Here is a 56,616-nt window from a genome sequence, read left to right as displayed (position 1 = left end):
TATTGTCTCCGATGAACCTTCCTGTCTCCATTCCATGCATAAAGGGCATGCATAAAATCAGATCCTTTTTTGTGTTAACCAAGACTAATTCCACAGTGTACTTCGGCCACTTTGTACATTTATTGACTGGGGCGGTATTTGGAGTGGGGTGACCTATTTTTTCTATTATTTTCTACGCATTTTAAATGAATATCCAAGTATATGTGCAGTGATGGTGTGGCATTATTGTCTGCTTTGAATAAGATCACTTTTTCCTTCTTGGATGTTTGTTTTAATTCATGTTCAAAACACTGTGACAATTTTACGGATACAAGCACTGTGGTGTTTTTATTGTTTGTATGTTTAATTGCTCTACATTACTCTCACATGGACTCTCCTTTGTCCCGTTTGCATTTTTGCCACTGTATCAGCCGTTTGTTTCCGTTTCAAAACCTGGGTAGCTTTGTCTGTCCCCATCTTGTTCCGCAAATTTTTTAGAAAGGTAACATCATTAATCATAATATAAAAATAAAAAGATGGTAATTGGTGTGTTTTGGTGTCCAGATCATGTTTTGCTCTCTTCAAGGCTGATTTGGCAGTGTCGCCTCCGATGTGTTGCACAGTGGTCGAAACGCTCCAGCGAGCAATCCAGAGCATAAACAAGCTTAAGGAAGCACAAGAGCATTCCAACCACGTCACGTTTGTCATTTGCTGCCCCTTCGCCACTTTACAGAGCTCCTTCGTACGTTGGCCACTGCGGTCGCTCCATTCATTACTTAGCAAAGCGCAATGCACCGATCAAAGCCCCACACCCTGGGCAGGCATCGCTCACCGCTTAATCTCAGGAACAAGATTGCAGTTTGTCATTGCCACTGCCATGCGAATCAGTTCACCCCAGAGAGGGGGAGCATGGCAGCAATGTAGTATAATGGTTAGGGGAACTGGGCTTGCATCTTCAAGGTTGTTGGTTTGATTTCTCAGTAGAGGACTGCTTTTGTACCTTTGAACAAGTTTCATAAAATTGAAGTACTTCAGTAAACATTCTATCGTATAAATCGATTCTACTGTATAAATGAAGAATATAAGATGTGTATGTAAAAATAATGTAAGTAGTCCCTCTGAATAAAAGCATCTGCTAAAAGGTTAAGCAAAGAAATTCAGTGAACCAGCATCCTCATACCCTCAGTGGCTATGCCCTATAATTGTATTGAAGGAGCAACCCTTTTGCCTTCATTATTGGTTTATGCATTACTGTACTTCTGACCCATCAGAGAGGAAGGGACTACTGAGATTACTCGACATAATGGGCCGAGGGCAGAAGTGTGGCTTGCAACCAAATAAGGGTCACAGGGTTGAATTCTTACCCTGACTTGCTTCAGTAAAAACCCTGAAAGCATAAATATGTATTCATGTGATGTATAATAAATGGGACATATGCTGAAATATAGACTATATATATATATATATATATATATACACTGAATACAGTGTACATACAGTACACACTGAAAAATGCCTCTGAAATGTTTTACAATCATCCCTGAATCATGGTTCTTATTACATGCTCTGTACAAAGGTTAAGACTGGAACTCAGCCAATAAACTGCATGCTTTCAATTGCTGAGTGGTATTAATGTTAGGAATTAGCGTTGAGGATTACTGCTTAATTGTTATTTGAATAATTTATTTTGAAAAGCCGCAAGGACAGTCTAATATGTGCTACACTTTAATTGTATTTATCCCAGGACTGCAGACCCATGCAAAACACAAGATTAAGCTAGATTTTGCTCTCTATTTGCAACAAAACATGTTGACATATCCATTTAAACCCTCAAAAGGCATACTACGCATGATTTTGTATCCTTGCAGTGGTCCTGTATTTAAAATCAAAGAAGTCTCCTCCTTCATCTTCAACTCTTCCCACTCACCTCAAATGCCCTACCTAATGTAGTTAGCTAGAGGTAGCGTTAGTATCACAGAATGACCGACCTTGAGTGGCAGTAAGATGGCAGATTCGATTATAGCTTAATTTATTCCATTATGCTGAATGTATAGCTTAATTCCATTATGTTATACATAATAGTAGTTTTATCGTCAGGACTTTTATATAGAAAATTTCAGACCCACGTAAAAGTCCTTAATGTTGCAAGCTTCACACTGCAGGTAACATTACTGAGCCTACAGGTCCAACTGAAAACTCTGCGTCCCTTTTCAGCAAACTTCAGCTGATGCCACTGAGGAAAACAATAACAAGGTTAACTTAAGTTCTTGAACGAGCCCCGTCGGCTTGTCTTTTTGCTTGTCCGTATCTGGGAGACTCTACTAACTAGCAAGCAACAAGCACTGCTGAAATCTGTTCCGAAACCACAGACACTGTATCCAAACCCACCCCTCCCCACACAGGAAAGAGCGCCATGAAGAAAGGCAGAAGAGAGCACAGTTGACTAGTATTACAGAGTAATTGGTACATTTTGAATAATTGTTGAATGTGTTATATGTAGTTCCATATTGCAAATCTCCTGAAAAATAGAGACCTCCTTTGTATAACTGCCACTTTGTGTAACTGCCACTATTGAGTGACAGCACACAGAAATCCACGAGAGTGGCATTTAGGATATTAGGGAGTCCATACTTGTTCAGGAATTCCAGGTCATTTTTATCTTACCCGTTGGAGGTCAATATATTGATCAAACTGCATGGTTGCACACATTGACAGTGTCTGAAACTATTGACCCCCCGGTATGTACCTTGCCTAAATATTCTGACAGGGATATATCAGTTGATTTATTTATCTCTGAAGGACAGGGAATTAATTGGCTGAAAACACTACAGACATTTGGCTTATAGTCCTTCCATGTTGTCATTGTGCTCTATTCCAAAGTGAATATTTAATGATAGATGCAGTCCATAGCACATGAAAAATGTAGAACTGTTGCTGAAAAACTAACTACTCATTAAATGGCACATTGCAAGCATCTCCAATTCTTACAACCATACATATACCACCATTTCAGGAACACAACACAGGCACAAATATTTTATACCCTTGAGTTTATGCACTACATATCCTAGCAATTTATCTCTGAGACATCTTCCTGCACTCATAGTAGGGGCTTTCATATTTCTAAGTATCAATTTACTTCGCATAAATGTTAAAGATGGTGTTATGACTGCCTCAATATACCCAAGATTTTGACAGCCCCTGTGGCTTTTTAAATGGTTTTTCCTATAACTCACATCAATGCCTTTGTAAAACTTGTGAATGCAAACCATTTTGTGTGCACATGTAGGCAAAAGCAGAGCATTACATTCACAGATCAGAATAATTCCTGTCTATTTTCAGTCAGTTCAGTGATGCATGTTGTCAAACTTAAATGCATGATTTTGAGTGCAGTTTGTCCACTGCTTTTTTCAGAATTAAAACATTACATCCTTTTGTATCCCATGTAAGACAGAGTACGTACCACACATTCATACCAGACAACCTCGCCAGTCAAAGCAACAAAGTCCTGACTACGGCCAAAGTTAAGTCCAGCCTCCATGATGCTCAATCTGCAGATGGGGGTACCACTTCAAAATGAGACAGCATTATCACAGATGCCAGGAGCAGTTTATTCAAATTATCTCTGGACCGAGGCATGGGTTAGAAGCTGGCCAGCTGGCAGTGAGGTTGGGGGTCCAATTCCGTTTACCCCCCTGCTGTCTCCACACTTGCTTCTTTCTGTGCTGCAGGGATGTTCTCCATTGAAATGCATTCCTCAATCACATACTGTTCATGCACACACCATCATCCCCTATTCCCTGTACAATTCATTGACTTCTGTTGATTATCACTTAGACACAACAATTTTCTCTAAATTGCTGTAGCAGTAATGGTCTGGATGTTAATAAAGAGAATATTGCAATCTTCCTCCAAACACACATGGAAACATCAGAGATTATGACCAACCAGGCCAGGAGGGAGGTCCCCAAAAAGGAGCATAATTTGTGTAGCAGCCCTCCAATACCACAGATGTCTTGGGCACCTGTTGGCCCAACCATCTTAACCGCTGCATAGCATGGCACTGGAAAAGCCATGCAGCAAAGAACCTCAACTCCCCAATAACAGGAGAAGGAAACTGTGTCTGTGTAGTCAAAATAACAGGACAATAACAGCCTGGTTCTTGCTTTTGGTAGTCTCATATGCCAACCAATACATAAATTTGAAATGGTTGCCCTCACTTTATATGCAGGCACTTTTTGCATATATTGTGAATATATAATTTTTGTACTTAATTCAAATCACTGTTGAGAACTGCTTACTGAGCAATGTGATGCTGCTGTAAGAGTGGAAAACCTTTATACATTGGTACAATAGCTCCCTCTGCTGGACACTAATATGTGTCCCAAGTTTTAAATGCTACCAATTGAAAACTTTAGTTAAAATTTAGTTTAAAATTTGCTGGTGAAATACAAACCAACAAGAACCTAAAAATGTAACAATGTCATTTAAATGTGTGTCCAGCACATAATTTCTACAATATATAGATGAACTAAACAAATGCAAAATGATTACTTCATTCATGGTCAAAATGAGCGTTTTAACTAGTGAAAGAGGATGCACTGAGAGTGCATTATAATCATCAACTACCATGTAAAGTTCCTGTTTTGCATTTTATTGTTTATCTGTTTTGCTGTCTGCTGCCATATGGTTATTTGAAATAATATGAAATAATTGTGATGTCAGTTCAAACAATACGTGGGAACACCATTCATTAATTTTTCCATGATTATGCACGATGCCATCACTCTTCAATGAATGACCTTCATTGTTTAATGGATTAGCTGAGTAATGCAACCTTAACATATTGTCATTAGATTGAGAATGTATACAGTACTGTCCAGAAGTCAGAGATCACCCGTTTTTGTTTATTCACCTGCCAGTCAAATCAGCCATTCAGTGCAAAATATTGTATTTTTAGTGTCAGACAATGTGGGGAAGCATGTATTTAAGAGAAAATTACAGAAAAGCCGCCACTACTACATGTCAAGTCTCAGTATTTCTCCACTTTTTCTTTTGTGCACCCTACTACCACAGTCGTCCATCCTTCATATCAACAAACAAGCTACAGTTGTGTCCTCCCAGCAAGTTTTTACCACGAGTGTCAATGACGTTCTGTCTTAACCCTTTTCCTTCAAAAGTGTCTCTAAAATTCAGACAACTGTTACCTGGCAGACTTCTTTGTCATGGGCATCTAAAATGGCTAAAGTAGATATTTATGATGAGATTACATATAATTCAACTGTACAAGGAAGGTGGAAGTAAATAGAAAATAAGTAAAAAACAGGAGTTGGTTGGTTGCAAGACTGTTGCAAGATGGGACTCATGTGCAAAAACTGATAGACTGCCAAAACTACTCAAATACAGTTCTTATAAGTTTTTATCTTTAGAAAGGGAGAAAATTGTATTCGTTTATTTTTAAAACAAGTTCCACTATTGCTTCAAATATGAAGAAACCCACAGGTGTTTTTGTCAATCTTTCCACTGAAAAGACAACTTTCTGTCAAAAATTCACTGAGCACAAATGCTCTTTTGCAGGAACGCCCTGCTTCAAACTCATACACATTCACACCTGGGAGCTGCCCAGTACAACCACAATCCTCTATTGTTGACCACTGTGCAGCTCCACTGGAAGGAGAGAACATTTTTTAGCCAATTAAATCACGGGATGATTAGGTGGCAAGTTTTTTGCGAGAGCCAGATCTGGGATTTTAGCCAGGACACCAAGGAACCCCCTACTCTTTGCGAATAGTGTCATGGGATCTTTAATGAACACAGTGAGTCAGGACCTCGGTTTAACGACTCACCCGAAAGACGGCATCTCCTACAGCACAGTGTCCCCATAATTGTACTGGGGCATTGGGGGTTTTTTATTTGACCAGAGGGAAGATTGCCCCCTGCTGGCCCACCAACACCACTTCCAGCAGCGACTCGGTATTCCCTGGTGGTCTCCCATCCAAGTACTAACCAAGCCCACACCTGCTTAGCTTCAGCCAGTCAGCAGGAGCAGAGTGTGTGGTGGTATGGCTGCCACCATAAACAGAACACAAGGGTTAAAGGAATCGGTGTTCCTGCAAGCTTTTCTTACACTTTTAAAAACAAACACTGTCGATACCATCCCTTCATGTCCCCAACAGCCCAGACACTAGAGCAGCAGCACAATCATATCCATTAGCAACAAGGGCCATAGCACAAAGTCAGTTTCACAGATGTAATTGTACACCTCTTCAGGCACTTTGGGTGCTGAGTAAGTGCCATGTGAAATACAATCTAGTAAGAACGAAAAGCAGATTGATTACAGCAAGGGTTTTTAGATCTGTCTCCAAGTGGGAATGGAGGACGCTATCCAGGCATCAGCAATGACCAGACCACAATGGAAACGAGCATTGTGCAGATTAAAACAAGTCAACATGGTAAACTCGCTAGACCTTAATGTTTTTTTTCTTAAGTAGGAGAATGGAATCAGCTGGTTTTAAGCACACATGGACATGAATGTAAATAGCTTTAAGTGGAATCATATTGCTACACCCCAGCTGCATTGGGGTGGGGAAATCACATTCACAGATTAATAATGTATTGCTGACAGCATGATGGGGTTGCTCAAGTCACACAATACCACTTTTCCAGTCAGAAATTATTGTAAATGTTAGACTGGTTGCTGTTTTGCACACAAAAAGCAGTTATCCCTGGCACACCAAGAGAAATTCAAAGATACCTCATGGAAATGTGGTAAAATGATACCATGCTGCAAAACTGGGTTCAGTGACATTTAGGATGTGTACCTTTAAACAAGACATAGGGGCCCAAATTTTAACATCTCCATTTCTCCTAAATTTATCTGGAACAAACCTATGATCTATTCCACAGGTTTAGAAATTCTGGTTATGGGGCAGAATACCAATACTGTAACCTTGAATGGCCTGCAAGGACTCAGTAAATACACCACAAAACTAGATGTATGAAATGAGATATGAAAGATGCCATGCATGTTGTCCATACAACACACTGCTAGGTACACAACACAAAACATGAAAAAAGGGCGAGTTATTCATTGAAACTTCATAAATTATTTTGATCCATAACTGATTTTGGACCAAAAAGCTTTTTATGAGAAATCCATTTTTTGCTTGGTGCCCACAAATTAGTAGCCCAATAGCACAGCTTAAAAGCAATGCAATAAAGCTTTAGATTTCAAATCTGGGTAACAAGAAAATGTTCCCACCACTACGGCTAAATCTAACAGGAAAAGAGAATCCGCTTTTCCAGACACTGAAAAATTCATAGGTATACCAAAATCAACCAATCATGTGCTTTTGTCACATTGCAGATCTCAAACCCCAGAGATAAATGCAATATGAAGACCAGTGGCAGAGCATGAACAACAGACAACTTCTGGTAAGTTTCATCTTTTATTGACAATGATGGAAAAACTCCACAGAAAGTGCCAGATGCAGATTAAAACTGGATGACTTGGCCCTGAAAGAAAAAAAAAACAAGATTACTTTAGTGGTTGTTGATTTTTCCAGAAAATTTTCAAAAAGGAAAACACTGAATTAACCCTTGTGCTCCATCAATCAAGGTATTTTTCAGCAGCAAAACTGTACATTTTCAGTGTCTCTGCAATGATATTTTATACTGAAGCTGAAAAGACCAGCAAATACCTGCCTTAACTTAATATAAAACTGCCTGATGAAAATCTAATAGGAGAGTTTGCCAAGTAAGAAATCAGTTTGTAGTGCGAGTATGCATGTAACATTAAAGTTTCACTCTAAAATGTCTGTCTTCAGAATTTTAGTACAACTCTGGCATGAAGGAAATGTTAATTCAGATAGAATTCCAATTTGTTTGTGAGCACAAATGTTGAATCATTAAAATTAAAATGCTGGTGAGCGACAGCAATTCTGGTCAAACTACCTAGCAAACCAGACTCCGTTTCTACCCCTGGAGTAAATAATGTTTCACTAAGATGCCAAAAAGACAAGACCTAAAATTCTAACTTTACAATTTGCCACATGATGCACACTCAAACACAGTACAGACAACAAACTGGATGATTAGCAATTCAATTTCATTTTGATACAAGATAAGTCTGCATTCATGGCAAAGAAACAAAAAGGCAAAGTAGTATTACATCTTCAACAATTCCAAAATGGTTTCTTCCATAAACAGAAATTCTGGTGTGGATAACTAGAGAGCAATTCTTTAAGAAAGTATTTTTTATTTTTTTAAGAATGGTCAAATGTTAGGCTAAAATCTCTATAATCATATTTCAGTAACCACTGTGCTCAAATATGACCAAACTATGGCCAACATGTGAGCATGTGTTTAATTCCTTATGAAACAGTCATAAGGGATTTTCAGCTGTAAATGTTTTTTTTTTTTTTTTTTTTCCACCTGTACCCTCCTCCCTTTTCACATATATACATCAGCAGACCCTCAGGGGTCATCTCTTATTCTCTGTTTAAAGGGAAATGTTCCCTGAACTACTTCATGACTTAAGTACAAAATCAACAATGACAACTAGTCTACATTTCTAACAACTTTAATTTTTAACTTTAGGTGTACTGCAGTGTTCTTGGCACCCCAGTGTTCAGAAAGGAAAGGATTTCATAATTCCATGTACAGTTTTATAAGTTTTATTTGCATGCAGGGTACAACAGGTAGCGGCATGTGCACTGGACTAAATGTTGTTTGCACTGACTCCACTCTTTGGAACAGCTATGAAACTAACAACACCAGAACCGATACAATTAAGAAACAACAATACTACACTTTACAAAGAATTAAATGGTAATTGGACTGCATTTATATAGCGCTTTACAATTGACGCCTCTCATTCACCAGAGCAATTAGGGGTTAGGTGTCTTGCTCAGGGACACTTCGACACACCCAGGGCGGGAGATCGAACCGGCAACCCTCCGACTGCCAGACAACTGCTCTTACCTCCTGAGCTATGTCACCCCCAAATTAAAGTTTGACCCAGTTACCAATGCATGGGATTAGCATAGGTGAAGACTGTAAAGTCACTGTATAATGTAAAAAAGGTATCTAGGATTATCCATTTCTGTAAAGCAGCATTCTTACCTTTCTCTTCTTGTCTCCTCCCAGCTCAAAGTGTTTGCATCTTTTGATGGCAAGCATTCTTTTGGACCTGCAGTTGGGCTCCACACATTCCAGCCTCAACACAATCTTTTTCGTGGTCTTAGCCTGAGACAGAAATTCAACCATTTAACTGATATTAGGGGGTCAAAAAAGCCATGATCGGCAATTCATTTAAAGGAAATTCCATTGCACAGAAGCGCACCGCATCACAATATGTACAACGGCCAGAGCACTACCAAAGAACAGCCAACTCATTAGACATGAGTAAGAATCATCATGTCAAGTAAACAAATTACCTTTTTAGCCCTGTTTGGGCCTTTTAATAGCCTTGGATGCTTGTTTCTATTTTTTGTGCAAATCAGAAAACTCAATCACTTTGCGATTACATAGTGTTGTTCGAAGCACCTGGTGCTAACAGATTCCGAGCGCCTTATGCTTGGCAATATCAACCAATTAAGCGGTCTTCGCTATTTCTGTGAACAGTGAGAGCAGCGGAAACAGGCAATGAAAGAATTGACCATTGAATAATTGAAGATGCCAAGGTACGATCCAAAACAAAAAGCAGAGAAAGCAACATGGAATAATGAAGAACCTATGCAAATAGGAGGAGGGGGAAGGAAACTGATGACTGTCATTTAAAACTTACAATCCACACAGAAATGAACTCCTTACCCATTCCAAAGATAAGTGATTGTCAAATCTTAATTCAGCCCCAATTTCCCAGATTCTGCAGCTGCTCACTCAATACAACAGTCATGCTCAGTACGTTGACAGATGTTATCTAAAACTTGTGCCAGAAGTTCACCAATTTACTCAAATATGCTATAAAAAGTGTTCTAGTCAAACCTCCCCAGTCACCACCCCATCCCCCCCCCCAGTCTGTAGGGTGGCATAGAGTTCCCATGTACACTATGCCACCCTACAAACCTGCCTTATTCTATTATAAAAGTAGGAGCACTTAGTTGATGAAATACCTTCTTTCTGAAAATAGGCTTCGTCTGACCACCATAGCCACTCTGCTTTCTGTCATATCTCCTCTTACCTGCAAAAATAAATTTAGGGTCATTACATGCCTTTTTAATTCAAACTCTACGTCATATATCAGTTTGGTACAAAAACTTCACAACCCGTGGATGTAGAACTGAGGCTTTCACTCACCCTGTGCGTACAGAGAGTCCTTGCCCTTCTTGTACTGGGTAACTTTGTGAGGCTGGTGCCTCTTGCACTTTTTGCAGTAAGTCCTGCGGGTCTTCGGCACGTTCACCTATAATAATTTCATTGAGCAACGTTAAAACACGGAGGTGGCACTACATGAGTGGAATCTTGCAAGCAGCAATTCAAATAGGAATGTCTACCTAGCTAGCCACTTACCACCCATAAATGAATTTACTCAGACTGAAAACAGTCGTTGATAAATACGGAAACCTAAGGTTGGCAACGTCGGCTTTTCCTTCGTATGGCGTTAACTATAGTTAGCAGCACGCAAGCTAGCAAAATTGCAACCTCGCAAACAGCGAACCCAGTAAATCTCATGCTTTCATTCAAACAGAAGTAAGCCAAGTAACACGTATTGGCTGTAGTAGTCCATAAACAACTGGTTCAAAAGAAAATCGATGCTAGCAAGCTAAAGTTAGCGTAGTTACAAAACTATCCAAATTATCTTTCCAATAGACCACATTTCCAACAGATAAATATTTAACAGCTCCTGCATACGAATAACAGACCTTTTAAAATATTAAGAAATACCAACGCTATGGATTTCTGAAAACGATCATAGCAGTCGGCCATGTTTTCCATGTAAATGAAATGGCAACTACTGACGATGTTTAACATCAAAATTCTACAATAAGGTAATGCTTAAATGTAAAAATAATGAAATGTATACGTCGGCAAGAGGCTATATGCCAACAACAGTACACCGAAATGTCAATGGGGACTACACAATAGTAAGATTAACAGTGATTCTAAAACATTTGGTTTCCCAAATTCTTCTTACCATGTTTGCCTTCCCGAAGCAGAGGCGAAGAGGAAGTTAATTGCCGGAAGCACTTATTCATACAACCTGTACTTCGACTTCGACTCACTGCCTATGAATCTGAAAATGTCGCCGTCTTGTGGCGAGGATGTATACAGACAAATGAAGTGGTCAGGTCCGAACCACAGTTCCTGGTCCGAACACGGCGACTGGCGACAGCAACAGGCTACGGTCTCTAAAATGACAGTTCTTGAAAATTAGAACTCAACAATTCCTCATCCTGTAATTTTTGAAAACGTGTGCTCCCTTGTTGGCTGTACATACAGTTAATATTGGTTATGTTTTCTCCAGTGGCTTTGAAAAAAGAAGCAGGTCTACCAGAAACAGTGAATTTACTCCAATATTTGTTCTAGTTTGGTGGCAAATTCTACTTTTGGCGAATATATTTAAGCTGAAATGCTAAACCTTTGCCTTCAGACTAATGCTTGTGAAGTAATATGGAAATAAGCAGGAAGCAAAAGGGGAAATGAGTAAGGCCAGTTCTTGAGAAAGGGTGGGGTTTGGTGTCTTACTGCAACAGATTCTAGTGGAATGAGAGTTGATAAGTCTTTGTGCTATCTCTTCTGGCCCTGCCTCACTGCAGCCAACCTACTGTCAGAGAGGAGGTAAGTACTTCTTAGCGCTTGTTGTACTATTACAGTATTCAGAGTACTGCTGTTGTCGAGTAAGTAGAAGAGTGGAATTGACTGTGGTTTGGGACTTCTATAGGCTGCTGGTATGCATGAATAACACTTAAACTATCGATTCAATTTTTACTTCATCCAATATTCCTAATAAACGTACATCATAGCAACAATATTATATGATCTATGGGCTGCATGGAAAACTGTATTTAACAATGCAATAATGCAATCTTGATTATAGTTCGTAGTCACCAGCTAGCACAGTGATGATAACTGTGTTATAGTAAGTAATCTGCCCTCTACCTTCTAAGCAGTTCACATCATGTACAACTTTATGTTGAATTGTTTCATGTATTATTCTCATAAACCTATTAATTATTTGTGCAATAACCCAGGATTGTATTCCTGGTTGTATTCATTGGTTTATTTCCCCTCATCTCTAAAATAATTCCTTTCCTCATTTAAACTCATATTTTAAGAAAGGATTTAGTTCCGCAGGATCAGATAAAAGTCCTCTTCTAGCCAAACAAATGGCTTATTTTACTGGCAAATTAAGAACTGTGTGTGTGTTTGTGTGTGCGTGTGCGTGTGTGTTTGTGTATGTTTAGAGTATCCACAAGTGGAACCCACTTCTTTTATAATGGTAAAGAGGGTTCATGCTTTTCACTAGCATGTCAGAGTCATGCATTCCTTGTTCCTGTTGTTGGCCTTTGCTATTCTTCTTGAGCACTGGAAAGGCTATTTAAACTGGCCATTATTGTGGATCTGTGTATTAAATTTACACTTTTTGCTTAGCCAGGTGCTTAATCATTTGGCAAGTTTAATCTCCAGAGATTAGGGTAAAGCAGGACTCAGATAGAATCTTTATTTATGTATTTATTTAGGAAGTGATTACAAAGGGAAAAATGAAAGACTACAGGACCATAGCAAAGATGATAACATCAGCATCTCAAAATGAGCTAAGTTATTCCAAACCACATTGTTCCAAATGAGAACAGAGTGCGTGTTTTCTGATGTTTCACTTGGAGGCTTAAGTGATAGATTTGGGCGGCCCTTGGCCTATGCGTGGAATTTGGTTTTTTGATGAAATTCTGAAGGCCTCAAAACCCACTTTGTTAATACATAGAGGATGACAGGTTTAGCTGGCACATGCATGAGAGCATTCTTCTTTCAACCAAAACTAAGAACATTTGAGCGAGAAGGCATATTTGGAGGAGGATTAAGCAAATGATTTCATCTGCAGGAGTGCCAAAGAGAAGCCAAACCACCTACCGCTGATTCGACAATAATGAAAGCACTATCAGCATTGCAGGATATGCCTCTTTAGAAAATGTAAACTGACACAGTTGTAAAGGAGAACAAATATGGAGAGAGATGTTTTGAAGAAAGTCCCTTTGCTCTGTTTTATGAATCATGACCTTTCCTTTGATTTAAAAATACACTTTGTTTACAGCATGCTGTGCCTCAGGCTTTGTGTGTAGCATAGAGTTTCATCCAGCAGTCTCTGTGCTGTGTTGATACAATAACCTCTGCAATACATAGCTTTGTGGCCCGTGCGCTCCTTCAACACCACCAGCAGCATTTTGATGTTTATCATCTTAACAAACCTACAATGCTGACAACGCTTTTATGTTGTGCAATGAATAAGATAAATAAAGCAGTATGTCATCATCATAAAGCCATCAATACATATGTGAACAACATGACAAGGGGAGAATCCAGAACAAAGGAAGTTTGTGTTTCATTCGTGATGAACATGAATAATGTGTTTGCCCTTCATTTCCATTCATTTTACACTAGCTTGAATTCTTCCCAAAGCAAAGCAGCACTTAAAGCTGGGGAATACATTGTTGATCCTCTTATAAAATGTATGCATGCTCCATATTTACATATTTAGATGGATGTTCTTTCAGATGATTTTTGACTGCCAGTAAATGTCTTCCTCATGGGTCATTTTCACCACAGCAGAAATGTGTCATGTTCGCAATCTGATAAAGGCAGGAAGCTTCTAGCCAGAGTCTGGTCAGGAGAAGTTCCTCTGAATTAAACGACTTGCAGTGCGTACTCAGCATGTCAGCCCGGCACTACAGCTTTTAGTGTCAATTGCACAGCAAGGTATCCACCTATTTTTTGCAGTCTCTGGTATCCACCTAGAAAACAAAGTACTACGAGTTGACTAACCTCATTCTGTCTCGCTAAGAGAGGGAAATGCATTATTTATACAGCACTGTCTTCAGCATTTACCCTCATTTGCCGACTATTTATAAACAACTTCAGTTATACTTACTATATAACAATAAATTGAACACAGCAAGAGCGCAAAGGTTCTTTTTGTGACATAAGAAAAACTGATCTGGGAGACGTATAAAGTAAAGAGTTTCTTTGTTTCTTAAAATGGGATTTAATATTGACCTCACAAACGATCGAAGCTCCAGAGTGATAGATGGATTCAAGCTGCATATAATTCTCACTAATATCTGTCAGAATCCAGCAAACATCATTTCCGTGACCGAAGTGAAATTCTGTAGGGCAAGAATGATGCAACTTCCCTGTTTTTACAAAAATTGAGATGATTATGATAATAAATTTTAAAAAAACATTACAAGTACTGTATATAAATTAGTTCATCTGAAAAGCCAGTAGTACAACAGCTTCAATTTGCAATGTTGTGGATCCCTTCATTAATCAGGCACTAAGAGTATAAATAATTAATTTTACCCTTATAGTATGACACATCATTTTTTTAAATGTGCTATTTGTGCACGTTTTGTCTTATAGCTTTATGAACAATGGTAATACAAGAGCAGTACTTATCAAGTTGTTACACATGTTCAAGTGTAATGTCATATTATTATGCCAGTTTAAGCAATATCATGTGGCACATGCATAGAAAATGTTTTTGGTTTTGGTCACTGTGACAGAGTAGTGGCATGCCAAACATTTCATTATCTACAGCAGTTGACAGCAGGAAATGGTTAGAGGGGCATCGTGAATAAGCAATTCTGCACATCCAAGTACCGTAGCTTTCTCAGAAGAGGGACCAGGAGAGACCTGCAATTCTTGATGTCTATTGGGAATAGGAAGGGGAATGTAAGTGTGTCTGGTTTCATGTAGAACCGAAACACAAGTGTTTGCAGGATCTGCAACGAGAAGAGGAATAGCATGAGCGAGATGTGAACATAAGGCCAGGGACATCTGTGAGTTGTAATGCAATTTAATTTCATTCTCTTGAGCAATAAGGGTGAGTTTATTTATATACGTAGAACATTTTCATTCAGTGCATTGCAACTGGACGTGCTTCTCAATGCCACACCACTTCTTCTTTAAACACATTTGGTTGTGTATAGCAAACAAAAACTGGCATCAAAAACCTTAGGCATGGCCTACAAATTTTTCCCTTTGAGAGAATGTTCAGTTTCTCTGGGGGTTAGGGATTCAGCCACTGCTCTGCATTCTCATATTCCAGAACAGAAGCACCTCTATGACATGGTGCTTTAATTAATAAATGTGCTTTAATGTTTCAGAAATAAAATATGGTTTCAAAGCCACATGGGTAAATATAACCAATCTGAACCGGTACAGTAATGCAGTTGGAACAAGTTACTGGATGCAAAAGTTTGAAAGATGAAATGCGTCCTGTAAATATATTTCTGAATGTTGAACAATGAAAGAATATTATTCAAGGTGGATTTGAAATATGACAGTAATAAAAGAATATGAAAAGGAAACTATATGTATAAAACAGGAATGTAAAGTAAGCTGGTAGGAAGCAAAAACATTATTACCGAATGGTCCTAAATACTGCACTCAACATATATATCACTGCTTTGACCTTACAGGCTTTAAGGTCTTATACTGACATAGATGCCTATCAATACTATCCTGTCTGTCAGCTTCAGATTCAGCCTTACCCCAGAGGTTACGACTGTTGAATGCTCATGAACTGTAGATTCATGACATGGTGCTGTTGGTGACGGTGTGGCAGAAATACTTCCGCCTCATGATCGAGAGCCATAGGCCTGTGTCTGACTTTTGCAGTGTGGTGTACTGTGGCTCCATGTTTTTCTCTGAGAACTGAAAACAGGAATGGTGCTGTGGTGTAAGCGCTGTGTTCAAAGCTACATGTTAACACATAGACTTACTGCAAGAAGTCTTACTGCTAGAACATATACACATCAAGGCAATTTGTCATGAGAACCCAATCCATGAACACAGTGGATTTGTTATATATGTGTGTATGTATGTATGTATGTATGTACACTACATTTCCAAAACTATGTGGACACCTAAACATCACACCCATATTTTCTTGTTGAACATTTCATTCCAAAATGATGGGCATTAATATGGAGTTGGACCCCCGTTTGGTGCTGTAATAGCCTCCACTCTTCTGGGAAGGCTTTCCATTCAGGAAGGGATTCACTTCCATTCAGCCACAAAAGCATTGGTAAGGTTGGGCACTGATGTTGGTCGTAAGGCCTGGCTTGCAGTCAGCATTCCAATTTATTTCAAAGGAGTTTGATGGGGTTGAGGTCAGGGCTCTGTGCAGGCTGGTCAAGTTGTTCCCCACCAAAGCAAACCATTTCTTTTTGGACCTGGCTTTCTGCACAGGGGCATTGACATGAAACAGGAAAGGGCCTTTCCCAAACTGTTGCCACGAATTTGGAAGTGCACAATTCTCTAGAATGTCATTGTATGATGTAGCATTAAGCTTTCCCTTCACTGTAACTAAGGGGCCAAGCCTAAACCATGAAAAACAGCCCCAGACCATTATTCCTCCTCCACCAAACTTTACAGTTTGCACTATGCATTCTGCCAATCCCAGATTCGCCTGTCACACTGTCAGATAGTGAAGCGTGATTCTTCACTCCAGAGAACGTGTTGCCCCTGCTCCAGAGTCCAATTGCAGCGTGCTTTACACCACTCCAGCCGACGCTCGGCATTGCGCATGGTGATCTTAGGCTTGTGTGCGGCTGCTTGGCTATGGAAACCCATTTCATGAAGCTCTTGATGAACCGTTCTTGTGCTGCCGTTGTTTCTGGAGGTAGTTTGGAACTCTGTAGTGAGTGTTGCAACTGAGGACAGAGGATTTTTACGTGCTACACGCGTCAGCACTTGGTCTGTGAGCTTGTGTGGCCTACCTCTTCGAGCCTGAACTGCTGTTGCTCCACTTAAACTTCACAATAACAGCACTTACAGTTGACTGGGGAATCTCTAGCAGGACAGAAATTTGACAAACTGACTTGTTTGAAAGGTAGCATCCTATGACAGTGCCACATTGAAAGTCACTGAGCTCTTCAGTATGACCCATTCTACTAATGTTTGTCAATGGAGATGGCATGCCTGTATGAATGATTTTATGCAACTACTAGCAATGGGTGTGGCTGAAATAGCCAAAACCACTAATTCGAAAGGGGGGAAATGTAGTGTATGTATGTACGTATGCATGTAAGTAAGTAAGAATTCAAAACTTTTCAAATTAATTTGTACTTAATAGAAAGACAGTATGGCCTGCATTCAATCAATATTTGTCCTTAACTGTAATTACAACACATGCTTCTAACAATTCTTGCTTTTAATTATTAGTCAAACTTAATGACAAATGTTCATTGAATCCCATCTAGGAAAGTCTCCTGTTGCTAGCATATGTATTTTCAAAAGGAATATGAGAATTGAGGTTGATGTGCACATTATTGACTTTCATTGTAACAGGGATTACTTAGGAACTGAGAGAAAAACATTGAGATGGGGAAAGTTTGAATATGGGACTGTTATGCACCAGGCTATTAAGATTCAAATGAGATGCCAATGGAATGTATTTGAGTCTTGTCACTCACTGAGTTTTACTCCATAACAGGGCACATTTATTCCATTTTAACATTGTTGTGAGGTGACCATATTTTCCTTATTTTTTTTGTCTCCATATAGTCTGAGCTGGCTAGAAAATGTCAGACACAATATTTGAAGACATTTTCATAAAACGCTCCCAGCAGAAGAAGAAAACATCACCCCTAAACTTCAAGGAGAGGTTGTTCATTCTGACGCAGGAAAAGATCTCCTACTATGAATATGATATAGAGAAGGCGGTATGTTCTCTTTCCAACATAAATACACAATAATTTGTGTTCATACATCACTGGCACACATTATTTATTTTATCTTATTTTTTCTTTTTCTATCTTATTTTTTTTCTTGATGATATATAATGGTAGCAACATCTGGGGAGGTTCCTCTGAAACAAAAACACAGGGAATGTGTTTGCATGGATTTTTCAAGAATTTTTCAAGCATACTATAAACCAGCTATGTAAAGAGGTATTTATTTGAAGTGTTCTTAGTACTAACAACAACAACAACAGCAAAAACACATGCAATAATGTGTCAGAGCCCTGTCAAATGGACCTTCTCTCTGGACTTTCTCTTTCTGCTCAGAAAAAGAAGTGCCTGAAAGGAACAGTGGATGTTGAAAAGATCAAATGTGTGGAGAAAGTGATTCCAGAGGACAGTGCACCCATTGAGCGACTGTTCCCTTTCCAGGTCAGTTGCAGCTGGGTATCTGACACCAGTCATATCTATATCCTCTCTCTCTCACACGCCCTCACTCAGGCCTTTGATCCAGAGATAAGTTCTTCTTCTATTCTTGCCTCATTTGACCCTTTATTCCTTAAGTTAAAGTTTACGTAGCATTATTGGAAAGAATTTAAAAATGCAGGAAAGAAAATTCCTCGCAGAGTATCAGGCACAATGGGCTTGCTGTGTTCTGTGAGATATACTGACTTAATTTGTCTTTGTAGCTACAGTGAACATACACCCTCTTGGAAACAACTTGTTTGGGCCTTCCAATTATACAGGCAATGCTTTTCTTTAAAGGTGAAACAAACTGTACTTCTTATATAGCAGGTGAAAAATGAATTCCCTGCTGCCAGGACAATAAATCTGTAGAGTGGGTGCAAGGAAAATAAGTACTACCTGTCAGCAGAGCCCTTAGACAATAGTGAGCTGCTTCTCTAGATAGCAGTTGAAGAAAAAAAGGAGAAGTGAAGCACTCCTAAAGCTGAGCAGGTGTTGCAGCTGAATCCAAAAACAGGCCACCAGGGCAGTCATCCCAAACGCTACTGCTTCCCTCCCCCCACGTGTACTCAAACGGAGTCTGCCCTAACCATATTTCATCAGAAAAATTAGTGCTTAATGTTTTAGCAGTATGACCTGCAGTATTGAGGAAGTGAAAGACCAGCTCACTAACAATGGTGAGTTGCAAGACCGTGCCACAGGTTGTGCAGGATACAATAAAGAATAAAATATTTAAAAGCACAGTGCCATCTTTTATAGGCTTTTGCACTTTGGTTACGTTATTTCAGCAAGCCATGTGATCCAGAAGGCAGTGGACAGGAAATTCTGTATGTTAGTTATTTTTGTTCTGTAAAAAAAAGAAATGTGCCATTGAGTCAAAAGCTGTGCACGTGGCTAAATTTCAGAGACACAGACCGACTCTTTAAACAATATTACAAGGCTTGACTCTGTTGAAAATTTCTGAGAGGGCATGTACTTCTGAACTAAATTCAGTGTGCTTGTGATTTTCTATGTTCTTCTGTATATTATCAGTACATATGTCCTGTGATTTATCATTTAATCATTCTCATTTTCATGTCACTAAGTAACATCTTCAAGTACAAGGAAAATGTGATGCACTGATATACCACTCTTCCTTTTAACAGTTTAACTTGGTAAACTCTGAAAAGAAATTGTCCTGCACTCATCGTAGAAAAATTGCTTATCAATTAAACAAAACTGACATCACTAGCATACCAGCAGTTTCATGCTTTCATGCTTAATACTTATCTGTAACACAGAACACTTTGCTGCAGTTAAGGATAGCTGATTTCAAGATCAGAGTTGAGATAAGGTACAGTTTAACCAGGGATTTGAGCCAGTGGCAAAAAAAAAAACATCAGTGATTCAGCAGTTCTAATGTCTAATGGTTGCAGTAGGTTGGGGTACAAATTGCTGCACAGTTTCAGTATTCTTTTTAGAAGACTGATGGAGGCATACAAAATCACCCCACTCACTGCAGATTATCTATGATGAAGGACCACTCTACATCTTTGCAAAGAGCGATGAGATCAGGAAGCGCTGGATACACAAGCTGAAACAAGGTCAGTCTCTTTGCATTGCTTTCAGGCCTATCACCCAACTGGGAAGAGAGACACAGAAAGGCTATTTCTTCCATCAAACCAATGCACATGCTGAGGCTCATTCATGCATGATGCATGTCCTGATGCATACTAATTCAGGTTTTGGCTGGGGATTTTTCATGGTTTATATTATGGATGTAATCTGTATATATGTGCAATTTGTCTTTTGGTTCTTGGTTAGTAAAGTTCACTTGCACAAAGTGCTTTAGTGATGTTGCATGTATTCTCTCTGGTCTTGGAATGTTGTTAGCCATGTTTGCCATTGTTACTCATATAAAGCATGTGAATGCACTTGTTTTCCTCTATATTGTCAGTCCAATAAAACCCATAAATGATCCCTCATTGAGTTAAGCATGCATGTTTACCTCCATGCCTCCGGTCACAGTGGTACGGTTCAACAAGGACTTAGCACAAAAGTATCACCCGTGCTTCTGGATTGATGGGATGTGGCTGTGCTGCAAGCAGGAGGTCAAGCATGCTATGGGCTGCCGAGTGCTGGACACCAAGAACGGAGGTCAGTGCCACATAACTGCATGAGCGGTAATCCAGTTTTTTAGTTCCTTGTTATGTGATGTAGCCAGTAGTGTGGCTTATGACATTTCAGGAATTCACCACTCTTTCAGTCGTATTTAAGATGTGAGGCCTTGAAAAGTTCCATCCCTGCAGAGCTAGGCCAGGTATCACTGGAGTATGTGTGGATGATTAGTGCTGTCTGACTAATATATTGCATCTTGTCCTTTGTGTCCTATGACGATGAGTGAGTCATGGTGAAAGGGAACTAAAACCAAAAAGGTGTTTTACAGATCAGCACAGAAGACTTGGTTGGTTTACTGTAGGCTTAATAATGCACCTGACTTCCCTCTCATTTTTGTTATCCCTCAAGGATTTTCCAGTAATGCATCACGACGAAAATCCAGGAAACCACTACCTCCAACCCCACAAGAGGTTTGTGTTTCTGCTACATGATTCTTCTCTCATAGAAATAAACGTGATAAAGTTAATTACTCGTTACATGCTTTCCATCGCCTCCCCTCCCCCTCCCCCTTTCTCAGGAGACAAGTCCTCAGTCACTTCCTCAACAGCCCCCACCCCCACCACGGCCTAGTTCGTCCACAGGATTTGCAGTGGTAGCAGAATATGAGTTTGCGCCCCTGGGTAATCAGGAACTGGAGCTCCGGAGGGGTGAAGAATACACAGTCCTCGAAACATCAGAGACAAACTGGTGGAGAGCCAGGGACAAATATGGGTGAGAAAGCCATACATACAGAACCTGTTTACAACTTGAACTATCGACTTTTGCTGTTCACAATGTGCATTCCAGGACATAGCAGTAGGAAGATTATTTGCTCTACCCTCATTGCCTTTTCTGTACAAATGCAGTTAGTCACAAGGGCAGAAGAAAACAGTCAAAAAGATTTGTCTGGAGAAATTAAGCTGCATGTAAATATCGAGACCAGAGGTGCCCAATCATGTGCCATGGAGGGCCAAGATTATGCAGGTTTTCATTCAAACCAATCACTTTTCCTGCTAATTTCACTGATTAATACCCTCCTCTCTAGTTGAAGGTGTGTTCATTAGTGAAATCAGCAGGTGAAATGATTGGTTGGAATGAAAACCTGCAAAATCTCAGACCTCCATGGCACATGATTGGGCACCAATGATCTAGACAAATGTTATGCATTTTTCTAGCATTGTCAGACAGAAAACAGCCATTTGTGGCTCTGTCTGGAGTTTATTCCAATTTCTATTTTAAGTGTTTGAAAATGTTCTCAAAAAAAACAATTTTGCAGCCCCAAAAGAAACGGCCCTTGCCAATATGATGATTACTTTGGCTTATTTTTCTGCAGCAAAGAGGGCTACATTCCCAGCAACTACGTCATCAAGGCTGGAAATGGGCTTGAGAAGTATGAGTGAGTAAGATATTGTGAGCTGTCAAGACCTTCTGGAAAGAGGCCATAAAAACATAAAGACAGGGTTTTTATCTTCATACTTCTCCAAGAGAGGATTTCCTGTACATCTATGAGGTTTCCCCCTGAAGACAACCTACTGCAAAACACTTTCAACCTAGGGCCTAGTGCATGTATTTTTCATATAGTGTCTATAAATGTTTGATTCAGTGGATAATAATGCGTATATGATAAAAGCATATTGAACTACCAACAATAGGAAAATATTTCCTGTAACTCAAACCCTGTAAGCCTAGCACGATAATGAAACACTGAATCCATACATACAGTACCTTCTTCATGTAGCATGCTACATTGCGAAACATAGTTTTATTGATTTATAGAAAGAATGTAAAACCAGGCAAAAAGCAAGCCAACTCCTTTTTTTTTTCCTGGTAATAACAAAACAGAATGACGAGCATGCACAAGTTTGAACATTTAAAAGAAAATCTCATCAAAATACATTTTAATGCAAACTAACAGATTTTTCTTTAAGTAGAGTTCAGTTCTTAATAGTTTCAACCTAAGTAAATTAGGTAAATTCAATACAAAACACACCTGTAAAAAACAGAATCTAACAGAATGGAGGTCTTCAACTGTGATGAGCACATTTATATCATGTGACCATGATTTCCTGTGTTGTCTGGTGGCCTTGTGACACTGCCCCTAATGTAGAAAGGATATCTGTTCCTCTATTCCCTCTGCAGCTGGTATTGCAAGAACATGAACCGCAGTCAGGCAGAGAACTTGTTAAAGGCAGAGGTGAGTGCTGAAGAGACAGACTTCACCCCTGTCCTTCCAAACGTTATTTGGTGGCAGTGTTATTAATAGCGCATTCTGCCTTTCTGGCACAATGCTTTGTTTCTCAAAGTTTTCATGCTCCCCATGAGTGCGGCTCTTTCCTCTGAGATGTGAATTGAGGATCTTAATTTAATTAAGATGTTTATTTGCTACCTGAATGACTTGCTGTTATTTAATTAGGAGTGGGTATATGGAGGTAACAAGTTGTTACTTTGCTAAGTTTATTGGCACAAATTACACAGTTCTTTATTTTAAATTTAGAGCTGATAACCCTCAAGAGATTAGTATGATATTAACATTTCAAGATAACCTATTATGAGGAAAAAGCCAAGTCGGAATCACACGAGTATACACCAAGGTCCTCCAGCACCAAAGTTTGGAAACACCAGCTCAGTATACTTGCTAAATTTCTTAGTGAATTGTCTGTGCTCTGACGAAAGAAAGACATGCATAGATATAAACAAAGGCAGAATGTGTGTACATATTGTCATTTTCTGCAGATGAGTGCTGTCTGCCCAAGTGTTTCATTCAGTTCCAGGCAGGACCAAAAAGTATAAAAGACTGATCTATTCTTACCCACAGAACAAAGATGGTGGGTTTTTGGTACGAGACTCAAGCAAAGCTGGGAAGTACACCGTATCAGTTTACACCAAGCTTGGAGGGTGAGTTCAGGCTAGACTTGTCAATAGCATGCCATTTGTTCCAGTGAAGGGGAATGGCTGAATGTGGTTAGATGTTGGGCAAAAAAATGATTTAACTAAATGAAAAGGAAAACATCAAGGAAATGATTTCCTGGTTTTTCATGGGGGCCTCTGCTGCATCACTGGCCTGCAGTTCACTGCACCTGAAGCAGAAGTAAGCCTTGCATGCAGCACACAGATGCCCCTTGACCCTTCCAACCCAGTGGCTCTAATATTGTGCTTTTCTCTCTTCTCTAAGGGAAACAGTGGGTAGCTGCAAGCACTACAACATCTGCACCAAACCACAAGGGCTTTTCTACCTGGCGGAGAAACACTGCTTTAGCAGCATTCCTGAACTCATAAACTACCACCAGCACAATTCGGCAGGTGCTCTTCTGTGCAGGACCAAAGGGTCACCCCATACACACATGCACACACACACACAAGTTGACAATACAGGCTTAAGAGAGATTACTCACTGACCTTCTCAAAATACATGTCCATAAGAATTTATAATGGCAACATATGTCTGTCAAATATATAGCTACAGTATGAAGTGAAGAAAGTACCACAGACAAGCTCTGCTTTTAATAATTTCATCAGCAAGATGCACTTTAAATGAATCAAAAAAACATCTGCAACCACAAGTGCAAGTGGACATTTAAGAGGTCTTGCAAAAGTCTGTGTGTTTTGTTTTGTTCATAGGTATGGTGAGCAGACTGAAGTATGTTGTTTCAAACAAAACCAGAAACGCACCCTGCACTGCCGGATTAGGATACGGTGAGTCTGCGATAGGGTCACAATTATGTGGATGCCAAAACAAGTATCCAGAAGGCTGGCTAGAGCTTGATCTACCCAGACTGTTTGGTAAGCATGAGCACAATTTCTGACATCCCTCTCCTCTCACCTGAGCCATTTCTGCTCTCGGGCCACAGGTCTCTGGGAAATCGACCCGCACCACCTGACTTTCATGAAGGAGCTGGGCAGCGGGCAGTTTGGCGTGGTGAAGTACGGGAAGTTACAAGGGCAGCAAGACGTGGCCGTCAAAATGATCAAAGAGGGTTCAATGTCGGAGGATGACTTCATCGCCGAAGCCAAAGTCATGATGTGAGTGTCGGTTGCCAGCTGCCAGTTGTTACATTTTGATGCCAGCTTGTTATAATATTGACCTTTTCTGCATGCTGTTTTTACACACAAGCTCTGCTTCTTGAGCCCATTTAAAATGTGTTATTAATCGTATTAAAAACTCTAGTGTTATCTTCCAGGCAGAACTGACACAAGAAAAACGTATGTGTAAATATATCTTTGAAAAGAATAAGCAAGCATATACTTGCATTCTATTAGGAAGCTCCGTCATGAGAATCTGGTTCAACTTTATGGCGTCTGCACCAAACAAAGGCCCATCTACATTGTGACAGAGTTCCTTTCCAATGGATGCCTTCTTGATTACCTACGGGATTCTCTCAAGAAACCAACTTCCATCCAGCTCCTAGAGATGTGCAAGGACGTGAGCGAGGGCATGGCCTACCTGGAATCCCAACAGTACATCCACAGAGACCTTGTCAGTACCAGCATGCTCTACTCTGCTCTGGTTCATAAAGTGCAGTATCTGTCATAGGCACGGCCAGGAGAGGAGGGGAATATCTAAGTATTTGCAGTTTTTCAAGTCCTAAATAGCTTATGCAATGAACGTTATTTAATGAGGAAGTGTCAGTGTCATTGCCATGCTAAAAATGTGTATCCATCAATATTTATTTTCAGGCTGCCAGGAACTGCTTGGTGGATTCCAACGGGACCATTAAAGTCACTGACTTTGGACTGTCACGGTAAAATTTATGCAACTCCTTTAAATGATGGCACCTGCAACAAGTCCAAAATGTCTGAATAGCGATTACTGTTATTTGCTTATCTATGTAGTATCCAGTTGGATATTTGCTAAAGTAACCTGGCTTAAAATGGCAGAGGATCCCATAATCATGCACCTACCGCTACATACCAGATACGTCCTAGTTTGTCTGAGTGAACCCATCTGAGATTCTACTCGGTCTCCTGCTCTCTCTGTCGATTCACACCTTTTCTTACTTTCTCAGGTATGTTCTGGATGATGAGTATACCAGCTCTGCAGGCTCAAAGTTCCCAGTGCGCTGGTCTCCTCCAGAGGTCCTGCTCTACTCCAAGTTCAGCAGCAAGTCCGACATCTGGGCTTTCGGTTAGAGCCCGGCCTCCACTGAACAAACATGGTTTTATGCTCATCATATATTTATACTGTTAGATATTTTAAAAATAAAGCTGTTTTTTATAGTTACATACTTTTTTATTAATTGACAAGGCTTCTGATTGGAAAGGGTTAAGTTTTCTACAGAACATTGACATGGCCCCAGAGTTGCGACATTTGCTTATTTCATATTGAAGGCACTGACATCTTGCTCATACTTAGATTTATTATGTTTAAAATATGATTTTAATACTAATAAATACATTCTATCACAAATGCAAAACAAGGTTTTTCCTATGAGGATGTTATTTTATGTTACCTTGTTTATCACCTCGCTCAAAGATGCTACACACATTTCCTGAGTGCCATTTGCTGAGCTGCAATGAACATTCTGTGAAAAATCATAATGGTGTCCAGTAATTGTGAACTAAACAAAAGTGGAACTCACTGAAATGAATCACTGAGACAGTGAACCAGATCTTTGTACTAAAATGAATTAACTGATCAGTAAAGTGAGTCAAAATTTATTTCACTAACACCCACCATCGCCCCTCATTCATTGCCTTGATTTAAGCTTTTGTTTGGACTGTGCTGGAGTCTTTGAAATTGTTTTCCCTTAGTTTTGCTGTTTTCTCAACCCACTAGGGGTCCTGATGTGGGAGGTCTACACTCTTGGCAAGATTCCCTACGAACGCTTATCTAACACAGATATAGTTCAGGAGGTGTCGTGTGGCCTGCGTCTCTATCGCCCCCAGTTGGCCAATGACAGAATTTATGCTATCATGACAAGCTGCTGGCATGAGGTGTGTACTCTACTGGTGATGTATTGGTAACATGTGGACCAATCATGTTATGTTATCTTCGTTTTATCTTCTCTTATATATGTACAAACAAGATCATATAGTAACTTAACTATTTAATGAGTGGCATGAATTTTTCCCTTTGATCTTGAAAGGGTGTAGTACTTGCTACTACACCAGAATATCACCTGTTAGTTTTTGTTCTAAAGTGTCCTTTCCCGATTTGCATTGTGTTTATTCTTAGAAACCAGAAGAACGTCCAACATTTCAGGACCTTGTGATAACTGTTGAAGATCTACTGTATGAACTTCACTAAGTGGGAGTCCAAAGCAAGGACCTGGAACATTTCTTGTGGTGTTTTCTTGCATTACCTCAAAGAAAAGTTGAACTTGAGGTTTACTGCCTTAGTGGACACCAGTCTGGTCACCTTTTACAGTCACAGACCATCCAGTCTGGTGAGCTAGGCTTTTGCTCACAAGTGATCTCAAGCCGGAGATCTTGTAAGGACCCAAACAATGTGAGCTGTGGAACAATGCTGTTTTAATTCGTTTTGAAAAGTCTCAGGAATTATTTGATGTATGCCTCTATGTTTTTTCAAATGGAATCCACTGACTGTTTTTTGATTAGACAGTAAAGCCATAAAAATGATGAACAAACTTAAATAGGCAGTTTCAGCAAATGAGACTTTTGTGTCTAGCATCTTCTACCTTGCTTGACTAAATTCTAATTATTTTTTGTCATTCTTTCAATGTTGCCAGCCACACAAACTAAAATGCACTGTTCACTCAGAGCCTGTGTTCATTTTATAGTGTCATTAAATCATTCAAAATCATGATATCTGCAGTGGAACGCAAATTATTGTGTGTATGTGTGTTTGTTGTGCTACTTGTTAAAGCAATCCAATGCTTATGGGGTTATGTGCATTTTCAGTAATAATTTCAGGCAAAACTAAAATCCAATGTCAACAAAGTAAGCTATAAATATTATCAATGGATTTTACTGTTAACATAAATAAAACTGTATGTAGTGTTGTCACAATACATTTACCAATGATGCTAAGTGTAACTTCCACGATTAGTGTCATAATTTGAGTTTTGCCTGTGATACGGTATCTTTACAATTACCTTGGCAAAAATGTACTCAAATGTTTTTTTCCATTAACATCACATTAACTTGTATAATAAAAATACAGAAAAGCGTACAGAAAAGTAGATTCATATTTTTTTATCTTGTAACAATGTACTGTTGCACTGTGTTTTGCGCGTACAGAATTTACTCATGAAACCGACGCAACCGATTTAAGTAAGTACCACGCAGTAAGCCCAGCTGCAACACTTACACGCGTGGCCCTGTACACGTCTTTGAACACAATGTATTATCCACTGCCAAGACGATTTAGCCCATGCATTTGATACAACTAGATAAAAGGGACAATTGTGAATTATAACGTTCCATTCTTGTGCACGTCCTTGGGGTGTGCGAGATTACTGTACACCGAAGCAGCAAACGAAAAGTAATATTTTAGTGGGCGACTGTATGATTTACGATTGCACGGTCTGCAGCGATTGCGGTGTCCAAACAGATAAACAGCTACCGTGTTTACATTTTCCCTATCATAAGCTCAACGTAAATGTTAGGGTCTCAGTAAAATAAAATCTACATAATACAACTTTACACGAGAATGCGCGAGAAACAAGTAATAAAATGGATAGGCTGCCCAGTCCATAACCTGGGGAACGAACGATTACAAACTACCTATTACATACTACGCCGGCAGCGTAAATTTATAAACCCTGGAGAAAAACCCCGATTGTCTTATTAATGAGCAGGTGACTAGGATCCTCTCAAAAATGATGGAAATTTTTATTCCTCTTGGTGGGCGTCTCCTGATTGGGCAACGTCCTTTCCGTTTCCTATGAATCCGTCAGCCTACCAGAACCAGCGACCAAGACACGTGAAGGTCAGGGATCCACTCTAATACTAGTAACAAATTAAAGGTTGCAGTGAGAGTTTACATAATAGGAGGCAGATTGTAGGCAAATGGATAGTCAAGGAGTAACTGCAGATCCTCAGCTTCAGCAATTTATTGAAGTGGAATCACAAAAACAGAGGTTTCAGCAGCTTGTACACCAGATGACGGAGGTCTGTTGGGTAAGTGGGCAGGAGCTGCACAATGCAGTTGTTTAACCTGAAATCAGCCTAGATGTTAGCAGTGCCGTGAATGCGTATGATTGCGAATGTGAAAGACGGGCAATTCCTTACTTTCAAAAGTTAAGTCAGTGAAGACATTCGTGCAGGCAGCTCGGTGTTGCGAGCAAGAAATAAGAGTTTCGTTAGCTCGCTGCCCAGTGACGATATCATGTCTTGAAATTCCAAGGCTGACTAACATGACGAATTAGCTGATGTCATAAGAAAGCGCTCACTACCGTTACGTGTGAAATTGCCTCCCCTCACCACCCATAGCACCTTATATCCCCTCTGTGGTAGCCAAGGCAGACATAACACTGCCTAACTTATATTGCGGGGTATACATCAGCTACATGTGGCAGACATTTGTTATCTCTTTTTTGTGCAGGAGAAATGCATGGAAAAGCCGGGCCCAAAGCTGGACTCCCGGACAGAAACATGCTTTGTGAATTGTGTTGAGCGCTTTATTGATACAAGCCAATTTATCCTAAACAGACTGGAGCAGACCCAGAGGAGTCGGGGGTCTTTCTCTGAGACCATGTCTGACTAGCCTCTACTTGGACACAGGCTAGTCAAACTGGGAGGCAGATGGGGACCTCTGCCAGACGTTGATCTGTGGGCACATATGTCGCTGTCAGTTTGTACAGCATGAAATGTGATGGGTGATGGGGAGTCGAAAATTGCAAGACAGTAATTCAGTGCCTCCACAGGTGCCCTTGTGCCATTTCACCGGGAACATTGTTCAACATCCGTGTCACCCATTCCCCCCTCTAAGCAGACCCTATTGGGTGTGTTGTAATAACATTTAAGTTTGAGAGAAAAACATCAATCAGTTAATGATGACGTAAATCAGTTACCTTTCTGAGCTTTGTCAGGGTACACTGGATGGGGTAATTGAATGCATGACAGGAACTCCAATCACCAACAAGTGTGTTAAAGGGATTCACTGATGTAATGAGGAGGACTCCAGATAGTGCAAGGAAAAAACCTTCACTGTACTTCTGCAAGCAGCAGGGACAGTTACGACCACCAATAAATCAAGCCACCCGACTGTGAAATTCCCAGTATCAGCCTAAAAATGAAATTTGTTCAAATGTATATTTTGAATGAAAAACCTATTAAATTGTAAGCATTTGTCCCCTCAGAATAAGTGTTTACTCTTTACCCTCTTCAAACTTGGTGTTCTTGTACAGTAACCAACCCACAGTTAATGTGTTGTACATTGGCCATTTTAAACTGGTAATTTGGGGGGGGGGGGGATGGGCTGTTCATAAAAGCAACTTCAGTACCACTTCAGTAAACTTAAGTTGCTTATATAAACTCAACATCACTATTCCAAAATAGGCTTTTCCTCATGAATAAAATGTTACTCCTTTCATGTAATTTAAGTCTGTCTGAAAAGAAAACACTAGGATGTGACGGAATATCACACGTTTAGAAATTAAGAATTCATATGATGAAGGAAAAAAAACCTTAATATACGCACTATTTCACCCTACTGACAAATGGATCTAAATTTATTAAGTGTCTAACTTTGGTCATTTAGCTAACTTGGATTTCTACTGTAGCTGGCTAGATGGTTAAATATCAGTGGCTAAATGGGAGCCTGAAATAGGATAAGGATTTTAAATCTTGTTCCACGAGTCTATAAATTATGTTCTCAGTGCAAAACTATTGTATGAAGGTGTGGCTTAATATAAAATATAACACAATCGCTACACAAGTTAAGTTGTACACTACAAAGAATATTTTATTACAATTTACAGTACATAAAAATGTCATTATTGTATAAGACTGATAGACTATTGCACCATTCATTAAAATTGAAATAATAATTTTTACTTAAGTTAGTCAGAAATCTAGTTGAAATATCACAGCTTAAGGTCAACTCACTGTTAATGCTAAAGTAAGAGACAGGCACATGATTCTTGACTCCTAGCAATTATGTGCAGAACTCAAAATAAATTACAACTGTTTAAAAAATATATATAAATAATCATATTCAATACATTGGCATTTTTTCCTGACCTTACTTGACCGTCCTGAATATATTAGTGAAATTACAAATTTCACAGGACCTGTGCATTTGGCAAAATATTATTAGGAAACATTACTGATGAAAGCAAACTACAACAAAAAGCATACATTCAACAAGGCACCAATAAAGTGGCAAGGTGGGCTTTAATTCTGCACTCCATTAAATTACAGTATCAAACATTTTGCACTAACAAAGGTAAAAAGTAACATTAAGCTACCACCATGACTTCAGTATATAAAATAAAGGCACACTTGGATTTCTGAATGACTTCAAAGGCATTGGGGCGAGATACAGCTATTGCAGTATATTAAACTCAAACTGGAGCTCTGGAGCCACCCCGACATTCTAATGCAGTACAATGCAAGGTTAGAAGATGTTGGTAGGGATTTTCTGTTAGGTGGTGAGGGCAGTATTCTTGTCTGGCAAGTTCTCCTTTGTGGCTCTGATCCTGGAAGACTGCCCATACTCATCAGTGGCAATCTCCTGATCGGTAAGGGCAATGTAGGGCTGACTCCAGGTGGATCCCCGGTGGTCCTCGTGCAGGAAGACGGGAAGAGTGTCCCAACTAAAGGTGATGTCCTTGAAGGCATGGAGGAGGAAGATGCCCAGGATGATGGTGAGGAACCCGCTGACTGTGCCCACAGCGTTGTCCGCCGTCATCCGAAACCACTCCTTGAAAAGGATTGCAGAGCAGGCCATGACCGAGGTGGTAAAGAAGACATAGTATATGGGCGTGACAATCGAGGTGTTGAAGATATCCAGGGCTTTGTTCAGGTAGTTTATTTGCAAACTGACACAGACCACCAGGAGCACCAGCAAGACCCAAAACAGGGGTTCCTTCAGCACAGCCTTCCCAGTAAAAAGCTCCTTGATGCCAATTCCAATGCCCTTCACACAAGACACGGACAAGGATCCAATCACAGAGCAGATCAGGATGTAAACCAGCACGTTCTTCTGTCCATAGCGTGGTGCAGCCACAATTATCAGGATCAAGCTGCTTACCACGACGCATACAGCAAACACAATGAATCCTGCAACAGGCCAAAGAGTTCAGTTTGTGTCAAGCTTGGGAAAGCAACCCTGCAAATGTTGACCATTTTCCTTATGTAAAAAAGTTCTAATTATTATAGGCTATTATTATGTAGACAATGTAGATCTACAATTCAAATCATTCCTAGTGGTTTTGTTCATTCATTTGGGTAGTTTGTCACAAAAAAATAATACATTTGCCTATGTATTCTGACAACACAACATGGTTTTCACCTGGATCTTCGAGCTTCTCTGCCATGGCCTTTAAGGAGGCCACCTCCTCCTCTTGTGGGGCATGGAGAACCATCACAGTGGAACCCAAGATACACAGCAAACAGCCGACTTTCCCGTGAACATTCAAACGTTCATTCAGGAAATAGGACGACAGTACTGCACTGTGGAATCAAATAAACAAACATAAACAAGTTAACGTCAGTTTATTATCTTTTTTCTGTAAGCCTATATGATTCTTGTTTTACATTGTTTTGGTAGATAAAAAATTGTCTGTCTGGTTCATTTAAACTGACAGCAGAGTTTCTTACAAGATTTATGTGGTGTGACAGACTACATGCAGATAATTTTTTTTTTTTTTATAGGGCTATGCAAAACGTCTACGTACGTAACCAAAACACTGAGGGCTCCCAGCGGTGTCACAAGTGTGGCCGGTGCAAAAGCGTATGCTGCAAAGTTTGCTGCCTCGCCGGCTCCCACTGAAATCACATGCAATCACATGTTTTATAGAAAACGGTGCTGGTTTACTTGAATGTTTGGTTTGCAAAATAGAGTTTTATTGTTTATCACTCTCCATAAATCAAATTTAAGGACAGAAAAACATAAATGGCCTTAAGTCACGAAAGATCATGAAGTGATCACTTGTCAAACGTGTGCTGTTGATTTGACATAGCTAGTCAAATCTAACATAGACTTAATAAAGTTATTATAAAACTTACTTGATATAAGTCCTGCCCACCACAACCATTCCTTTAGGTAGGCATGTCCGCCTTGTCCTACATTAAATAAAGCAATAAACAATTAATAAAGTCGAAAGGTAAACTTGTTACAGTAATAGCAAGAAAGCTAATCGCATTAAGTAACACAGCCAGCAACAGTGATTACGCATCCAAACTTGAAGTCATAGTTCTAGGTTAGGGTAGCTAATTTACCTGCCAAACTAACTATCTTAGCTGTGATTAGCTTGCTTTCTACATTCATCGTAGCGCAGGCATACTTGTCTTTAAAGACATAAACTGGAACTATTGACTTCTTATACAGAGTAGATACTTTATTTAAAAAAAATGAAACATCGCAAGCATACCAGCTCTCGTTGAGCCCCTTTTCGCTAGACGCAAGAGACCCTTCTTCTTCAGGATAAAGCTGCCGCCGATGAAGATACTGGAGCTGACTGCCAGGGAGAGGCCAATGTAGAAGTCGAGTCGATTGACCGCATTGAGGTCCATAGGAAATCCGTTAAACAGATGGTTATACAAGGCGCGTAATAGCTATAAAGCTAACATCGGCTAACATAGCCTTGGCTTACGCTAGCAAAATACAAAATCCGAAAATTGTTCCCCGCATTCCTACGATTTTTCGTAGCAGAAACTAGCTTACTGTTAACGAACGACTTCCTTGTTAGAGCACAATTTGCATTCTGAATTCAGTCCCCGCGAGTCGTTTCAACTGGTTGGTGTTTTTTTAGTGAACGTTAGTTTATTAATCAATAATAAAATAATTAATATTGAGATACTCAGGGCGATATATGTTTTATTTTCCGGCCAGAGAATACACGTTTATGACTGTGATTAGCTTCAGATCAATAGATTAAGTGTCGGAACCTTAGTTCCAAGTATGCGACACCAGGGACGGCTGAAGGAAATGCACTTTGTTGCATAGATTTGGGTTCTCTGCTACAACTGGTTGGACATGAGTTGCCAGCAATGTTCATTGGTTGCCAGTGGCTGCTTCCAATCCAGGCTTGGCTCCACCCTCATACACTTTTTTTTCTTCATTTGTTAAATTTTATATATTTATTTTTTTCCAACGGAGAACATTGCAGTTTTTATATGAAGTCTCTAAACAGAAAAGAAAAAACACCCACTCACTCTTTTTATTCAAAATTAAAAATTATTCACAAACATACTACAGGTTTACTATTGTGATATAAACGTATAGAGCTGAAGGAGTTTCAGTGTTTTAGTAAGTTTGCCATCCATGTTCTTTAATTTAATAATTGATTCAAAGTAAACATTAATGTAAGAAAATTTGGTATAGGAGGAATTTTACTTTAAGCTATTTTAAGCTGTGTATGTAACATTTATTTACAATAATAATTCGATGTTCTTTTTCAATTATAAAAGTTGGACTAACACATTTGGTAATATATCATTTTCTTCTAAGTTTATTTCTTTTTTCTAATATACAATTTAAGGTCTAGTTGCAAATCAAACCAAAACATTGTCACATGGATAAAATCAACAAATAGGTGTCCTAAGGTATCTATATGACATTCGCAAAAGGAGCATTTGCTATTACAGATGGGAAAAAATTACCTATGATAGTATTCACCGGATAAAATCTATGCACAATTTTGAATAAAACTTCTTTAACTTTGTTGCTAACTATATATTTATGAGGCAAGGGGAATGCAAGACCATGTGTACTTCATGCAGGAGTAAAATTGATTCAATTGATCTTCTTAAGAAGGAATTTTTTTTTTTTTTAATTGTCTAGGATGTGCACACAATTAACAATATTTGTATGCTTGTCTGGTATATTGTAGTTACTTAAATAGATACTTTTTTGCTGAAGATACCCTAGTTGGTACTGCCTTGAGTATTATTCTGTATTCTTTCTGTGTGATTGGAACACTGTACTTATCTATAAAACTCACATAAGTACTCTATACGGCCAAAAGTATGTGGATACCTGACATTTAACATCTCATCCAAAATTGTGGTCATTAACAAAAAGTTTCTCCACTTTTATGGGAAGGCTTTATACTAGATGTTGGAGCATTGCTGCAGGGATTTGCTTCCATTCAGCCAAAAGTGCATTAGTGAGGTTGGACATAGTGTAGGCCTATATCGCTTTTTGTATATAATATCACCAATGGTGTAGGCTAGATTGCATACATCTCATATTATAAACTTTTTTTGTGCTGCAGCTGATGCTGAAAAAAGCAACCTGAATGTGTGAGTTGAGAAGGAATGAATGCATGTTACTCCAAAGCTTTTGCAGCCTGTTCCAAGACACACAACTTTCCATAGCTCATCTGAAGTGAGTGACTTTCTCCAAATGGCCTTGAGTTATAGGAAGGAAGCAAAATAATTTCTACATTCACCAGCTGTGCCCCTTCATGTGCACTCCTGTTTCGTTAGGGGGTTCAAACAGGGGCAAAATACGATTCACTTCAGCAAAGGCAGCAATTTAGAACTTACACAGATGGTGGGTACTTTCACCTTTCTACAGATTTCTCAGTGGGCTCTTTCTACAGATTAAGAGATACCAGAATTCCCAGCTCTTACTCCTCACAACAAGCAAGCATTCCACAAATCTTTTGAGCAATTGATGAATGATGAGTATATTTGCAGGGAAAATATCTGCATGGGATGTACTTTGTTGGTTGCCACTGAGAGCAAGACTTACACCAGACACAATCTCCACAGGGTTGTGGCATCGGCATGCTCTATGCCACCAGCTCTGCCTGCCTTTATTTTGCTAAATCTTTTTAAGAGGGGGTTGGCCTGGTATACCTGAAGCTATCGAAAGCAGGGCATGTCATTTTGAATCAGTCTCCCCAAATGCTATCTCAGCCACCAAGTGAGTTGATGCTGAGATCCAAACAGGGCTCTGATGAAACAGCTTTCAAGAGCACAATTACAGGCTCATATCCCCTTATATTGTTCGCAAGCAAAATCATGTCTCCCTCTCCATTGTTGCAACTTTCTGTTCCTCAAATCTTTTCCCGTCAATCCCTCTTTTTGTCTTTATCACTTCCGATCTCTTGCTGGCACAAGTTTCCCTTGCGCTGTAGTACACTCTCCATTTCTTATTGGATTTTATTTTGCTCATTGTAGCAGTTGTAAATTGCCAGAAGCAGCAATGACAAAATCCTATTATGAGTGGAGGATGTGAAGGAAAATCAAAGGGAAGAAAAAAAAAAAAGCTGAAGTGATTGGCCCTTGCTGGAAATGCAAGGCCTATGCTTGAGCAAACGCCTGACTGACAGAGTTTGAAGAGTTGCCCGTGCTCTTAATGAAGCATACCACAATGCGATGGAGCACATGTAAAGGAAAATAACGACCATTTTAGTAACGCTGTCTTTGTTTCATTGGACGTCTAGTTTTGATGCCGATTTATACCACCATGAATCCCAGAGTATGTAAGTCTGTTTTTAATGCAATTACGCCAAAGGATATGTTGAAAAACATAATGACTCGGGTGGAGGAAATGGTTTTCAAATGCTCCACATTCTGTGCTGATGTATGACACAATGCCAGGCTGTAATTAGATGGATCTTGGATTTGGATCAAGCAGTAAACGGCAGATACGCGGCTCATTGATGCAGTCCGTGTGCAGTGAGGAGATCTGATGTGACATAGCTCACAGAGAGCACATTAGGCTGATCGGCCCAGTAGTATACGAGATTAGCTGCGGACAGATACACAAACAAACACACACACCCGACCAAATGCATGATCCCCTCCAGGCTCTCACCTGGCGGAGATAATAAATGTGTTTGGAGTATACACTTTTAGGTACACTCAAATTTGACTTCAAATTGAGCTTATACTTTAGAAGGTACTTTACTACAATCATGACTACCAGTGACATGCTTTTTTTTTGGGGGGGGGGGGGGGGTCTGTATGAAAGTGCTCTTTTGAAATGGCAAAAAGAGCTTGCTGGTGTCTGTCATCTGGCTAGAGAAAAAATGCCTTAAATGATATAAATTATAATTTGTGTGTCAGCTTGGAAAAACCCTTCACATTTTTAGTGTTTAAGTTATTCTGCTTTTTTTATTCTATGGACTGTTGTGAACAATATTCTGCACAGTTTGTTTCATATCTCAATCAGAGCCAATGTTACGATGTTTTAAAGCGAACAACAGCCCACAACCTAAAACTGAGAAAACAGCATTTAAAGATAACATTGCATTCCATTCTAATTCCATTCAGTAAGAAAACATCACCACATACTTTGGCTGCTTTTTAATGTTATTTATTTTCTTTATTTATTGTATTTAAATAGCTTTTCCATCCAGTGACTAAAGACAAAGGCAACAACCTGTTAGAATTTGCAACAGTGATAAATGATGAATAACACCAAAGAAATAATAATGTCAAACTAGCAACTATCTAGTAAGACCCTAGCAACCAGGAGTAAGACCCTAGAAACTACTTAGTAAGACCCTAGCAACCACCTAGCAAGGCTCCAGCATCCATGCAATATACCTTGGCAACCACCTTGTGCACACTTACAACCCCATAGCAATGCATTAGCAACACACTAATACATACTACAACTACATACGTACACTATCATAGCACAACTAGCAATTCATACGCTTTAAACTTGGCAAGCGAACTCACATTTTATTCAGAAAATGCAACCATTTCTAGTTTCTTTTAAGAAAGGAGGGGAGCCAGGAGGGCAGTGGAAATGAGAAGGAGGGGCAGTTTGAGAGCAGCCACGCTGCTGGTGGAACTGGGGGCAGAGGGCGTGGTCGTGCGGTGTGCTACCGGGCTGGTTGCCACACTGGGTGCCAGGCTGGGTGCGGCTCTGATGGAATGGAAGCAGGTGCCCACATTGCCCACAGCGTCCACCGCCACCAACTCTACATCCGGCGAGCAGCAGGAGCCGTTGTATCTTGCCATGGTGATGTTGATGCCCCCCTCCCCCACAAAGGTGGTGGTGTTGAGGGTGCCATCCCCCATGCGGACTGTCACACTCCGGATGCCCGTCCCATTCCCGTCTGTCAAGTTAGCGGACAGCTCCCACTCTGATTGGCTGCAGTTGTTGGAGCAGTTGTTGCTCACGCTAATTACCTGGCACACAGGCCGGCTGAAGTCTGTCACCTTTCAGAAACAGAGGAACAAAGTCACCAATGTCTGCAAACCCTAAACTAGTTACCTACATCTCTTGAACACATACACTGCAGTTACTAACATCTCTCTAACCCCTACATTGCAGTTACTAATATCTATCTAGCCCCTACACTGCCATTATCAACATCTACTTTACATCAACATCTGCTCTAATTCTATAATAACCAACATGCTGAGGGTTTCTCACTCCTGCACTAGCTTGCTGCTCCAGGGGTCTACCTGGTTACACTGGTTTTTACACTGGAGTTCTTAACAGAATTACGTCTCATAAAGAGGTCAGTGATGATGTATGTGTTATTACTAATTAATCTGGGGTATTAAACATACAAGTACAGATTGGTATTCAGCTTATTGGTATTGGTAATCGTTACCTTGTTAAGGACAGAGATGCGGAGCACGACGTAGTTGGAGTCACCCCCAGGGGACTCGGCCTCGATGGTGAGCGTGACGTCTGTGCCTGACGGTGTACTGCCAGGAGCCAAGAGCTGAACTATCCCCTGTGCGCTGTCCTTACTCTCCAACGAGAGGCTGGGGCCAAGGACAAACCATTGCCTCACACAACAGGGATGCCTTACTGCTGCCTCACACAGCACAGAGTAGAGAGACGTTTCTGCTACCTCACACAACCCCACTGCTGCCTCAACCAGCACAAACCAGAGAGACCTTACTGCTGTCTCACACAACACAGAGCAGAGAGACCTTACTGCTGCCTTACAGAACACAGAGCAGAGAGACATTACTGCTGCCTCATACAGCACAGAGCAGAGAGACCTTACTGCTGTCTCATACAACACAGAGCAGAGACACCTTACTGCTGTCTCACATAGCACAGAGCAGAGAGACCTTACTGCTGCTTCACACAACACAGAGCAGAGAGATCTTACTGCTGCCTGACACAAGACAGAGCAGAGAGACCTTACTGCTGTCTCACACAGCACAGAGCAGAGAGACCTTACTGCTGCCTCACACAACACAGAGCAGAGAGACCTTACTGCTGCCTCACACAACACAGAGCAGAGAGACCTTACTGCTGCCTCATACAGCACAGAGCAGAGAGACCTTACTGCTGTCTCACTCAACACAGAGCAGAGAGACCTTACTGCTGCCTGACACAGCACAGAGCAGAGAGACCTTACTGCTGCCTCACACAACACAGAGCAGAGAGATCTTACTGCTGCCTGACACAAGACAGAGCAGAGACACCTTACTGCTGTCTCACACAGCACAGAGACCTCGCAGCCTTTCCCACACAGCATAGAGCAGAGAGACCTTACTGCTTCCTCACACAGCACAGACCAGAGAGACCTTACTGCTGCCTCACACAGCACAGAGACCTTGCAGCTGCCCCACACAGCATAGAGCAGAGAGACTACTGCTTCATCACACAACACAGGGCAAAGAGACTTTACTGCTACCTGACACACTACAGAACACAGAGACCATGCTGCTGCCTCACACTGCACAGGTCAGAGAGACCATACTACTGCCTCACACATTACACAGCAGAGAAACCCCCCCCCCCACCCCACAGGATGATTACATTGGCAATCACCGATTGCGCAGGTGACGGTGGATGATAGGATAATTTTTACATATTACCAAACCCTACTGCTGCCTCACACAGCACAGGCCAGAGAGATTGTACCGCTATGTAACATGGCACTGGGTAGAGAGACTATATTGTAGTCCCACACAGCATAGGGTAAAGAGACCATACTGCTGCCTCACACAGCACAGAGCAGAGATACCTCACTGCTACCTCACACAACCCCAGTGCTGCATGACACAGCACAGACCAGAGAGACTGTACTGCTACATCACATGGCACAGAGTAGAGAGACCATACTGTTGCCTCACAGTATAGAGCACAGAGACAGCACTGCTGCCTCACACAGTACAGAACTTACTGTCTTTTCAGACTGTCTGTACTGACAAAGAGATGGACCACGACCCGTATCAATAGATGTTCTCCACTCAACATTCAGTCTTACCTGGGTGAAAAAAATGTGATGAAACCCATGTTGTCTCGTGAGCGGATGGTGTAGTTTCCCTTTACCCCACCGGACGTCACAATGAAGGGAACAGAGAATGGCACCTCAGGCTCCAAGGTGCCATTTGCCATGGCCTGACGTTACATAAACAAAATCGCCCACTGTGACATCAGAACCACAAATCTAATCACTCACTGTGACATTAGCTGGATGTGAACTTTGACCTTTAAGTTTACTTACTGTGACAGTCAGGTTGGAAGCCTTCATCTGGGTGGTGGTCTGCCTCTGGAAGCTGTTTTGGGTGGACCGGGGCATCCCATCCACCCCCTTCAACACAATAACAACACTTCCATCTGGGACGCTCTGTACAGATGCAAGATAATCCCCTCCCCCCAACCTTGTCAAGGTGGCGTTTTCCACCCTTGAACCCGATACCTCCACCAGGGACACCTCTGTCACTGTGGGGGAATCCCCGCCCACCACTGACAGCAGCAAGGTGGCATTCCCACCTAAGTGGCAATGAGAAACAAACAGGAAGTCAGATGCTGATCATGATGTTGGAGGTGACAGCAAAGACCCAGGTGTTATGTTAGTTTTGTTAGTTCTGCAACTGCTGTAATTGGTTCTCCGTCTACACACAGTGCAACCACACACATTCTGTCCTACCAGATAACTTTCCAACTCAAACCCCTACTAATTCCTTAACTAACAATCTTAATATAGTCAGTAGTCGGTGAATAACCCGCCATTAGTTACTTGTTTTGTTTATGAGTTGAAGCTGCGCTTCCTTCCTCGGCACTACCGGGAGCAACAATCCTTCGTAGTTAAGCAAAGTTATTCATCCGCTGTTCACACTAATTCATCATTCCCCTTTGTTCAGACAAAAAACACATGAGCATGTGCACATATGCGCGCACAATCACATACATGCCCGAAAATGACATTTGAGTGGAATCAGTCTTTCGAATAACTCCTTCCAAAGTTCAGTTTCTCTATTAAATCTCTGATTTAATTAAATCATTTTAATTAGTAGAAATTCCAAATTGTTGGTTAGATATTTTAGATAATAGTAATTTTATGAGACTGATTACTTATTATTGCAATTATTACTTGCAATTATTGCTACACCTAAATAATTGGTGCCACCTGTGAGGCTTGTTAAAACTGACACATTTTATTATTGATCCTTGCAAATTAGTGGGCGTATATTTCCTACATGTCTACACTCAGTGAGGGTAGACATGTAGGAAATATACATTGAGGTGATGTCCAGTATGTGCACTTGTTGGGAGATAATCATAATAATGATAATGATGAAGGGGATGGTGATTGGTTAAACAGCTGTTTTGCTCACCTGCTTTGAGACGGCCCTCTTTCAAGGTAAAATCAGTTCCAAACCCATTACGGTCCTCAACAATGTTGTAGACAAAATCTATGCTGCTTTGTCCTGGAAATAGGGCACATGAGTCAAGAATGGGACACAGCTTAACCTTACATACAGCATTTCACCTCATGTGCATTAACCTGCAGTAAGTTCACCTGACACACTCACCTGCAAGTATATCCACCTATAGTATCTAAGCCCTGCTTTCTCAGTTAAGACACACTGACTACCTTACGAGATTTACTGTACATAGCCGCACCACACCCAGATACACTATATGACCAAAAGTATGTGGACCTTGTTCTGGGGCTGTTTTTTATAGTTTGGGCTAGGCCCCTTAGTTCCAGTGAAGGCAAATCATAATGCAGTGACACTCTAGAAGATTCTGTGCTTCCAACTTAGTGGCAACAGTTTAAGGAATGCCCTTTCCTGTTTCAGCATGATAATGCCCCAGGCCACACCGCAAAGTCCATATAGAGCTGGTTTTATTGAGATGGGTGTGGGAGAATTTGACTGGCCTGCAGGTCCTGACTTATCCAACAGCTTTGGGATCAACTGGACAGCCAACTGCAAGCCAGATCTAATCACCCAATCAATGCCCGATGTCACCAATGCTCTTATGGCTGAATGGAAGCAAACCCCTGCAGCAATGCTGCAACATCTAGTACAAAGCCTGCCCAGAAGCATATTAGTTGTTATAGCAGCAAAGAATGGACCAAGTCCATTTAGATGCCCATAATTTTTGATGAGATGTTGGATGTCAGGTGTCCACATACTTTTGGCCATGTAGTGTACATTCTAATAGTACTGCCCAGAGAACTGTATTATGCTAAACATATGCAATCCCCCCCACACACACACACAGCGGGCTGACCTGTGACCTTCAGAGTGTATGATTCTGTAGAGGTGACGCTGATTTCCCATAATCCTGCCTGAGTGTCCACACGAATTGTGTACAGGTTCCCTACTACCTTTATTGTACCCAGGGGCCCGTCCGAGGCAGAACTGGTTTGAGACACACCTGAGGGAGTAGGGAAGTATCAGCTGATCAAGAGAACATTTATATGGAGGCCCAGAGATACTGTATATCACAAATACCCACCTGAGACCCAGCAGGAAAAAAAGGTTTCAAGTATTTTGACATAATACAAGTGTCTTGGATGTTGCAGAGAAAATGTTTTTAAAAATACTATTTATTTATTTTTATTTAATGTCCCTTGTCGTGTAGGCTTCAGAATATATGGTTCTTGAGATAAAGACAAGAGACTCGTGTCCCCTGCAAAGGACAAAAATTAACTGCTGAGTCTTAGGAGCACATAATACAGATTTACACAGTCACACTCAGCTCAGATACAGTTTTTATACAGATGCCCACAGACACGCAGAGGCAACCTGAAGTGTTAAAGATTAAATTTAACCAAACGAGGGCGTACAAAGCCAGCAGTGATAATTAAAATACATGGGTAAAAAAACGAATTGTTAATGGTAAGTAAAAAACTCAAAACAAATAAACGCTGACTTAAAGGGAATACCAGATTTTATTATGCATTTACCCTTACCACCTGGGAATCAAACCTACAACCTCCAGTTCCCTTTCACTGTATTACAATGCCACCGCCTGTATGAGTAGCCATTACAATCTACCACACCTGAACAGATAAGGTGTGTCCGTACCTGATGGGCTGTTGAGATTGAAGGTGAGGGAGTTGCCAGTGAGATAGATGGTCAGGTTTCTCATGGATGCATCTACTGCAAAGGTGAAATTATCTGGTCTTCCTGGATCCCTCACCACCTGGAGAACTGTCACCTGGAGAACCAGGGATCCAGAGAAGAAAGTAAATGAGACTGAGATACAAGAGGCCTGTCAATCTCACTAACAGTGGAGGAAGATATGTTACATTGAAAAAGACTCAACAGGTTTTGCTGAATGTAAAATGTTGTAAACAAGCCATACTATTAATGTTGTTCTTGTTCCCACTTATTGCTCATTTGTGTATCTGTGTGTTTTTCAGAATATGTCAGGTTACTGTTAGTGTATGTATTTACCTGCAGTTTTATTTCTTAATGGTTTAATTGAAACAAATTCAATTAATTATTTGCAAAATTCTCAGAGAACTCTTTTTTCAATTTACTGAATTTTAATTCACTTCAGTTTACTGAAATGAAATGGAATTGTCCCCAGGCCTATTGAGCATTAGCATGGCAGAGGTGGAGGGGATGAGTGTACCAGGGAAGAGGTGTAGACGTTTAGTGTTCCAAGGCAGAGGTGGAGGGGATGAGTGTTCCAAATCAGAGGTGGAAGGAAGGAGTGTTCCAGGGCAGAGGTGGAGGGGATAAGTGTTCCAGGGCAGTGGAGGGATAGTGTCAGGGAAGGGAAGAGTGTTCCAGGGCAGAGGTGGAGGGCATAAGTGTTCTAAGGCAGAGGTGGAGGGTATGAGTGTTCCAGGGCAGAGGTGGAGGGGATAAGTGTTCTAAGGCAGAGGTGGAGGGGATAAGTGTTCTAAGGCAGAGGTGGAGGGTATGAGTGTTCCAGGGCAGAGGTGGAAGGAAGGAGTGTTCCAGGGCAGAGGTGGAGGGGATAAGTGTTCCAGGGCAGTGGAGGGGATGAGTGTACCAGGGAATAGGTGGAAAGATAAGTGTTCCAAGGCAGAGGTGGAGGGGATAAGTGTTCTAAGGCAGAGGTGGAGGGTATGAGTGTTCCAGGGCAGAGGTGGAAGGAAAGAGTGTTCCAGAGCAGAGGTGGAGGAAAGTGTTCCAGGCAGAGTGGAGGGGATAAGTGTTCAAGGCAGAGGGGAGGTATGAGTGTTCCAGGGCAAGGTGGAAGAAAGAGTGTTCCAGGCAGAGTGGAGGGATGAGTTCAGGTCATAGGCGAGGTGAGGGTAGGTGAAGTAGGTTCCAAGGCAGAGGTGGAGGGAAGAGTGTTCTAAGGCAGAGGTGGAGGGTATGAGTGTTCCAGGGCAGAGGTGAGAGGGGTCCAGCGATGAGGTGAGTATACCAGGGCAGAGGTGGAGGAGTCCACAATGATGTCAGTGACTTGGGGCAGATTTCCTTTAGTGACCACTATGGCCTGCCCCCCAGAAGCGTCAGCCAATTCCTGGTACAGCTCATTCCCTTGTGGACTCATACGGTTGACAACACCAGTGTTCCTTCGACGTCGAGCTGAGAGAGCGTTTGTCAACAAGAAGGTCACCTTCAGTAGGAGCGAGAGAGAGAGAGAGAGAGAGAGAGACTTAACCCACAGACTGTGTTTATGCCATGTTTCTATTGCTTGTGTTGGTATCCAGAATTTGGCAGTCCTTTTTAACAGTTTATAAAGTAATCATATCACCTTAGGTTACGTTACACTTTTTTACGAACTTGATTCTCAGTTGTTATCACAAGTTGTACACTTTTATGCTATTTAAACTGGCTTATTGACCGAAAATCATAGGTATCAGCAAGGGGTGACAGTACATCCGGTGCTGAGGCTGAGAACCGAAAGCTGGCCCCTTGCTTGTTCTCCTGATCTCCCCTACTTAAAGAGACAGTGGGTGCATTCCAACCACTTATTTTTTCACCTCCTTTCTTCCTTTCCTTGCACCCTCTTCCTTCTAATTTTAGTCTAATTTTGGTGGCCTGAAAATCCTGGAACTGATTACACAAAGGAACGTGTTCCATATCTCTGGTACCACATAAACTTCCTCACCACACTCAATGTGGAGACGTTGCAGCTGCTCACAACTGGCTACACTCACCATTTATGCCTCAATTGCTAAGTTGGAGAGTTACTTTGTGCCTGCTGCAGCTGGCAGGCTAACATCTTGTGTTGAAACTTCAATCATTGGCCCTCTTCACAAAGATCGATGAAGAGTGACTGAAGGTAGGATCAATTTCATCCATGTCCTACCCCTTTTCCTGAGTAACTGATGTTCTCGAAACTGATTACTAAAATGAATTCTTAAAAGTGAATTTGAGACATTGTAACAATGGAACCTGAATTTTTGGGAGCCTTGTTTTTTAAGATTAGAATTCTGGGAAGCTACATTTTTGAGATTCAAAACCAAAATTCACTGTGAATAAATTAAAATGTATGGAATTCACAATACAAAAATTCAGATCCATTAATCGTTTTTATTTATTTATTTTCTTCCATACCAATCCAGTAATTAAGAAAGAATTGATTTTGGGTTCACTGTCCCTTTCTCTATTTTGTACTCTCAGTTTTGAATTTTACAGCATTGATGTGGGAGTTGTGAAATGTGATTTTTTAAGTACTTTTTTGACTTCTTGACTGAATCCTGAGCACTGACTTGGCCTTGGACTCAAACTTGTGTACGTGTGACTTGCCAACAACACTGGAGTGAGTAAGTGTATGTTAGTGAGTGAGTGTAATTCAATGAGAGGTTGATGTGTGCAAGTGAGTGAGTGTGTGAATGAGTGAAAAGGGTGAGTGGTTGTAGTGGGTGTGTACTCACAACTGACTTGGTGCTCTCAATGAGGGCAATAATTGTGCTCTTCAGGTCAAAGTCTTTGGCCGGGGCATCGGTGAACACAAAAACTTCAGAGGATGGGGGGGCGCCAGTGAGAGCCAGCTGGAGAGAGAGAGAGTGGAAAGAAAGGAAAACAGAGAGAGCCAAGGAAGAGAGAAGGATCAGGATAAACAAAGTGGAGGAATGTGCTTATAGTGGGATTTTAAACTGATAGTATTCTCTACACAACCTGCAATCCTGATAGACACATCTCCGGCAGGTCACCACCACCTGATGCAGTGAGAGCATTTATGCTCTGCTTAAAGATGTCCGAGTCTGTTGTCCGAGTCAGAGGTCCAAAATCTACACACACAAAAACATGTATGAATAAGTGTATTCACACATACACACATAAACACAATACACAAGCACACACACACACATGCATGCACTACTTATGAGAGAGATACTACATCACAATCACTTGGCAGATGCTTTAATCTAGACTGACATACAGTAGTGTAGAACATCAGTGTAACTTGCAGGAATACAAAAATGAGGCATCACCAAGAAGGCATGAAGGCTCAGATATGATATGAAGAAATAATGTGTTGAAAGTAAACTTAGAATTAACCCACCAGGGTCATTAAACGGCACCAGGATGTAAGCAGATGGTTCATCCAGGGTGCCTTTCTTGCTGTCAATGATTGAGAATGCCACCCTCTTTGCCTCCTCGATGTCATCAAACATGCTGCCCGTGGTGTCAATCACAAAACATAGCACAGAGGAACGACTGATACCCATGAGCCTGGGAAGGAGGGGGTAGAGTGGCTCATTAACAGAAACCCCCGAATGAAACAGAAGCCTTAAAAAATGAGACCCTAAAGTAAGACTGTGTTTAATCAGCACTCAAGCACAGAAAAGCCTGAAAAACAGCCTCAGCACAGCCTTGCTACAGAGCCCAGCCGACAGAAGCAGATATGCCACGTCAGGACTGGATGTGTGCTGTCTTTAAGATGTGTGCAGATACGTAGGAGTGTTCCTCTCATTAGTAAGTTCATATGTAACAGGCTGAGCTGGTACCGGAGGAAGTCCTTCTCCCCGGTGGCGCCCCGGATGTCCTCCAGCAGCTCCATGGTGGCATTCACGGCCATGTTGGCAGCAGCGCGGTGCAGGTGTCCATGATCTGCTGCATCATCATCCTTGTTGATCCCGCCAATTGGGTCCCGGCGACTCGTACGATCAGCAGACCCGCCATGACTGCATTTCCCTGTGACAAAGCAAATCGAGGCAGGACATCACCGACACATGGTACATGTCCGATACACGGAACATCACTGACACATGGGACATCACTGAAACTTGGGACATCACAGACACACAGGACAGCACCAACACATGGGATCACCAACACATGGGACCAGCAGATTTGGACGGTAATTGAGAACTATAGTACCTGCAGGTTTGGAGGAGAATAGAAGATCAAAATAGCCAGAGGTTAGCTTCCCTTCACTGATGATTTCTGGCAGGATGTTGTCCTTGCAGTCTCCCCCAGAGCAGCTTTTGCAGGTCGGTGTGTTTTTATCTGCAGGAGGTGGAGCATTCAGCAGGACAACTTGATCGAAAAGACCTTCCTTGAAGGTCAATCAAATGCACTTTTTTTGTATTCAAGCAAATTTATACATTTAATTTTTTTCCACAAACAGTTTTGCATTTTCACCAATGACTAAATAAGCACGTTTGAAGAGGTTTTTTCTCTCCAAAAAAACAGTTGGAAGATTGTGTGCATCTGCAGTGCGTGTTCCCAATGTCATAAGTTGACGTTTAGAACAAATGTTGACTGAATACAACCTAAAGGCTGAAAAATCCCGGAAAAGTTGTGACAACTGTGGAGCCTACAGGGCCCCTAAAGGAACACTTTGCGTTCTCTCACAAAAACTTTTGTAAGATCTCACAGAACTTTTGACTTCTGCTGTGAAAAAAATATCTATAAATAACAGCACATATGTACTTCCAGGTCATTGTCGCGGTGTCATAATTTCCTAGGGAACTGTAATGTATTAAGGAGCCAGTCTTGCTTGCTAGTGATCTATATCGCTCATTAGCCAACTTGCTAGCAAGATAGATCGCTATCTAGCTAGCTAGTGGGGAGCTACATAGATAGATAGAGAGATAGGGCACTATCTTGCTCACTAGCTAGCTAGTTAGTGATCTACCTAGCTAGTTAGAGAGAGATATAGCTGGCTGTTGCTGACTAGCTATATCTTTTGATGGCTAATATAATATATACACAGACGTAAATAAATGCATATTCCTAGCTTCTGTCAGGATCAGACCTGGGGTAAATACGTATTTGTTTTGGATTCAAATACTTTAATGTTTGCCTAATTATTTATTCATTACATTTAATTGGCAGACACTTTTATTCAAAGTGACGTAAAATAAGTGCATACCAAAGATCGTTAGAACAACTATAAAACACAGGTCTGATAAGGTACAATACACATTATGTAACATCCATAGCCATGATAACATTAAGTCCAGTTCACACTGTAATCATAGTCTAGGTCAGAAAGTCATGTTAAGTCAAACTAGGAGGCATGACGACGAGCTACAACATCAAGATAACCATATAAGTGCAATATAAGTGTAATGTGGAGGTGCTACAGAAACAAATTAGAAGGATTCAAGTGATAAGAGCAATCCTAGATTGGGAGTGCAATGCAGAGTAGTGAAAGTTAGTCTAGGTACAGGTCATATAAATCACTTTTGCCGAACATATTGGGAAATAACGGCTTTCGTGTTTGGCTTAATTCTGAAAATATATTAATATAAACTACAGATAGATTAATAATTTTTAATACAAACAACCTTGGCTATGATTACATCACAATGAAATTCAATGTCACGTGTCACCACATTGCCTAAAGTAAAAGTTGAGTTAAATAAATGTAGATTCAACATCCAGTCTGAGTTGAACAAAACCAGTCAATTGGTTAATTAATAGTCAACTGACAACAGGCTCCCGCAGGGGGTGTCTGCACTTTTACCTGGCTAGCAATTCCATCAAGCTGCTATATCAAAACTATGCGATCTGTTGGTCACTAAACGACTGTTTACAATTACATACATCAGGATTCCTTGATATACATACACAATACAGTAGCTGAAAAACACTTCCGGCAAAAAAATTTACTTGCAAAATAGCCAAAACAGACTTCTGGCAATATCTCCCAAAATATTTATTGAACTCTCCTGGCGTTCGTTGGAGACAAAGAGATGATAATTCTTCGTGTTCACCTGAAATACGTCATTCAAGGCAAGCTCGATGCATCTATCTAGAAAGTGTTGAATTTTACCTCGGTTTTGGCCCGGTCTGCCCTATTTACTCTTGGTTTCTGCCATGCTTAAGCTTGGTTCACAACGTCAAAGGTTATACCTACTGTTGAAATAATATAGGCAAGTGTAATACTCAGTACTTATTATTATTATTATTATTATTATTGCATTTCGATGTGTCTACTTTTGGGAACATATTTTTCCTTGATGTGATGTTGAAAGTTTACATAAATATAGTTGCTTAACACAACAATGTGATTTGATTGATTCAAACATGATTTGATTCAACATTGATTCAACATGTTTACATACTAAAATTAATCTGTGACAAGTAAAATTGAACACAAAATGTGAGGCAATGTACAGTGATCAAAATATTCTCTCTTGAGTATGTCAGACCTTTTCCCCATCATGTTAAAAGAAACGAAACTTGAAATTAAACGCAACTCAAATAAAGAAACATGCTCTCGATGTGAGCTCTCAGTCTCGGCCCCAAACTATGGAGAGCAGCACGCCTTTAAGCATCTGGGCTGATTAGCTAATGCAACCCAGATGCGTGTGCTCTCCACCAGCTGTTAAAATCAGAGTTTTAACAGCTAAAACTGCCGGATTAAGAACATTTAACATACTTCACATAATTCTCACTTCGCTGACCAAACACTGTAACACAATTTAAAAATAAATACGGCTGATGATCTTTCCATCATCACTACACAAAAATCTGGAATGCAGTCCCCTTATCTGTCAGAACTATGTGTCATGGTTCTGTGTTTTCCTGTCTGTGTTTCCCTTGTTGGGCCGCCAGATGGCGGCACTTCTGTTTTGTGTCCTGCTCCCCCCCGTTAATTGTATGATTGTTTTCAATTGTCTCGTTATCCCATCATTGTTCCCACCTGTGTCTTGTTATCCCCTCCTTCTGGTTTGATTGTTTTTTGAGTTCACCTGTGTCTTGTTACCCCCTGTCTATTTAAGTTCTTTGTGCCCTTGACTCAGGTGCTGGTTCCTTGTGTTTGTTCCCAACTTGCGTTTGTGTCAGACCGTATGTACCTGCCTGTGTTTTTGACCTGTTTGTGTTTGTTTGCCGTTGTACTCTGCCTGCCTGTGTTCTGCCCTGCCTGTGTTTTTGAGTTCCTGTTGTTTTCTGTTTTTTTTTGAGTTTGTGTTTTTGCCCATCGTGGCCTTGTCTGTTCCCTGCTTGTTTGCCTGTCGTAAGTAAAGTCTTTGTTAATTTTCCCTTTTTGAGTTTGCGTTTTTTTCCCCTCTGCGTTTGGGTCCCCCCTACCCATGACACTATGACATCACTCAGCTTTCGAGCTCACATATAAACGGCACCTGATCACAAACCAGTCATGTCCCCACTGCCCCTTACTTGAAACCAGCTCACTTAATTTGAATTTTCTCCTGCCATTTATTTTCTTATATTCTTCCTTTTCTGTTCTCACTAAATGTTTGCTTTCTGAAGATGACACACCCTTACACAGTGCCACCTACACACATTTTACTCATACCTCATTTTTCCTTTTCTTTCTTTTTGTTTTGTGTTTTTAGTAAAGCAGCAGGACAGGAAGCTCACTGAAAACCAATTTTTAACCTGAGTTTGGCCAAGATTTAATAAGTACATTGTGTACTCCTGTAACACCTCTGCCCGTGCTGCTATTAATTTTTTAATGTAAAAATAAATAAATAAATTCAATTAAGTTTTGTCCTTTCAGCTCAAGCATTTTAATGCCTTTTAGTGCCATATAATAAACTTTTTTTTTACTGAACACAAGTTTATCACCTCATGTCTGTATCACATTAAAGCAAAAGCAAGCTAAGGGCTGCCAGAATATAAATTAACATTAGTTGTGATGTAATGTAATCTCTCCCTCTCCCTCTATCAGTACCTGCTATATTCCCAATGCTTTGATCTTGTCGGATCAGGTTGGTGTTCGGGTGCTTTTGATTCAGTTCAATCCAGTTGCTGTGACTGTAGAAATCCTGCAAGGAAGAAGATACACAGTGTTCTCACCTTTACAGCATGTCTCACACACATTCACATAGTCATACACCTGCTTCTTACCTGCAGGGTGTGGCAGATCTCCCCCAGGGTCAGTCTTGCTGAGATAAAGTTCTCCTGCCGAACATTTGCCTTTATGCTGGCTATGCCCTCTGTGATGAGGGCCCGACCGCCCAAGAATGCCTCATTATCAAAGTGGCGTGAATCACTCAGAGCGTAAATGGCATCCACGGCTGCGTTGCTCAAGTATGTTGTTACGATGGTGGCCTTGAATTTATATCCGGACAGCAGAGAGCCGTCACTGGGGGAGCACGCTCTCTGCACGGCAGATGCAGACAGAGTTTCACCAGGCTGTGGTAGAAGAGCACAACGAGAGTCAAAGCCCTTTAAACACATCCTTATAAATAGCACAAGCTAACCATTGTTAACAAGCTAGCAATGTTACATAGATATTAGGTTCTGATTACCCGGCAAGATTGGGATGGCCGGTGTACCACCTGCCAAGTTACAACTTGGTGGGGCATGCCCCTTACATATAAAGCACCAAGATTGGCACTTTTCAGGGTTTCCTACAAAAATAATCACAATGACCACAGACTCTCAGCCCTTAAGAACATTAACTTCTGCACCGTCTGACCTCTAGTAAACACACAGAATTCAGATACAAGGACGGAGTGTAGCACAGTGGGTAAGGGACTGGGCTTGTAACCGAAAGGTCGCAGGTTCGATTCCCGGGTGGGACACTGCCGTTGTACCCTTGAGCAAGGTACTTAACCGAAATTGCTTCAGTATATATCCAGCTGTATAAATGGATACAATGTAAAAAAGTTGTGTAAGTTGCTCTGGATAAGAGCGTCTGCTAAATGCCTGTAATGTAAATGTAATGTAACTTCACACATCCACACAACAAAGCCTCAAACTTGGGTTATACAGCCACACTTTAGACAGTTCCATTTTGCCAGTTTTACCCAGCTTAATGTTAGTTAGCTTGCTAATGGTAGCTGCTGTCACTGACTGAGTCAACAGAGCGAATGAAATCTTAGTGAAGACAGCACCAAAATTAAACACTGAAATCTGTCTTGTGATTAGTGCCTGCAGGTACCAGTCATATGGGAACCGGTGCCAAAGTGCTACCAGGTTTTGGTACCCAACCCTTATCATGATTCAGCTACATGACTACAAGGTAGGCCCTAAAACCTTGGACTACTATTGCAGGCTTTGCCTTGCCAGGGGCTTGTTTTGCAGGGCTGCAGCTGGGTACTATTGGAGTCATTTCACAACAATGTTACGCAAATAAATCAAAATGGTCAAGCATACAAGCAAGATAAACGATGGTCAATTTGACTGTTCGTGGTCATTTAAGTGCTGAAAGGACTTTGCGCCATTTTGGATCAACAAGTCCAACTAGTGCCACAATCACATGATCACATTTAGAGAAACTGGTCACATGGTTTGTGCAATATGTCACTTCTAGTCCTATAAAAGTGTGTCCCCTTTTCTCCATATTTGCTTCTCTCCTCTTTTCTGGTCATCAGGGGCCTGGAGGACGTGCACCATTGCCGGCCTCTAAAAGGACAACTAATCTCTACTGGGAAAAGAGAAAGCAAAGGCCAGCAGATGCGAAGAAACATGTGGAGAGACACATTATTGCAGCCATAGCAGTTCATACAGTGCCTTTGGAAAGACCTCTTCACTTTTTCCACATTTTGTTATGCTACAGCCTTATTCTAACTTATTTTAAAATTGATCAAATTAATTTTTATTCTCATCAATCTACACACAATACCCCATAATAACAAAGCGAAAACAGGTTTTTAGAATTTTAGCAAATTTATTAAAAATAAAATAAAATAATTTTGGTCTTGCAAACATTGCATCACATCAAATATTAAATAACACATTACATGACAAAAATTGTCTCATGGAAGAAGACATTTAAATGAATGTTTTAAGCAGCTGATGAAAAACTAAACTTTGGAAATGATATGTTTATACTTTGTTGTCGAGTTAATTTTACAAATACTAGTTCTTGGAAATCTTCAGCTTAAAATAAATAGATAGAATCCTTCGTTATCCTCATGGGGAAATTTTCCTGGCAGCATATTCACATTTACAAACATATATGGTAAGTGGACTGCATTTATATAGCGCTTTTATCCAAAGCGCTTTACAATTGATGCCTCACATTCACCAGAGCAATTAGGGGTTAGGTGTCTTGCTCAGGGACACTTCGACAAGCCCAGGGCAGGGGATTGAACTGGCAACCCTCCGACTGCCAGACAAGCGCTCTTACCTCCTGAGCTATGTCGCCCCCCACATACATTTATACCAAGAAACATATAATCATTTTCACTAGAGAAAGGGGTGAATTAATAAAATATAGATAAAAATGACAAATACTTAGGCCCATTAAATAAATATTGAATATTACCAACCTATCCAGACATATGTCCGCCCCATTACTGTACTATATGTTTGTGGGTTAGATAGCCAAATAAGCCAAATAAGTAAAAAAAAGTATCATTTATTTTACCATGTAAAATAATAAAAGATCTTATGGACAATGGTTTGTATGCATAAGTTGGCATTTTTGTATGTTGAAAGCATTTTTTGTGGTGATAGACAGTGATGGCGAAAAGGACTGAATTAATGCGGTGCAGCATGGTCGTCTCCTACCGGAATGGAGAAGTCTCTCCCTTCTGCGATGGCCAATGCTCGGCAGACCTCTGTGGTTTTGCGCAGCATGGCCATCTCTGTTATCTCCATGTGAGTGATGGAGCTTCCCAGTAAAGGCTTAAAGGCCTGCAACCCTGGCAGCAGCAGGCCCAGCAAGAGGACATAGAGAATCCAGCCCATCACTGCGCTGCCACAGAACCACAGAACCACATCACTACGTGACAACAGAACCTCATGATAACAGAAACGCAAAACCACATCAGTACTAATCCACAGAACCTCACAATCACAGAACCACATCACTACATCATAGCAGAACCTCACAATCACAGAACCAGTAAAGTATGTAATTGGCCAGAGTAAATAGGCTGCCCACGATGTCCCTCTCAGTCACTGTACCGGTAACATTCTGGAGCTAAATGTTCAGGGCAGTCCTTCTTCTGTCTAGAATATTCACCCAACATTTTAGAGCTCTCGAACGTGCCCCATGTTTCATGGTAAGAGTGGGTTGCCAATCCAAAGTGTACTTGAAGTGAATGTCCATGCAGAATTGACATACCTTTTCAGACCTCCAGCTCTCATGTTCAGAAGAAACACAATTTACATTGAAAGGAATTTTTTATTCATTTCCTCCTTAGAAATATGGAAATAAAGGGAGTATATGTACTGTGGTGGGGTTAACTATTTAAAGGTAAGAAAAAAAACTGCCACAGGTTTTTAAATGAATATAACCTGATTTCCTTTTATCTTCAGAGGCACTGTTGGAGCAATTTTTTTTTTATTATTTCTTATGGGAGAATATCACAATTTATTATATTGGATATATCTGGCTTTATGTTTGCAATTCAGTTTACATATTGGTAATGACATTCAAGTTGTCCTACTACTGTAAAGGAAGGCTTTAAAACTGGTTCTAGAGCGGGGTTTTCCACTGTATGCACTGTAAACACTGGATGGAATGGTTTTTTTCTTTGGTTTGAATATAAGAGTGAATAAATGTAATTTTGTTTTTACGACTAAGGTTCTCTTAATTGAATATGCATGGTGACTAACAGAACAGGCATGAGGACATCTATCTTAACAGGTGCTCCAGGACCTGTAGAATTTTTCATATTTAAAAAAAAATAAAGACCACCCGCCATATTTCAAAATGCATGAGATTATATATAATCAGTTTCACCCTTCTACCCTCCATTGGAAATATATGGGACTGCATGTGGTGAAAATGATTTAGGAATATACGCATGCATTTTGAAATATGGTGGGTGGTCTTTATTTTCTTTTAAATATGAAAAATTCTACAGGTCCTGGAGCACCTGTAAGATGTATTTGATCATGAACACCAATACGTAGCAAAATATTTGAACAACAAAACAATGCATGAAAAAAAATATTTTCATTTAAAAATCAAACTTTTAATTGCAATCCAGTTAAGATTATCTGCTTATATAAGAACATATATCATATAATGAAATATTAAGTGTTTATAGACAAGTTTATACAGTTTAAAGCATTTTTTAATGAAACTGGTTTAAGCGGGTGTGTCCAAACTTTTGGCTGATACTGTATACATATATATTATTCAGATGCATAATCTGTCAGTAAATGTATTTACCTTCTGGATGTCAGTCGAACAATGAGGTGGTACAGGTGTAAAGAGATTCATCACAGACACATATTTATATGGGAGCAAACAAGAGTTTCCTCATTCTTGGGTTGGTCATGTGCGTGCCTGTAACAAGCTGCCCTAAACAAAATTCCATGTTGACATGGCAATAAACTATTGAACCTTAACAATTACACAGAAAGACCGATGTAAATCAGTAGGTTGTTGAACATGTTTCTTTTCTTTTCTTTTTTTTAAGTCCTTAAACATATTAGCACAATGCAGGTTTGGTTTGTTATCATTTGTTTTGTCTTTTAATTTTTCACTATCTACCAAATGGTTAGTTTTTTGTGGTCACATGTTTAGACTTTCACCAATTAGAAGCCTATTGATTCACCACATTAATTTGAGTGGTTAACGTTTTTAGCTCTCTTTTTCCAATTCTGTGCAAGATAGCACAGTGTAAATTATGTACTTTTATTATTCATGGCATACATAGCTATTTCTAACAAGTTGTAGCTTAAGGGGGGAAATAATTCCTCTAGGCCAGCACAGTCATGCCATGGGTAGCGCTGTGGCTTCACAGCAAGAGGGTCCTGGGCTCGAATCCGGCCTGGGCCTTTCTGTGTGGGTTTCCTCCGGGTAGTCTGGTTTCCTCCCACAGTCCAAAGACATGCAGGTAGGTTAATTTGAAACATGCCCATAGGCATGAGTGTGTGAGTGAATGGTGTTGGTGCCCTGCGATAGATTGGTAGCCTGTGTGTATTCCTGCTTCTCGCCCAATGCACACTCCAGCACCCCCCACAGCCTTGCCCAGGATAAGCGGGTATAGATAATGGATGGATGGATGAATAATTCCTATAAATATGAAAAGAGGAACACAACTGTCAGTTGTCACACATACAACATATTCAACAGGCTATACAACATGGTTAGAATTATTTTTGACCATCCATTGAAATTTAAATTAGTCTGTTTGCTCGCTGTTGGTTTTTGTTGTTTTCAATTGGCAAAAGAATTCACCAGTGATTAAGTGCTGCTGCTTAGATGAGAAGTAAGAGAAATGGGATACCAGAGGGAGAGATTAAACTTGACATCACTGCATTGGATAAGTGAGGTGTTTTAACTGCTGATGCACTTGTGTTCAGTATTCAGTGTCGAATTTCCCATAATCCCCACTTCCCTAATATGAACAAAGGCCTGAAGGAAAGATACGTTTGGGAGCTGGCGAATGCACAATGTGGTGGGCGTGTGCATTTGTATTTCCTTATTTTTCTCTGACATTGCGGTTGCCAGTTGGGTCATTCTTTTGTTCTCGAAGATTTCTCTTGTTTTGGTGTTTTTGGCTGAAAAAAAGGTGGTAAGCCAAACTTTCTGTTTTGTCCTGTCTGTCCACCACAAGAGCAG

The 56,616-nt window shown here is 40.6% G+C and overlaps 5 protein-coding genes and 1 long non-coding RNA gene across 7 annotated transcripts; 2 read left to right on the top strand and 4 right to left on the bottom strand.

Annotated features, from left to right (window-relative positions):
- Positions 1 to 7,414: 7,414 nt before the first annotated feature.
- Positions 7,415 to 11,252, bottom strand: LOC135263011 (large ribosomal subunit protein eL42). Its single transcript, XM_064350536.1, has 5 exons — positions 11,117 to 11,252; positions 10,279 to 10,384; positions 10,095 to 10,162; positions 9,103 to 9,225; positions 7,415 to 7,494 (listed from the first exon to the last, which is right to left on the bottom strand). Exons 1-5 carry the CDS (start codon positions 11,117 to 11,119, stop codon positions 7,474 to 7,476), a joined length of 321 nt encoding a protein of 106 aa, XP_064206606.1. The 5' UTR covers positions 11,120 to 11,252; the 3' UTR covers positions 7,415 to 7,473.
- Positions 11,253 to 11,402: 150 nt separating this feature from the next.
- Positions 11,403 to 27,246, top strand: LOC135263008 (tyrosine-protein kinase BTK-like). Its single transcript, XM_064350534.1, has 18 exons — positions 11,403 to 11,760; positions 17,707 to 17,864; positions 18,210 to 18,314; positions 19,849 to 19,930; positions 20,355 to 20,483; positions 20,853 to 20,914; positions 21,022 to 21,215; positions 21,817 to 21,879; positions 22,623 to 22,677; positions 23,299 to 23,378; positions 23,656 to 23,783; positions 24,102 to 24,176; positions 24,332 to 24,503; positions 24,741 to 24,957; positions 25,158 to 25,222; positions 25,487 to 25,605; positions 26,257 to 26,414; positions 26,656 to 27,246. The coding sequence occupies exons 2-18, from the start codon at positions 17,724 to 17,726 to the stop codon at positions 26,725 to 26,727; spliced, it is 1,917 nt and encodes a 638-aa protein (XP_064206604.1). The 5' UTR covers positions 11,403 to 11,760; positions 17,707 to 17,723; the 3' UTR covers positions 26,728 to 27,246.
- Positions 27,247 to 28,336: 1,090 nt separating this feature from the next.
- On the top strand, positions 28,337 to 29,748 carry timm8a (translocase of inner mitochondrial membrane 8 homolog A (yeast)). Its single transcript, XM_064350537.1, has 2 exons — positions 28,337 to 28,562; positions 28,987 to 29,748. The coding sequence occupies exons 1-2, from the start codon at positions 28,452 to 28,454 to the stop codon at positions 29,146 to 29,148; spliced, it is 273 nt and encodes a 90-aa protein (XP_064206607.1). The 5' UTR covers positions 28,337 to 28,451; the 3' UTR covers positions 29,149 to 29,748.
- On the bottom strand, positions 28,481 to 28,824 carry LOC135263013 (uncharacterized). The gene is made up of 2 exons (XR_010332368.1): positions 28,674 to 28,824; positions 28,481 to 28,599 (listed from the first exon to the last, which is right to left on the bottom strand). It is a non-coding gene; the product is annotated as an uncharacterized LOC135263013 (long non-coding RNA).
- Positions 29,749 to 30,322: 574 nt separating the features above from the next.
- zgc:101583 (uncharacterized protein LOC494104 homolog) lies at positions 30,323 to 33,541 on the bottom strand. Its single transcript, XM_064350535.1, has 5 exons — positions 32,981 to 33,541; positions 32,616 to 32,672; positions 32,285 to 32,375; positions 31,900 to 32,060; positions 30,323 to 31,667 (listed from the first exon to the last, which is right to left on the bottom strand). Exons 1-5 carry the CDS (start codon positions 33,120 to 33,122, stop codon positions 31,030 to 31,032), a joined length of 1,089 nt encoding a protein of 362 aa, XP_064206605.1. The 5' UTR covers positions 33,123 to 33,541; the 3' UTR covers positions 30,323 to 31,029.
- Positions 33,542 to 36,863: 3,322 nt separating this feature from the next.
- Positions 36,864 to 55,305, bottom strand: vwa10.2 (von Willebrand factor A domain containing 10, tandem duplicate 2). 2 transcript variants are annotated; one of them, XM_064350533.1, is made up of 17 exons: positions 55,219 to 55,305; positions 53,604 to 53,785; positions 50,991 to 51,278; positions 50,815 to 50,908; positions 47,046 to 47,174; positions 46,673 to 46,859; positions 46,228 to 46,397; positions 45,840 to 45,952; positions 45,596 to 45,712; positions 44,137 to 44,331; positions 42,816 to 42,948; positions 42,016 to 42,162; positions 41,112 to 41,204; positions 39,998 to 40,266; positions 39,758 to 39,891; positions 38,138 to 38,294; positions 36,864 to 37,736 (listed from the first exon to the last, which is right to left on the bottom strand). In XM_064350533.1, exons 2-17 carry the CDS (start codon positions 53,781 to 53,783, stop codon positions 37,287 to 37,289), a joined length of 2,856 nt encoding a protein of 951 aa, XP_064206603.1. In that variant the 5' UTR covers positions 53,784 to 53,785; positions 55,219 to 55,305; the 3' UTR covers positions 36,864 to 37,286. The 2 variants fall into 2 exon arrangements, with proteins under 2 accessions (XP_064206603.1, XP_064206602.1); XM_064350532.1 differs by having other exon boundaries at positions 53,604 to 53,790; positions 55,219 to 55,287.
- Positions 55,306 to 56,616: the final 1,311 nt, after the last annotated feature.

Source organism: Anguilla rostrata, chromosome 9 (genome assembly GCF_018555375.3).
Source record: "Anguilla rostrata isolate EN2019 chromosome 9, ASM1855537v3, whole genome shotgun sequence".
NCBI lineage: Eukaryota > Metazoa > Chordata > Actinopteri > Anguilliformes > Anguillidae > Anguilla > Anguilla rostrata.
This window is presented reverse-complemented; position numbering and strand designations above follow the sequence as displayed.

Excerpts from the sequence above, each read along its gene's own strand:
- timm8a (XM_064350537.1), top strand. The coding sequence starts at position 28,452 with ATGGATAGTCAAGGAGTAACTGCAGATCCTCAGCTTCAGCAATTTATT. Across the intron at positions 28,563-28,986 it reads AGATGACGGAGGTCTGTTGG|GAGAAATGCATGGAAAAGCC; the intron begins GTAAGTGGGCAG and ends TTTTTTGTGCAG.
- LOC135263008 (XM_064350534.1), top strand. The coding sequence starts at position 17,724 with ATGTCAGACACAATATTTGAAGACATTTTCATAAAACGCTCCCAGCAG. Across the intron at positions 18,315-19,848 it reads AGCGACTGTTCCCTTTCCAG|ATTATCTATGATGAAGGACC; the intron begins GTCAGTTGCAGC and ends CACTCACTGCAG. Across the intron at positions 23,784-24,101 it reads CCACCAGCACAATTCGGCAG|GTATGGTGAGCAGACTGAAG; the intron begins GTGCTCTTCTGT and ends TTTTGTTCATAG.
- vwa10.2 (XM_064350533.1), bottom strand. The coding sequence starts at position 53,783 with ATGGGCTGGATTCTCTATGTCCTCTTGCTGGGCCTGCTGCTGCCAGGG. Across the intron at positions 40,267-41,111 it reads AGAGGGCCGTCTCAAAGCAG|GTGGGAATGCCACCTTGCTG; the intron begins GTGAGCAAAACA and ends ATTGCCACTTAG. Across the intron at positions 39,892-39,997 it reads CTTCCAACCTGACTGTCACA|GCCATGGCAAATGGCACCTT; the intron begins GTAAGTAAACTT and ends ATGTAACGTCAG.
- zgc:101583 (XM_064350535.1), bottom strand. The coding sequence starts at position 33,122 with ATGGACCTCAATGCGGTCAATCGACTCGACTTCTACATTGGCCTCTCC. Across the intron at positions 32,376-32,615 it reads GTGGGCAGGACTTATATCAA|TGGGAGCCGGCGAGGCAGCA; the intron begins GTAAGTTTTATA and ends ATGTGATTTCAG. Across the intron at positions 31,668-31,899 it reads AGAGAAGCTCGAAGATCCAG|GATTCATTGTGTTTGCTGTA; the intron begins GTGAAAACCATG and ends GGCCTGTTGCAG.
- LOC135263011 (XM_064350536.1), bottom strand. Across the intron at positions 9,226-10,094 it reads AGCCTATTTTCAGAAAGAAG|GCTAAGACCACGAAAAAGAT; the intron begins GTATTTCATCAA and ends TTTCTGTCTCAG. Across the intron at positions 7,495-9,102 it reads GAGGAGACAAGAAGAGAAAG|GGCCAAGTCATCCAGTTTTA; the intron begins GTAAGAATGCTG and ends TTTTTCTTTCAG.